Source organism: Henckelia pumila, chromosome 3 (genome assembly GCF_033568475.1).
Source record: "Henckelia pumila isolate YLH828 chromosome 3, ASM3356847v2, whole genome shotgun sequence".
Lineage (NCBI taxonomy): Eukaryota > Viridiplantae > Streptophyta > Magnoliopsida > Lamiales > Gesneriaceae > Henckelia > Henckelia pumila.
The window spans coordinates 55,646,151-55,718,239 of NC_133122.1; the positions used below are offsets into that span (position 1 = coordinate 55,646,151).

At 36.6% G+C, this 72,089-nt stretch overlaps 5 protein-coding genes across 6 annotated transcripts; 3 read left to right on the top strand and 2 right to left on the bottom strand.

Moving 5' to 3' along the window:
• Positions 1–1,650: 1,650 nt before the first annotated feature.
• LOC140891347 (uncharacterized) lies at positions 1,651–4,515 on the bottom strand. Of its 2 annotated transcripts, none has more exons than XM_073299794.1 (3): positions 4,375–4,515; positions 2,956–3,723; positions 1,651–2,152 (listed from the first exon to the last, which is right to left on the bottom strand). In XM_073299794.1, exons 1-3 carry the CDS (start codon positions 4,386–4,388, stop codon positions 1,837–1,839), a joined length of 1,098 nt encoding a protein of 365 aa, XP_073155895.1. In that variant the 5' UTR covers positions 4,389–4,515; the 3' UTR covers positions 1,651–1,836. The 2 variants fall into 2 exon arrangements, with proteins under 2 accessions (XP_073155895.1, XP_073155896.1); XM_073299795.1 differs by having other exon boundaries at positions 2,956–3,712; positions 4,375–4,496.
• Positions 4,516–6,834: 2,319 nt separating this feature from the next.
• On the top strand, positions 6,835–7,743 carry LOC140888748 (uncharacterized). The gene has a single exon (XM_073296449.1). It carries the CDS (start codon positions 6,835–6,837, stop codon positions 7,741–7,743), a length of 909 nt encoding a protein of 302 aa, XP_073152550.1.
• Positions 7,744–29,958: 22,215 nt separating this feature from the next.
• On the top strand, positions 29,959–31,954 carry LOC140892240 (chaperonin-like RbcX protein 2, chloroplastic). Its single transcript, XM_073301057.1, has 6 exons — positions 29,959–30,009; positions 30,169–30,503; positions 30,891–30,982; positions 31,152–31,209; positions 31,367–31,432; positions 31,513–31,954. Exons 2-6 carry the CDS (start codon positions 30,192–30,194, stop codon positions 31,633–31,635), a joined length of 651 nt encoding a protein of 216 aa, XP_073157158.1. The 5' UTR covers positions 29,959–30,009; positions 30,169–30,191; the 3' UTR covers positions 31,636–31,954.
• A 243-nt stretch (positions 31,955–32,197) lies between these two features.
• Positions 32,198–37,040, bottom strand: LOC140887776 (uncharacterized). Its single transcript, XM_073295247.1, has 8 exons — positions 36,422–37,040; positions 34,938–35,657; positions 34,689–34,784; positions 34,524–34,607; positions 33,956–34,190; positions 33,706–33,866; positions 32,655–32,933; positions 32,198–32,576 (listed from the first exon to the last, which is right to left on the bottom strand). Exons 1-8 carry the CDS (start codon positions 36,794–36,796, stop codon positions 32,520–32,522), a joined length of 2,007 nt encoding a protein of 668 aa, XP_073151348.1. The 5' UTR covers positions 36,797–37,040; the 3' UTR covers positions 32,198–32,519.
• Positions 37,041–37,658: 618 nt separating this feature from the next.
• Positions 37,659–39,255, top strand: LOC140893464 (uncharacterized). Its single transcript, XM_073302531.1, has 2 exons — positions 37,659–38,474; positions 38,519–39,255. The coding sequence occupies exons 1-2, from the start codon at positions 38,034–38,036 to the stop codon at positions 39,008–39,010; spliced, it is 933 nt and encodes a 310-aa protein (XP_073158632.1). The 5' UTR covers positions 37,659–38,033; the 3' UTR covers positions 39,011–39,255.
• The last annotated feature ends 32,834 nt before the right edge of the window (positions 39,256–72,089 follow it).

Here is a 72,089-nt window from a genome sequence, read left to right on the forward strand (position 1 = left end):
TTTGAAATGAAGACATTGAGAGAAAAATGGATTTCAAATTATACTTTCCGTGAGTAAAAGCTTGGGTTATATAAGCTAGCTAGACGATTGATTCGGGCAGTCTGCCCGCTGCCCAAAGTCTATATAATCATTAAGGGACCTTAGAGCTTCAATTAAGCAAAGTTGGTGGTGCTACTGCTACATAAGGTAAATTATAATAATAATAATAATAATAATAATAATAATAATAATAATAATAATAATAATAATAATAATAATAATAATAATAATAATAATAATAAAAGAATGAAGAGTATAAATGGTTAATATTTTCATTTTAAGTTATCCTTATTAAAGCAAAATTCAAATTGGATTTGTGACACGTTGGAATTCAAATTTTTGAATTTCCCTTAATATATATCTCTCCTTGTAAAATTTTAATTTAAAGTTGGCGGGACAGTGGAGGTAGAATTTTCTATTTTAAATTTTTTTAAAAAATTAATTGACTTGCTTCTCTTTAAATTTTGTAAGTTTGATCTCAATTAATAATAATATATAATTGAGGGAGGCAATTTCAAAATCTTATAAGTTATTTTTTTATTGAAAGACAAAGAGTACTGTGAACGAATGGAACTAAACTGAATATCACTAAACTCATATGCGGTCAAATTTTTTGAATGGCAAAATGTCCATGAAAACGAATAATTTCAATTATAACAGTAATTTTAATTAACTTTGGGAGCTTGCTGCCGCACAGGTTTTTGAATAATCACATAATCCATATATATCAATTAATCAATATCGAATTAGACAAATCGTAAACCTATCGTATTCGTCTGCCAGCATCGACTGATTCCCTCAGAGCATCTAACTCAACGAATCAGATATTGATTGAACTGAAAATGTCAGAAATTCTCGGTCCGAGTTTTTGTGCCCTTTGGAGGATCATGTTGACAAATTTCAAATTTCAATAGGTTTAATTTTCGAGAAACATATCATGCATATATACCTTTATGGTTCAAATAACAATCGATATATTCAGAGCATTCTTCAAATTAATCCCATTATCTTTTCTTGATAATGCTTGTACTTTCCATGCAATGCGGCATTTGGGTTCGAATTTTACAAAACTTGTCGTTCATACAATATATATCCCACAACACAAGCATTTTAAACCAATTTACTAGGGATGTGAGCTTTGGATACCACAGAAATAAGGTAAACATGGGTTACACGCGTGCATGAGTTTTTCACTGAATTTTTTTAGCTTTGGATTCATGTGTGCTGTTGTGTATTTCAAGAAATTATGGAGCTTTGTGCCTTCACGTGTCGGGTCTCCCTCCCCCAAAAATAACATTGAGTTTGAGTGTAAGAAACAGATTTTTTTTAAAAAAAATCTTTGATTTGCGTGAAAACTGGTATCCAAAACTGTCATATCCAACAAGAAACTCGTCGATGATGGATACGAGCAATAAGTCACTCACTCAGCCTCGGTCCTTGACCAAACTTGAGCAATATCGATATAATGCTTGTTTGGAAACTAGAACACAAGTTGAAGTTATACTTATTCACTTTTTCCTTTCAACTAACTTATGTTTTAAAATGTCACGACGTAAACACATGAACTAGACCTTATCCATCGAATTTTGGACTCAGAATTAGAAACCCACATATGATATTGCATCATCAAGTAAAACTGAAAAAAATTCACAGTCGTTACACAGTTTTCATGATAACAGACTAGAATGAGTTTTAAGTTCACCGCAACTTTTAGCTGAACAGAAGCACAAGGCTTCTACATTCTGCAACTCTAGCTATTCCGAAGCACAAAAAAACAAAGCAGGGCCAAGAAAATTGTTACCGTACCCTTGAGGCTGATTCATTCAACTCTTCCTGCGATGATTGAAACAGCTCTATATAACGACTACCAAGTGTCATCCTATCCTTAGCCAGCGCTGCTTTTGCTTCATCTGTACCAGCAAACTCCACAAAAGCTTCTCCAGTGGCTCTCCCTTCAAAATTGTAGGTGATATGGATTGACTTTTCCGATAACATAAAATCCTTAAAGAAGTCGATTATTTCGTCCTTTCCAGCTGAAAATGGCAAACCCCTCATCCGCAGTACAGGAGTAGGCTCCGCAGGGTCCTTCACCTCAAAGGATTTTGGTAATATCCTGATAAACATAAGTCCATATAACTTAATCTTTCAGGAGCATCTTGTAGATACAAGTCATTTGTACAAAATTCCTCACAAGATAAAAATTTAGATCCTCAAAACTATGAGAAGTAAGAGACTGAGATGCGTATAATAAGTAGCACATTCCACCAAGAATATCCTAAAACAAAAGATATTCTATATATCAATAGCTTCCAAAAGTTTGAGACTACAGGAGTCATTCACAAGATATTTGCCTGACCAAAAGTAGTTTTAAACACATCAACGACAGGTTGGAATTAATATTCACCAGAGAGAGATAACTAAGCTGAGAGAGGAAAAAAAACATTTCCGTAGATCATGAAACTTGAATGATTGAACTATATGTCCGTATCAGCGAACAAGAAAGGCACCCCACCCCATGCAATTTCATTTCAAAGTGAAATACACAGTCTTTGATGTTATTACTTATTAGAATAAGAACACCAATAAAACAAATAAATAATGCAAAACAAATTCTGTGAATTGATTTCTCGAATCATGTCAGTCCAAGTAATAGATAATGTCCATGCGAACAATCTGACTATGACAAAGGTGGCACACGAGATGAAGGACAACACTGGTGTCCCTTGTTGAAGGCATAAAAGGAATAAAAACATAGAGAAGATATGTAACTAATACATACCCAACAGATAACACGCAGACATTAAATAAGCTAATTGTACTAGCAAGATACATATCGAAACAACAAAAGAACAAAAAGCGTAGAGATTGAGATTCTAAAGCTGCAGAAGTATAGAAACTAGAGTAAGAAATAATTACCGCCCCCTTGAAATTGCTTCTTCCAACTCCTCACGCGCTGCAGGGAAAAGTTCTATGTATCGATACCCCAGAGTCATCCTATCCTTGGACATTGCAGATCTGGAATCCTCAGGACTAGCAAATTCAACAAAAGCTTCTCCTGCTGGCCTTCCCTCAGAATTAGCAATTAAATTAATTTTATCCTCTGAAAGAACAAAATCCTTAAAAAAGTTCATAATTTCATCCTTGGTGGCAGAGAAAGGCAAACCCCTCAACCGTAACACCCCTTTAAATTCTGAGGAGTCCCATGTCTCATCAGAAGATCTTGCCCTAGGTGCACCACGACGAGGTGAGCCACCAGGAGCATCAAAAACTTCATTAGCTACAGCCTTATAGTATTCATCTTTTCTGCTTCGAAAAACCTCAACATATCTCCTACCTATGTTTTGCCTGTTCCTCTGTAGCGCAAAATCAATTTGAAGAGGGTAGCCTAAAACACAATAAGCTTCTCCGGTGAACTTGCCACCCTTATGGACAAACAGGACATCAATAACATCTAAACCATGGAAGAAATCAACAATTTCAGCCTCCGCACAATCAAAGGGAAGGCCTCGCAGTCGAACAACAGGAAAAGGTGGGGGAATATAAGAATATGCTGGAGGCGGTGGAGGTGGGGCATTATAAATATAACTTGTACCAGGAGCTCCATAATATGAGGACCCCTGATCCATCAGCCGCTGCCGTTTCATACCACCCATTTCACGAGCTTCACCAGTGTCTGCAAATTTACTTCATAGCCACACAAGCAAAAAGGCATTCGCCAGGTAAGTACTACATTTAAAAAAACATCAGATAACAGCTATGGGCGTTCTACTTCTCTCTAGGGATACTATCCGATAATCATTTGACAAATAATCAGTTCAACTGTCAAAAGCAGCCAAGTGCTCCTCTCTGTGATACAATTCTATCTTGATTCTAATTTTCTTAATAAAGATTCATACTTGATACTAATTAATCAATCACAAGCTATCAAAAATGATAATAACCAAACTACTTCCTACTAGTGGTACAAATTCTACTACTGGAGCCGGAATTTAAAACAAACAATTAAAAATCAGATGTGTGCAGGGCCAATAAAAATTGAAATTTTATTGGGACATGGAACAATTGAAGAAAACAAATTCCAGAAATGCAACAATAAGAAAAGAAAATCTAAAGAGGCGAAATTTAAAACCCAAAAAAGTGTAACATGAAAAAACATATTTAAGCCGCATCAACCAAAAAGAAAAAAATAAAACACATATCCGAGCAATTGCTGATTGAAGCAAATCGAACACCACAATAAGAATTAATAGGGTGAAGATTCATAGTACTATACATGAGCTAAAAAACAATAGTTGCACAAAATTAACAGAGAAATCAAAATTTGCTGCTTCTTACCCTCGGTAGAACATTTTTATTTGTAGGGTCTGCCGGAAAACTGAGAAAATCGGCTGTGAATCGAGGGGAGAACGAATTGTAGTGCCAGCCTTGACCAAAAACAGCGTCGTTTTTAATTCTCTGTCAACACATTGATCGAGCTTTTTTATCTAATCTAATCTAATCTAATCAAATAACTATTTCAGAATTTAATTATTTTAGCCATATTATTTTTAAAAAATACTCTTATTTGTTAAACATTTCACAGAATATAACCTTGCAATACAATCTCCTCTTATTAAATAATTATTAATATCCTCCTATACTTAAATTATATGTTATTTGTTTTTTTTTTTACCAATTAAGATTGGTTTTTCCATAGTTAGAAAAAATATATTTAAAATTTTTAATAATATAAGTGTTGATTATTGAAATATAAATTTTAGTTTTTGGATAATAAATTTTGTTACATAGTATTAGCCTAAAGCTAGTTTTCAGTTTTTTTTATTCATAATTTTTTCATTTGTATACTTCAATTTTTTTAACAGTAACAAAAAAATGTAACTTTATGGGTATATTTTTATGACTGTTAAAAAAAATTAAGAATATAAACAGACATTAGTTGTTGGATAATTATGAGAAATTTACCATAAATTTATAATATGAAGTTCATATATATTTTTGATTAGCTTAATTTCTTAAAATTAAATTTTATTTTTGAATTCTAATATGTTTAATTCAATAATGGTTCAAAATTCGAATTTTCTCTTCCATATTTCAAATTATTCATGTCGATATTTCAAATTTAATTTTAGAATAATAATTCATTAATTAATTTAGATGCTTATAAAAATAAATTTTAGCATTATTAATTTGTAATTAATAATATATTTTTTATTTGATTTGATATCATTAGTATCGATATTTTTATTTTTATTTTTATTTATTAAATATTATCATTATTATTTCTTTATTTATTGTGCAGTTTTAGGGCGTGTCAAAATTAAACCCGGTCCGAGCTGACCAGAAAATTATCGGATTAAGGTTTTGAGGTTTTGGGATTCGGGTTGACCTGAAATATTTGATTTTTTTATTTTTAACAAAATAATTAAATACACATAATAATAATCAATATATTTTAATTTAAATACATAATAACAAAATCTCACTTATATAGTTTTATATAATTTAAATTGAAATTTTAATTTTACGAAATTTAAAATATACTTACTACACAAAATAAAAATTATTTTTAAAAACCAATATTTTAAAAAATAATTATTACATGTGGAAAATCTATGATAAAATATACAATAAATGTTTTTCAAACATATAATATATAAAAATATAGTAAATATTTCTTAATTAATCTATAAGTAAGTACAAAAACTTTTTAAAAATTTCTCAAACCAAACCCGAATAAATCAATAGCGACCGACCCGAACTCGACTAACTCGATCAACCCAAACCTACATGTTTGAGTTTTGATTTTGTTTTTTAACAAAATATTAACTATTACACATAATAATAATAAATATATTTTAATTTAAATACATAATAATAAAATCTCGTTTATATATGATTTAAATTTAAAAGTTAAATTTTAAAAATTATAAAATATATTTACTAAAAAAATAAACGATTATTATTTTTGTTGAACTCAGTAAAAAGTTATATATATTTTCATAATTATTTTTTTAAATTTTATAAAATAATTATTTTTGTTGAACTCGGTAAATTAATTCTAAAAGTAAGTAATAGAATAAAAATAATAATATTTTAGAGAAAGGTTTTTAGAGTAAGACAAAAAATTGTAGGTTGAAGAGAAAAAAAATTTAAGATACTTCCTAATTTAATTGACGTGTAACCCTCTATGTATAACTCTATGTATACATAACATTGTCCTTAATTAATTTGTTATTTTTTTCAAAAAATTGTAAATTTATCTTTTATTTGACTATTAATTTTGGTAGAAAATTCGTTACTATATTTTTATCGGTTTCTTTCTGTATATAAACTTTCAGATTTGAATTATGAACTTGTACTTTTGCGGTTTAATAAATATGTTTGTTGTGTTTATGTAGAAAGAGTTCAAAACAAGGCTTATAAAAAAAATATTTTAAAGATAATTTTTGGAACTGGCTATTTTTAAGAATTAACTTACTTAAAGACCAAAATTGATTATGAGATTTGAAGGAAGGTCATTTTGAAAAATCCCTCGTAATTATTTTGGAGAAGCTTTTTCAAAAATAATTTTAATAGATGCTTTGTATTTATTTTCTATTTGATCATAGAAAGGAGCGTAACAGTGCCCGATCGAATTATGTGGCATTACTCTAAAAATGGGGAATACTCGGTTAAAACTGGCTACCACTTAGCGATGTATAATGAGGAGGAAGGAAGTAATGGCTTGGGAAGTGGACTCAAGAATGGTCTTAGCAAATTATGGAATCTCAAATTCCAAGTAAAATTAAAATTCATATGTGGAGGGTTTTGTTCAATGCTTTGCCTGTGAAAGTCAATTTGGAACGTCGAGGTATTGTTGAATACGCTTCATGCCCGCACTGTTTGTTTGCCTCGGAAGATATTCCTCATGCGTTTTGGTTTTGTTCAAAAGCCAAGAAAGTATGGAAACTCACAGCATTATGGCCTCTTTTAGCTGGCTTTCCAGGGGGCTCATTTGCTGATTTATTTTGTTGGGTTGTAGACTTTGGGGTTGGGGATGATTTTCAATCTTTTGTTTTGGTACGCTGGAGTATTTGGATTGCTAGAAATACTTTTGTGTTTGAAGGAAAGATTTCATCGTCGAAAGATATTGTTGATCGTGCCGGTAGATCTTGGATGAATTTCTTATTAGCTTCATCTTCACATATCGGCTTTCGAGATCGGGTTCTTATGACTCCTGTTTGGGCTCCTCCTCTAGTTGGTTCTATTAAAGTGAATGTTGATGCATCAGTTGTTGAATCTGTGGATTATTTTGCGATTGGCATTGTGGGACGTGATCACGAGGGTAATGTTTTATTTGCGATTGCTAAATATCTTTCCGAAAATTTCTCTCCTCATTTTGTTGAATTGTTAGCTGTTAAGAAAGGTGTGCGTATGGCTATCCAGTTCCAAGAATCTCATTGGATTGTTGAATCTGATGCGTTGACAGTGATAAAATCCATTCAATCTTCTAATCCTTTTGCTCAGGATGATCTGGTTGCGCAAGAAATACGAACAGCTTGTTCAAACTCTGTTGATGCTTCGATTATTCATTGTTCGAAAAAGATTAATCAAGTTGCCCATCTATTAGCTTCTAGATGTTTACAGCTTAAATGTAATATCTTGTTTAAGGATACTATTCCTATCTTTTTGAAAAAAACTGTAATATTTGATCGACCTTTGTGATATTGAATCTAATCTTTCCCTTTCAAAAAAAAAAAAAAAAAAAAAAATCTTTGACCAATAAATATAACAAAATCATAAATGTCTATTATATACTCAAAATATTTTCATGAAAAATGAAAAAAGTTGAAAATGTTATAAATATATTATTATTATAGATGATTATCTTATTAAAGATATGTGATCAAGATAAATATGTCAAGATAATATTTGTAAAGATTTGTATCTTGTAATCTTTTCCTATAAATAGGGGTGATTGAGTTCAATGAAATTTGCACCTGAGTATTGACTCATATGAATTCTCTCTATTCATCTCTCTATTTCTATTATGATTTATAACACGTTATCAGCACGATGTTGTAACCAACTGAGAATGAAAATAATTCTCGTTTTATTGATGCTATTGGAATAGCACAACGTGTTGTCAATACTCAAATTTATGAGAGATATTCATTGGTACTCTAGAAGTAGCACAATGAAAATAATTGATATATTGGTGCTCATGAAATATCATGAATATGTTGATGGCTATAAAGTAACACAACATGATTTTATATTGAGAATTTGAATAAATTCATGATCATGATATAATATATTGAGAATTTTGAGAGATTCATGATTACAATTTTGATATTGAGAATTTTGAGAGATTCATGATTACAATTTTGATATATCGAAAGATATTCATGAATTCATGATATAATATATTGAATATTGAGATATTCAAGATTAAGATCTTATATAAGATCAAATATATTGAGAATCTAAAGAGATTCCTAGTTATAATATAATATATAGAGAATCTGAATAGATTCATGATAAAGATGTGATATATGATTTCGTATATAGAGAAAGTGAAGAAATCATGATTGATATATGATATGATATCAAATATCTACAAATATAATTGAAGAAACAGATCTCATGTCAAAATATATCAATATTGAAATATTGATAAAAAAAATGCAAGATTTGATAATATTCGTGAAGAATATTAATATAAGATCCAAGATTTGGAAGTATTCTCGAAGAATATAATTTAATGCCCTTTTTTGTTGTTGAAAATCTTATGAATTGGGAAATTTAGTATAATTTCTCAATGAATATCGATATATGATTTAAATTGTCAATATCCATAAGAAAATACTATTAAAGATATATGTGAGATATATATCAAAAGATATTGACTTGATATCGATTCAAATCATATATTTGTTTTTAATGCTTTAGAAGAATCATGATCTATTATTTGTCACTATTTTTATGAATAGCGACTTGATGTTCAATGATGAACTGCATAGGCTATTGATTGAAAATTATGAATGTGCGGTAGTAAGATCGCAACACTAACAACCGGAAAAGAAAAATAAATATTAAACTCAATGAATTGGACCATCATCTATATTGGGCAACGACGATGATGGATTGATGGTAGCCTATGCATGATGATGTCAATGGGTTGATTTATGACTAACTTCAAATCATTTTATTTATTTATTGAACTAATTTATTTTTGGTAAATTAATTTTGTATTTGTTTAAACTAAATCATGGAAAACTCTAGCATGTACATTCACATAAATTATTTTGATGATATAAAATAAGAACTACAAATTTTGTGAATCTATTCTATTAGTCAATGTATTGCATGAGATATTGATTATGCAATTTGGTGATAAATTTTTTGATTTGAGAATTTTTATATTTTAAGAATATATTGGGTTGTTAAATTTTTATTTAATAAAATTTGATTATGGATTTTAAATTCATCAATTTTGATTGTGGATATAAATTTTGAATTTTTTCAATCATTTGATTAATCTATCATTTTTTAAATAAATGATAGAGTATTTTTATCACATGTTATTATCTTACATGTAGGAACATGATTTAATGTAAAATGACATTCGTGATAGATTGAATGTCATTATTGAAGGTAAAAGATCTACTTGGTGCGTACAAGAATTTGAAAAGGAATACAAATTTAATGTGAAATGATATTCGTGATAGATCGGATGTTACTGTTGAAGGTAAAAGATCTACTTGATGCATACATGTATTTGAAAAGGTACGTTCGATTTTTCAATTTCAATTATTTTATTATAATATTTATTTATAGTATTTTGTTCAAGGAAAGACAATTATGAAAGTTGTCTGATTAACGTGGTCCATTCTTTTAAGTAAATGTGACAGTGCCAATGAACACAGTTGATACACTGTAGTTTAATTTTTCGAGGAAGAATATGTCATCTCGTATGAAGCGAGATATGAATCATAAATTCAGCACAAAATATTGAGATATACGTCATAATCAAGTATTGTACTAAATGTACATCGGTATCTCGTATCACCATCGTACCTGAAGTATGTAAAGAGATTTTATTGATATCTATCAAGCAAGATATAAAAGTTTGTGGAGACCATTGATGTCTATCCAAATTATATGTTTCATCGTACGTTGATATGAATGTACGAAAGATCTTGAAGATCGTTTGATTGACGATGAAAAAAGATGATGTGCTTGATATTATAAAATAGTGATACACAATAATGACGTATATGTATTTTTGAATCTAGTGGATATTGATTTGGTTTAAATAATATATTACAAATCAATATTTCTAAAAGAGCTAGAGAGCTCCAGAAGTATTATTGATACAAATACTTTCAGAGTTTGATATAATGGATTGAATTGAGAATTCAAATTATATAAATATTTGAAAAACTATTGATAGTGCGCAAAGATGTTAATGAATAAGCCAAAAGTTCCTGGATCGATAAATATAAATTTTTTTGAATCAAAGATCCAGAAGATCTTATGAATTTTTATTGGCTTATAAAATTCGATATCACTATCATTAGCTTAAATTGATATAGAATCCCCATATTATTTGGAATGAATAAATAACGTGGGCCCACCAAGCGCAACATGATGTTTGCAAAAATACGTATTGAGAAAATTTTCAGAATATGTAATCAAGACAAGCTTGATCAAAAGATGATATGCATATCAATTTTATGATTATAAATACGTTGGTTTAGTTGATTTATTTTGCCTCCAATCAACTACTAAACCATGAAAATAAATGCGTCATATTTGGGGATATCTGAAAGATATATTATAAATATTATGCCAAATGCTCATATACTTAAAGTTAATGTTTGTGCGAGAAATGCACTTAAAGTTATTGTTTGTGCAAGAAATGCACTACAATAAATCTCTTGAAGGGATTGTAAATATGTTGAAAATAAATTGAATCTTATGATCAATTATCTTGAGAAATGGGATTTTATGACGCGAAATTCTCGTTTATTATTCTTGTAAAACAATGTTTTCAACATTGAGGGGGAGTAAATAGAAGCTACAAGAATATTTGAGATCGATCCCAATGAAATATAAAGTGAACATGACTCAAATACATTATTTGATCTTGTGTATAAGATCGTTTAGCTTTATTTATGTTCAATTTGAATAATTTAAATCGTCTTTAGTGACGAAGAACCCCTTTAAAGAAAATGAGTGAACATCTCAATGTGAAAAGAACAATGGAGGCTGGTCTTATGAAATAAATCGACGTCCTGCAGAACCATATTTTATATTACTTGCAAGTAAATGAAAAAGGACGCTAGAAGCGTGAACGATCAATTATTTCAATGAATCCAATTTGGATTGTGTTATTCATGAAGAATAACAGGTATATCAAAATATGATATTTCAAAAATTATTTGGGATCGAAATGATATAATCATTCGTGTGTTTTGCTATTATGCAAAATGATGATTATTTTGAACTATAACTTGTTGAACTTTCAATAATAATGATATGTGGCAATATGAGCAAATATTAGCAAAGTTTCTCAAAGTATTTCAAGCGGATTATGAGAAAATATTTGCACTTATCATGGATGCACTGATTTGATGGTGATATATATAGAAACATACTCGAAAGATTCGATGCTCAAAATATTGTTTTGGCCAACTTGAAGAAGAAAAAAAATATTTGGTCTTGAAGTATCATATATATGGCAAAATCAGCATCTGAATCAATTTTTGGCAAAGTAGTGCAAAAGATTGAAATATTAAGAGTGAATAATTGAAAGTGATGCTTGCACGAGGGGAAACAATTAAAGTTGTACTCTTTTTCTCTTGTCTGTGATTTTTTCCACGTGGTTTTTCATAACAAGGTTTTTAATGAGGCAATTAACAAGTATCAAGAGATATCGTACTCTTTTTCTTTTATTAGGATTTTGTCCCACTGGGTTTTTCCTGATAAGGTTTTAACGAGGCGCATCCATCATCGGAAAGATATCCAAAGAAAATATATGTTGTTGTACTTTTTTTCCTTCGTTCAGATTTTTCTCACGGGGTTTTACTGTCAAGGTTTTAACGAGGCAACACTTAAGTTTCGATGAAGTTCTCAGACATACATCTTGCCAAATGGAGATTTTGAAGAATCGATTGCTTGTGCAAATAATCATCTAAGGAGGAGTGTTATAAATATATTATTATTATAGATGATTATCTTATTAAAGATATGTGATCAAGAGAAATATGTCAAGATAATATTTGTAAAGATTTGTATCTTGTAATCTTTCCCTATAAATAGGGATGATTGAGTTCAATGAAATTTGCACCTGAGTATTGACTCATATGAATTCTCAATATTCATCTCTCTATTTCTATTATGATTTATAACAGAAAACGTGATTTCCCTATTATTTGATTTTGCTAAATGTAACAAAAAATATGAAAACAAAAAACGAAAATTGAAAAATACAGTACTCAAAATGATAGGCTATATTTTATTTTTCTATATTTAATATTTTAAATTATAATGGTTATCAATATTAATTTAATTTAATATTAAAATTTTAAAACTCATTGAAGATTTTGGAAATCCATAGTTTACTACCAAACCAATTTCGGTCTAAAGTTATATAAATTACGCACGTTATTAGTCATCACCATCGATTTATGGTTAAAGTTAATGGTTTAATCTAATCTCATGATTTTTTTAAAAAAAATTAGTGATCTACATTAAATTATGTATACGTGGACTAAAAAATATATCCTTAAGCTCCCAATTTGATTTTGCGTCAAAGATTAATTATTTCCATATACGAAAACTTGACTATTTGATTTAAAAATATCAAATGCAACCTGATTTTTTTTTTTTAATTTTAAATATATTGAAACTTATTAACAGCCACTAATTAATATTTAAGCAATGCTAAATTATATTTATTTAAAAATCGATAAAATTAAAGTTTAGTACGTCGTTTGTGAATTATATATATATATAATCTTACTTATCAATTATTATTTATAATTTCTATATTTTATAGTGATTTATTACATATATAAATTTTAATAATTTTCCATCAATACTTAAATAGCTATATTTACGTCTTAGAAATGGGCTTATTTATCATCTTTATATTTATATTTATATATGTAATATATTATAACAATCTATATATATATATAATAACTGAGTTTTTGCCATTTTTGGCAAAATCCCGCCAAAATCATATTTCCAAAAACGGAAATAGTATTATGTTAATTAATTACATATAATTAAGTGAAAAATAAAATTTTAAATAATGCATAGATGATATATACACGTATATATAAATATAGATTGATATATAGATAAAATAATGTTGCTTAATTACCATATATTTATAAATCTAAATTCCATGATTTCATGTATTCCATATATGATTATTGATTTCCAAAGATGTTAAAAATGAATTCCATGATTTCGTATATTCCATATATGATTATTGATTTCCAAAAAAATTAAAAATCATTTTTTTAGATTAAAAAAATCTCGCTTAATACTTTCATATATTTATATACATGCACAATATTTCATTTTCAAATTGACAATTACACATCTAAAATTTAAGAAATAAATCCTGATTTGTATTTCCGAATGAAGTTTGGATATTTAAAGCTATTTTTTATATATAGCATATGTTTATACAACATATTCATATTTTTTCACTATTTAATTAGGGTCCGTTGATTTCAGTAGATTTTTTTAAAAATAAGTGTTTTTTTAAGTTGACTTTTAAAAACACTTTTTAAAATAAAAATAAGTGTTTTTTTAAGTTAACTTTTAAAAACACTTTTTAAAGTAAAAACTGAAATAATTTTTAAAAAATACTTATTTTGGCTTAAATAAAACACATTTTAGTTAATAAAAGAATTTTTTTAAAAAAAAACATTTTTTCTTTATTGTCTACTGAAATCAAACGGGCTTTTAGTCATGTAGTCTATCATAACATAATAACATCAAATCAAATAAAATGTATAAAAAAATTTATATATTTGTGTGAGAAATACATAATATTTTCAATTTGAACTAAAATTAACGTCCATCTTTCAAATGAAAAAAATTAATATTGATAAATATTAAAATTACACCAAAAATATTATATATATATATATATATATATATATATATATAATTTCCGTATGAATATGAAATCAATAAACATTTAAATGGTCAATATAGATAACATAATGTTTCTAATTTACCATATATATATATGTATAAATCTCAACTCCGAGATTTCAACATTCTATACATTATCATTGATTTTGAAAAAAAAATAAAAAATCTTTCTTAAAGATTCAAAAATAAAATCATGCTTAATACTTTCAAATATTTTAATCAATATACAATATCTGATTTCCAAAATATTGACAATTTTATCTTTATAATTCAAAAAACAATTCCGACACAATTAAAAATTATAAAACTTAACAAAACACATTAAGAATTTTCAATATTGGTTTGAAGACACTTACTGTATAAATACTATTTACGAGCAGAAAATATTATTTAACATTTCAAATTTCAATAAAATATTTAACACTCAATTGCAAAGCAAATGATACCTTTATTTAAAATGATCTGAGAACTAGACCTTTTAGATTGACATTGAGCGTTGAAACTACGGTTAGTACATTTCTACGATCTACCTTCATATCAAGACAAACAAAATCTCACGATGAAATGCATATTTTAAGATATTGAGGTATACATAAACTTTTTGTGATTTGTTTTTATATTCAATCTATCTTCGATTTTATTATAACATTTTCTCCATTTTTTAGGGAACACACATATATATCATAATTTGTGTATTTTACACCGATTATTTAATGAAACATATATTTGAAACATTTTTTCACTAGGTTCAAAATACAAGTGAGAGTTGTTGACATCACCGAAAATATGAAGTTTTCTTATTGTGGGATAGATAGTGTGCTGAACTTTTTGGAAAAATATCTTTAGAGTTGAAGACTGAAACGAAAATCAGGTTTACGAAATAAGTTTTTGATAGTATAATGTATTTTTTTCATTGTAGATGATTATTAAATATAAATCTTGCATATATTATTTCATGGTATGGATGCTACAGAAATGTTGAAAGAATTTCAATATATAGCTTATCGAAATGTTTTGTACAAAATTCAAGTGAGATAACCAAATTCATGAAAATAATGGAACATATATTGTCATCAAAATGGTAACATACCCTATAATTGTAGAAAAAATACGTTGGAAATTTTTTTGAGAGCCAGGTATAATATTTTTTCTTTGAAAGTCATTATTTCAAATTTAATATATTATTTTTTAACATTCTCGAATTGTTACAGGAATCCGATTTATTTTAAAAACTGAAAATGACATAAACTGGAGATGTGGAGGTGTGCTAATCATGAAATTAAGTATAACATCTAGAAGAATTTGCTACATTACCTAATAAATATTTTTCCCCACAGGTTTTATCGTCGTAATGTGAGGTTTCTATACAATTAAAATTTACAAGCAAAACTCTTATTTCACAAGATGATTTGAAGGATTATACTCTGAAAGGAACGTAGATGAATGAGTTTTATTCAACAATAATAGAAAAAAAATTAAAAACTACCATCAAGAAGGGAAAAGATTGAAATATATTTTTCAAAATATAGAGTGCTAAATTCAAATTTTATGTAGTGGTTGGAGTTTCATTCGTCAATGAGTTTTGATTGGTTTAAACATTTTGATAATTCCAGGATTTTTAATTATGTTGGTATTGTTCGAATAATTTTATTAATAAAGTTTAATTGCCGATTTATAATTTTTTTAATACATTTACTTTTTACTTTTGGTATTACATAATCTCTATAAAATATAAAAATCTATGTTAAATTAATGCAACTTCAAATAAACAATTAATGATATAAAAAATTTAAAAATTGGACACTTAAACAATAATTATTTATCACAAGATAGTCATAATGATGGAAAATATCACAATTTTTGGATTTAATCCCATAATATTTGATTTCTTAATATAGAACATATTAATTAAAGGAGTAATGCTACAGGTACAACGAAATATGTACAACAAATCTTACAACACAAAAAATTCAATACAATAATTTAATTTATCAAAATCTCACGATACATTAAATGCAAAATCTCGCGATAAAATAGAAAAATCTCACGATATTATTGTTGTAAATATCGCTGTACACGATATTTGTTGTACCTCTAGCATTTTCCTAATTAAAGATTCAAAACATCTATAATAAAATTAATTTCTTAATTTAATTTAAAACTCTACATAAATACTTTAGTTTCAATCAAATACATGCAAATATGACACCTTCTAGAACAGATTAAAAAACATATATTAGAAAATTCATGCAATAATTACAATAGAGTATGATCAATCTTATCAAAATTTCGAATATATATCTTTTCTTAATATACAGTATCAACTAAAGATTCAAAACAATATCAATCAACATAATTTCCTTAATTTAATTTAAATTTCAACTTTTATATTCGATTTATTATGAGATATTTCATATTAGATTAAAAACATGCAGATTAAAAATTGATACGAATATTGTAATAATTTATTACATGTCAATCAACTTGGCCAATCAACTTTTCGAATATTTCCGTAGTTAAATTTTCAAAATTAAAACCATTCGAAAAAGAAAAATTACATAAGTAAGGGATTCAATCCCATAAATGTAAACATCTACGTTAAATTCATTCTTTCACATAACCAACTTAATAATACACAAAAATTAAAATACCGTACACTGAAAGCAATAATTATTATTAAAAAAATTTAAAACTTTATAACATTGTTAGCTTATGAATAATATCTACTAATTATTGTTGCAAAAAATAGTCATGATGATGAAAAACAAACAAGTATGAGATTCAATCTCATAATCTCTGTTTTCAAAATATAGAACATATCAATCCAACTTTAGAAAATCAATAAATCAATCAATCTAATTTCTTGATTTAATTATATATTTAATATGAATACACGTTTTAGTTTCTAAATGTTTCTGGAAAATATGACACATTCCATAAAAGATTAAAAAAACATGTAACTGAAAAATTCAATGTAAAATTACAAGAAATCGTGACCAGTCAATCAAATTTTTGTGTATATTTTCTTTGTTGATAATTGATATACAATATCAATTAAAGATTTAATAAATCAATCAAAATAATTCGTTAGTTAAATCAACCTTTATATATAATTTAGTTTTAATGAAATACCAGCAAGTTTAACATATTCCATATTAGATTACAAACATATAATTTGTGAATTCATACTAAAATTGTAATATATATAATTACCCCAGAATCAACTTTTTTTTTAAAAAAAATTTTATAATTAAGTTTTGGATTCAATCCCATAATCCATGCTTCTCAAATGTAGAGCATATTTAATCAAACCACTCCTCTCATCTTCTTGGAAAAAATTTACCACCCAATTCAATCTCAAATCCAAACTCACATATTTTCATAAACAATCATCACATAATCTCCCATATGGAGCATATTTAAGGAAGTATTTCAAAAATTTTAAGATAATTTGTTTGTTTTTTAATTATATGATATATAATCCATATTTCGATTATTCGTTCAAATATTCATTCTTATCATTTTTATCATTAATTTTATAAAATAACTTCACGTGCATCGCACGATGTTGGGACCGGTTCAGAGGGTAGAGGGGGGGGGGGGGTGAATACACTCTGAAACTTATTTTCTTTCTTTTCAAAATGATCAAGTGAAGTTTAGTTCACTTAATCTGTTTTCTCAACTTCTAAAACGGTTTGAACAACTTAAATAGTGCGGAAATAGTTCAGAGGTTTTAGTGATGCAAAGGCAAGTTATAACACGATGTATGAGCAATATATAAGATAAATATGCAGTAAAGACTAAGGCACGATTTATGGAAGTTCGAAGGCTTAATCCTTCTACGTCTCCCCTTCTTCCACTTAGGAAGGAATTCACTAGAAGACTTTGGTTATTACAACGTCTTGCAATACACCCACTTCAGACTTAGGACTTATCCAATGCCTAATCCGAAACTCCTAGATTTACACAGATAAGATTCTCAGTTCTTATCAGACTGGTGGAAGCTTTCAGAGTAGCTTCAAGTCTCTTCAATAATGAATACAGTTCGGTTGAGCTTCTCAAACTGCAGAGCGGTCGAGAGGCTTGGAAACCCTAGGATGATCCTTGAAGATCAGATATGTAAACTGTAGGCGAGGGTTTATTTGAGCAGCAAGTGAATGATCTTGTAAGTGTGCTCAAGTATTGCTTCAGTATATGAGGACTTCTGATAGTATTCAAGTGATTGAGTTGATTGAGATTTTTCGTGTTGCTTGTCTTCTTGTCACTTCTTGAGCAATCTTCCCTTTATATAGGTCAATCAACAACGTCTTTATTTTTGAACGTTCTGATGCTGCATTGAATGCACATTTAATGCTTCATAAATGCATTGATGATTCTGCATGAAGATCGTAAACTTCTTTAAATGCAAACAACTTCCAGGGTCCAAAACTGGTATAAACGGTCGAATGCTTTATCTGTAGCCATTCTGCGTTTTTGCCATTTTAGTGCAACCTGTTGTCTTGATGCAAGAGTCAACAGATCTTCTGATACGCCGGTTCTGCTTTTGATAAAAGATCTTGCAATGAACGTCTTGTCACAAGTATTTGTCTTGAGATATCTTGATAAGCAGTTGGCATTCTACCGGTAGATAGATTTATCCTCTGCTGGTTTGAATAACCAGTCGATAGGCTTGTGATTGCAACCGGTCGAGAGACAAAGGCGGTTGACAAGCTTCCGGTAGATAACTTGAAGGGTTTAGACGGTTGCGGTAGGAGTTGTAGTAGATTCCTGAAATACAAAAGATTGGTAGCACATTCCTATACAATGAGTTGTTGTTTGTTATCACCAAAATGTCGGATTCAACAATTTCCCCCTTTTTGGTGATGACAAAACTTAAGTGCTCCGAAAATAATATGAAAGCATTAAAATGAACTTCATTGAGAGAATGAATTTCATTAATTACAATAAACATTCTTATTACACCTACTGAAGAAAAACAAAATGAGATACAACTGCGATAAGTAAAGAAGAGACAAGTTGTTCATCTTTTGAACCAACTGGCTCCTCCTGACCTATCGCCTTCTCTTCTTCTTCTGTCGGCTTCTTCCTTTCTTCTGGATTCTTCTTCACGTCTTCTTGCCTCTGCTGCTCTTCGTTGCTCTTCTTCCCCGTTTTTGGCATCACCTTGGTTGAGTCGAAGGATGATCTCAGTGAGTTGAGTGCCAAGGCAGGCTTGCATAGTATCAATTTTTGCATCTAGTTGAGCAATTAGAGTAGCTTGCATAGTGTCCATCCGATCATTCAACTGCCTATGAAGGTGGTTTTCGGATCTGACAACTTGTTCGGAGACGGTAGAGAGCGTTTTGATTTGAGTGCGATGATGGGCAGTGATCTCTTTGGACAGATGAGCAAGGTCTCTAGACACGGTCTCAAAATGCCGAATCATCGTCTTGCGTGAATTGTCAACCCATGAGGATGTGTTTGTGATGTCTTGTGAAAAGGATCGAACTGTTTGCATGAGCTCATGAAGCCTATTTATCAATGTGTGATCCAGAGCTGCTGCCATGGCTTCAATATATGAGTCATCAGTCTGAAGCATTTGACTCTGTGTGTCATTCCTTGGTGAAGCCGGGCCAGACTCAAGATGATGTGGTGCTGGTGATCTGGCTGGTGAGCTAGCTGATGTACCTTCCAATAGTGGTACAGTTGGAGATGTAGGGGTCTCGACTGCAGCCAAGATGGTTGGTGGAGTAGCAGGATCAGCACTCGGTTCATCCATTAGGAGATCTTCCACAAACTTTTCAGTAGATGGAGACGGTTGAAGTGCTGGGTCAGCATCAGTCACTGGCTGTTCTGGAGGTGCAAGTGATACAATAGTGCTTGGTATCTCTGTTGGGGGTACTACTGCTTCACTGCTGCAAGGAGCCTCTGTCACAGAGGTGACAGGAATTTCTTGTTCAATCACTTCTAAAAAATCTTGTAGACGACTGGGAGAGGTGTGAGCGGTCGCCGCTGAAGATGAGTGAGCAGTCACAGCTGCTTCCGGTTGAATTACTGCTTGGACTGCGGTTGAGGCGGGGTCGACCGATGAAGATGCTGCCACACTCGATCTTAGAGCGGATGATTGAAACAGGTCAGCAGTGATGAGACCGGTCAGAATCCCATCTGAAAGAGTAATAGCAGAGACGTCTTCTTCACCCTGATCTTGGGTAAGAAAAGTCTTCATCATCACCTGTGCTTCCAGTCCATAAGCCTGTATACAAGCTGCTGAAGCTGTCGTCTTTACGTTGTTAAGAGCTTGGAAGTGCTGAAGTAGTTGAGTGATTTGACGTAGACTATTCTGTAGTCCAGTCAAAATCACAAAGTCATCGGTGGCGGTAGGACTCTTGGATTTGAAGTTCTTGACACGCTCAGAAATCAACAGAGATATCAGGCTTCCTCGAAGCTTCAAGTCGATGAGCTGTCTTCTTCCCAGAGCCTCCACGATGTCTTCAGTGTCAGCAAAAAGAAGCATCTTCTGCTCAATAACGTTCAGAGCTTTCCACTTAGGAAATATTTGAGCAAGCGTCAGGTGAGTACGGGAATGATGCCATCTGTCAAAGTGCTGTAGGTGACGCTTGACAGTGCGGAGAACGTGAGAGATGATCAAGTTGAGCTCTACAGTAGCTGCTGGTTGAGCCTTAGGTGAGTAGATCATCACACCTTTCCCTTTGTCCTTGGGATCAGCGAGAGTGACCTTTGGAGTTGATGAGGCTCCTTCCATGATTATCACACCCTTGGTAGGACGTGGAGCAGTAGTAGCAGTAGTGGTAGTAGTCTCGACCGTTGGCAGAATTGGTGTTGGAACGGTAGGAGCAAGTCCAGAAAGGGATTTTAACCTCTTGTGCTGCCTCTTCTTCTCGCCTGCAGGCGTGGATGGCACAGCTGCTTTGGAGACAGAAGGAGATGACTTGCTGAAGGCTTGAATCAGTGGAACGTTCTCACATGATTCTTCTTCAGAGTCAGACTCTATGATAAGTTGACGCTTGGCAGATTTCTTGGTATGGGCTGGTTTGGCCGCTACCGGGACTGTTGAAAGCGGTTGAGTGACAGCAACAACACTTGCGGTTGAAGGCAGAGTGTCGACCGTAACCTCTTTCTTGTTCAGAAACTTGAAGATTGTAGACTTGTTGAGCCATTTGGTGGGATGCAGAGGCTCAGTCTTGGAGAAGTCTACTCCAAGGACGCTCAAGATGTGGCAAATTTGCAGAGCAAATCCCTCGGATTGCCCTTTTCCCCTGATCATTTCACATAAAGTAGTGAACAATATGTCTGACCAGTTGATGTTGATTTTGGAGGCGATACAAGCCATGTATTGGAATTTCTCCATCGTCACCTTGTCGTACGATCCAGCCTTGGCAAGAAGATTCTTGGCCACGATGTTGGTCAATAGCCTGAATGGAGCTTTAAGAGATGTCTTCTGAGCCGGCAGTTTGATCGGAGCATCAGTGGTTGAGAATTCCTTCAACCAGTATGAGCAGTTACCATCGGGAAGATCCGCGCATTTTGTCAAACCCCTGGAGGGCAGATCAAATGTGCTGGCGAAGAACTTTTGATTGAAGGAGTAGGACTCTGTCCGGATCAAGCATTTGACAGTCCCATGCTCGATTTGAGCGGTTTCAAAGAACTCCTTCAAGACAGGCAGATCGCAGATGGCGCTGCTTCCCAAAAACTTCTTCAGTCCAGAGGCTTCAAGCATGGTGAAGACCTCAGTGATTCCTGCATTGTTTGCCTCAATAACGGAATCAAAGTTGATTGCAAGGCAAGTCTTCTGGATCGACATGATAGCTGTAGATAAGAACTCGAGCAGAGAGTAAGCAAAAGCTTGATAGTAATACGATAGAACTTTTAATGCAATATGAAAGCTTTAGCAACGGTGAAAGGTTGATATACGAGTGTAAAGAAGTATATATAGGAACCTATGGGCCATATGGTGATGTCATGAAAAGTATTTTTGAAATTCAAAAAGTTTTGAAGAGTATAATCACCGCGCCCAATCAATGTCATTTGGTTCAAAGCACAAAGCTGCTAGTACGGAGCCTGCCAGAGACTAGCTAAAGGCGGATGATATGCCAACATTTATGGTAATGTAACAGCTAAGCTATTAACGTCATACTAGCAATCATTCCCCCTAAAAGCATGCATACTAACTTAGATCTATTAAGCCAAGAATATTTCGAAAATATGAAAACTTAGCGTCCGGTAAAGGCTTGGTGAATATGTCTGCTGCTTGCTGATCGGTAGAGATGTATTCCAGCCTGATTTCCTTCTTTAAGACATGATCTCGGATAAAATGATGCCTGACATCAATGTGCTTTGTCCTAGAGTGCATCACTGGATTGTGAGTGATGGCTATGGCACTTGTATTGTCACAGTAGATTGGAGCTTCACTCGACCGGATTCCATAATCATTAAGCTGCTGTTGAATCCAGAGTATTTGAGCACAACAGCTGCCAGCAGCAAGGTATTCTGCTTTGGCGGTCGAGGTAGCAATTGATGTCTGCTTCTTACTTGACCACGAAATTAGTCTATCTCCAAGGAATTGACATGTGCCACTTGTACTTTTGCGATCAATTCTACAACCTGCATAATCTGCATCTGAATAGCCAATAAGATTAAGATTTGAATCTTTGGGATACCAAAGACCTATATTAATGTTTCCTTTAATATATTTAATTATTCGTTTGGCGGCAATGAAATGAGATTGCTTAGGTGCTGCTTGAAATCTAGCACATAAACAAACTGAATACAAGATATCCGGTCGACTGACAGTCAAATAAAGCAATGAGCCAATAAGGCCTCGATACATTGTTACCTCGATCGGGATTCCCCCTTCATCTTTATCAAGCTTGATTGATGTACTCATGGGGGTAGATACAGTTGAGCACTGTTCCATTCCAAACTTCTTTACCAATTCCTTGGCATACTTGGATTGATTGATAAATATTCCAGTTTCAAGTTGCTTCACTTGCAATCCAAGAAAGAAATTTAGCTCGCCCATCATGCTCATTTCAAATTTCTCCTGCATCATCTTAGAGAACTTTGAGCACAACTTGGGGTTAGTTGACCCAAATATAATGTCATCAACATAAATTTGTACTAGTAACACATGATCACCTTTTACAAATTTAAACAAGGTCTTATCAACCGTTCCAATTTGGAAATCATGTTCCAGTAAAAATTTTAGTAATGTATCATACCATGCACGCGGTGCTTATTTTAATCCATAGAGGGCTTTGTCAAGTTTATAGATATATTGAGGATGAGTAGGATTGACAAAACCTGGTGGTTGTTCAACGTACACCTCTTCTTGAAGTAGACCATTGAGGAATGCAGACTTGACATCCATTTGATAAACTTTAAAGTCCTTGAAAGCTGCATAGGCAAGAAAGATGCGGATTGCTTCTAGTCTTGCAACTGGCGCGAAAGATTCCTCAAAGTCTATGCCTTCTTATTGTCTGAATCCTTGTGCAACAAGCCGAGCTTTGTTACGCACAACAGTGCCATGTTCATCGAGCTTGTTACGAAACACCCATCTAGTTCCAATCACATTTTGATTTTCCAGTCGAGGAACTAGATGCCAAACATTGTTGCGGGTGAATTGATTCAACTCTTCTTGCATAGCTTCAATCCAGCTGGCATCTGATAGAGCTTCATCTATCTTCTTGGGCTCTACCTGAGATATGAAAGCTGCATGCAAGAATTCATTAATCATTTGACCACGTGTTTTTCGAGGAGCAGAAGGGTCACCTATGACCAACCCAAGTGGATGATCTTTGTTCCACCTAAAATAATTCCCTAAAGGGTTGTCATCAATTGGTTGACGAACGTCCTCGTTTACTGGATCATCATTGGCAGGAGGATCGTTATCAACCGGTGGATCATCTTCTGGCCTTGTTTGATCACACACGGTAGAGGAAACTGGATCATCCTTCTTTGGAGGATATGGATCACTGTCACTCTCTTCCTGTAGATTTGTGTTTTCCAGTCTATGACTCAGATCATTTATGCTCCCTTGAGTTTGTTCTGTACAAAGAGTAGATTCATCAAAAACAACATGAATGGTTTCCTCGACCGTTAGTGATCTTTGATTGAACACTCGATAAGCTCTGCTAACGGCTGAGTAACCAATAAAAGTTCCTTCGTCTGCTTTGGCATCGAAGGCTGTCAAATGATTTTTGCCATTGTTGTGGATAAAGCATTTGCACCCAAAAATTTTGAAGTATGAAATATCAGGTTTTGTGCCATTTCAGATCTCATATGGAGTTTTGTTAAATCGTTTATTAATCATAGATCTGTTTTGAGTATAGCAAGCTGTGTTAACTGCTTCTGCCCAAAGCCTTTGAGAAACATTTGAATCAGCAATCATAGTTCTGGCTGCTTCTTTTAAAGTACGGTTCCTTCTTTCAGCCCCCCCATTTTGCTGTGGGGATCTAGCAGCTGACAACTCATGCTTGATTCCCTGATCATCTAGATAAGTCATAAGAGTGGTGTTTAAAAATTCAGTCCCTCTATCACTCCTGATTCTATCTATCACAGTAGATTGTTCATTTTGCAAGCGTTTAAAAAGCTTAATCAGGTGAGGTGCAGTTTGATCTTTTGAAGAGAGAAAGATGACCCAAGTAAATCGAGAAAAGTCATCTATAACAACAAGAGCATATCTCATTCCCCCTATGCTTCTTACTGGTATAGGACCAAATAGGTCCATGTGAAGTAAATCTAAGCATTTGGAAGAAGACATACACCCTTTATTTTTAAAGGTTGCTCTCACTTGCTTTCCTAGTTGACAAGCAGGACAAACTTTGTCTTTTATAAAATCTCCTTCAGGCAGACCAGAAACCAAATCATGCTTCCTCAAGTTAGAGATGGACTTAAAATTTAGATGATTTAACCGCTTATGCCACAACCAATGTTTATCATGATGAGCAGTAAGACAAGTAGGTGAAGAAATATGTGAGCAAGACCAGTTTACCTTGTAGGTGTTTAGGTCTCTTACACCGGTCATAAGAGTCTCACCTTTGTCATTTTTGATGATGCAAGTGTGTTTGTGAAACTCGACCGAATGATCATTGTCACATAGTTGACTAATACTTATCAAATTATAGCACAGTTTGTCAACAAGCAACACATCTTTAATAATGATGTTACCATGGATAATCTTACCCTTACCCACGGTTTTACCTTTGGAGTTGTCTCCAAAGCTGATCTTTGGTCCTTTGCAAAGCACAACTTCTGTTAGAAGTTCTGGATTCCCTGTCATGTGCCGTGAGCAACCACTATCTAAGTACCAGGTAGTGTCCTTGATAGAAGTGGTCTTCTCGCCTGTTTGGACTTTTAGTACCTGCAAAAAGTGAAGAACTTTTGGTACCCATATCTAGTAGGGTCCAGGTCGGATTAGCCCTTTCGGGACCCACACCTGGAACACCCTTACAGGTTTGCCCGTGTGTGTGTCCAGAAATCTGTGCGGTCGATAAGCAGTAAATGTGTGTGCTTGTGAGGTTGCTGTGTGCTGCTTGCCTTTTTGATCTTTATCAGTTAGCCTGTACCTCTTTTGAACTGGCCTGCAATTAAAGTACTGGTAAGACTTCTCCTTTGACCATCTTCTCTTAGAGTAGTTAGACTCATTCCATGGCCTTTTGAAATTAGACTGGTTTCCCTTTCTTCTTTCATTAGGTTTTGGTTTAATCCAAGTTCCTCTTTGATTAGAGATCTGGGGATCCACATATCCCAGCCCTCTATGCTTAGAGCTTCGTTCGTTAGATACTTTCTGATTTTTGTCAAAGCTGCACTCATCATGTTCATATATCGTGTTGGACCTGACAAATCTTATTTTGTTAAGATTGCCTTTGTCCAGGCTTGACTGAATACAAGATTCCATAGACTGTTCATTTGTTCCAAACCCTAGACCGGTTTTGTCATGTGTCGGTCTTTGGATTTCTTGAATCTTGTCAATGGTTACAGAAGATTTATTCCATCTTCTGTCCTCAATTGTTTCAAGTAGTTTTTTGTTCTCAGTCAAGGTTTCTTGGAACACTCTTTTCAAGGTGTCATTCTCAGTAGCCAGCAGACTTAGCTTGACCTTAAGACCATCAAGCTCTTTTCGCTGCATGCAGCTTGATTCGCTTGACTTATCTTTTAGGTCAGCTCTTTTTGCCTTTACCTCCTCGAATTCCTTGGATAATGCTTTGTATTCATTAGCCATTTCGTGTAAAGCAGTAACTAGATCACTGTGAGTAAATTCAGGTGAACCAAAGTCAAATACCTCCTCAGCTTCTTCTTCGATGTCAGCCATAAGGCATTCCACCTTTTCATCATCGCTGTCATCTGAAGAGCTTCCGGTATTGGGGTTGTCAGAGTCAGACTTAGCCCACTTGCTTTTGCTTTCGTCTGCTACTAGAACCCTTTGGTCTCTTCCTTTTCTAAACGTCCTCTTGTCCTCCTTGCCCTTTCTTCTTTCGAAGGATTGCTTCTGATAATTGCTCTTAGGCTTGGTGCAATCTGCAATGAAGTGGCCTGGCTTGCCACAGTTAAAACAAGTAGGACCATCGTCTGTATGGTCCGATTTATGATAATTTTTAAATTTAGAATTGTTTTTACGCATAAATCTACCAAATTTCTTGACAAAGAGTGTCATGGCTTCGTTGCTGATTTGCTCAGCTGATCTCTTTGGAGTTTCCTCGACCGGTGGACGCATCACCGTTGAGGTTAAGGCCTTGGTTGGTTGAGAGGTAGATGGTTCATCTTCTGTCCTCATGTTGAGCTCGAACTCGTAGGCTTTGAGATATGCAAAGAGATCATGCAGTTCAACCTTGCTTAAGTCTTTTGACTCCCTCATGGCCACTGTCTTGATCTCCCATTCTTTGGGCAAAGCTCTCATAACCTTCACAGCAATTTCACGGTTAGTATAAGTTTTTCCTAAAGCAATAAGATCACAAATGATACTACTGAACCGTTCATCAAATTCAGCCATGGTTTCCCCTGGCTTCATTTTGGCATTGTCATATTTTTGAATGGCCATGGTGAGCTTGTTTTCCTTGGTCTGGTCATTTCCTTCACACAGCTGAGTGAGCTTCTCCCAAATCTCCTTTGCTGTGGAGCATGACTTGATTTTGCTGAACATGTTCTTGTCCAGTGTTTTGTATAGGATGTCCCGGGCCACATTGTCAAGATTGGCCTTCTTTTTGTCCTCAGTAGTCCACTCAGCTCTTGGTTTCTCAATCATTTGTCCTGCACCATCGGTTAGAGCTGGGTTGACCTTCATGATTTTGATAGGACCATCTGTTATGACATATAGCATGTCATCGTCCTGTGCTGCAAGATGTGCCTGCATGCGAATTTTCCAGTCATCATAATCTTCTTTAGAAAACATAGGAATTTTGTTGAAAGAATTCATGATTAAAACTTTAGATCAACAGTTGAGAAAGGAACCCGCTCTGATACCACTTGTTGGGATCGGTCCAGAGGGTAGAGGGGGGGTGAATACACTCTGAAACTTATTTTCTTTCTTTTCAAAATGATCAAGTGAAGTTTAGTTCACTTAATCTGTTTTCTCAACTTCTAAAACGGTTTGAACAACTTAAATAGTGCGGAAATAGTTCAGAGGTTTTAGTGATGCAAAGGCAAGTTATAACACGATGTATGAGCAATATATAAGATAAATATGCAGTAAAGACTAAGACACGATTTATGGAAGTTCGAAGGCTTAATCCTTCTATGTCTCCCCTTCTTCCACTTAGGAAGGAATTCACTAGAAGACTTTGGTTATTACAACGTCTTGCAATACACCCACTTCAGACTTAGGACTTATCCAATGCCTAATCCGAAACTCCTAGATTTACACAGATAAGATTCTCAGTTCTTATCAGACTGGTGGAAGCTTTCAGAGTAGCTTCAAGTCTCTTCAATAATGAATACAGTCCGGTTGAGCTTCTCAAACTGCAGAGCGGTCGAGAGGCTTGGAAACCCTAGGATGATCCTTGAAGATCAGATATGTAAACTGTAGGCGAGGGTTTATTTGAGCAGCAAGTGAATGATCTTGTAAGTGTGCTCAAGTATTGCTTCAGTATATCAGATGAGGACTTCTGATAGTATTCAAGTGATTGAGTTGATTGAGATTTTTCGTGTTGCTTGTATTCTTGTCACTTCTTGAGCAATCTTCCCTTTATATAGGTCAATCAACAACGTCTTTATTTTTGAACGTTCTGATGCTGCATTGAATGCACATTTAATGCTTCATAAATGCATTGATGATTCTGCATGAAGATCGTACACTTCTTTAAATGCAGACAACTTCCAGGGTCCAAAACTGGTATAAACGGTCGAATGCTTTATCTGTAGCCATTCTGCGTTTTTGCCATTTTAGTGCAACCTGTTGTCTCGATGCAAGAGTCAACAGATCTTCTGATACGCCTGTTCTGCTTTTGATAAAAGATCTTGCAATGAACGTCTTGTCACAAGTATTTGTCTTGAGATATCTTGATAAGCAGTTGGCATTCTACCGGTAGATAGATTTATCCTCTGCTGGTTTGAATAACCAGTCGATAGGCTTGTGATTGCAACCGGTCGAGAGACAAAGGCGGTTGACAAGCTTCCGGTAGATAACTTGAAGGGTTTAGACGGTTGCGGTAGGAGTTGTAGTAGATTTCTGAAATACAAAAGATTGGTAGCACATTCCTATACAATGAGTTGTTGTTTGTTATCACCAAAATGTCGGATTCAACACACGACATATTTTTGTTTAAAAAGTTTTTTGTTTCTTTTTAAAAGTACTTTTTTATCGTTATTCTTATTACTTATTGTAAAATTAAGTTTATTTACAATTTAATTTTATATTCAAAATTTTCATTTAATCTAATTTAATTATATTATACACAAGATATAATCCGTGCATCGCACGGGTGAAATACTAGTTGTATTATATATAAGTGTTGGGTTTATCGTCACATACAATAAACTTATGAGTTATTATAAGTTTTTTTTTTTAAAAAAATTATTTCAAAGAAAAATTGATGTTATTGATTTATTAGAAGGTTTTGAAGTGTCATATTTTATAACTTTGTCTTACTCTTGAGTATATAAAATATATATATCTCAATGGTACTTGACTACTTGCTTTAAATTTTTTAGAGAAGGACCCAAATTGGATCGGAAAATAGAGTTTAATTAGGTAAGGTTTCCGACTTCTAATAGATTACATGTATGATATTTGCCATGCATGTGATTGTTTCAATTAGGCTTGCTTAACACATTTAGTTTTGAGGTCCATGTCCGATCCAGTATGTCTAAATTGTTTTATGAAATAAATCTTATATTTAATCCGACTCGTTTCTAACAAAACGAGACATTTGTCTTTAAAAACAAAACAAAACAAAATGAAACGAAACGAAACAAAACATTTGCAACTACATAGCTGAAAATTGGAGATTGTTCCGAACAATGATATATATATATATATATATATATATACACACACATCGTTAAGGCTAAGGTAAAAGAAGATTATTTTCTAATTCAGCTTTCTTTGGACCGTGAATTTGAAACAAAACTCCTAGTTTTTAAAGCGTTAATCAAGGATACTAAAAATAAAAATACAAAACTCCTCTATGGTCGGAGAAATTAGGGCATCATTTTTATTTTTATCTGTTTATTTATTTATTCATTATTATTATTTCTGGTCAGAGTTATGACCACCCTGTTCTAAATCAGCTGCTCCGCCTCCATGTTTCTTTTTCCGCATCAAACACGTTCCTCAAGAGCTGCGTAGTGAATTTGAACACCCTTTTGATCCACGTACATGAATCTTCGAATCCCACCAAACTTTCCGACTTTCTTGGATACCCTTTATTTATTTCTTGTTTTTTCATTGATAGCGTCTCTTATTTTCTTGTTTTTTCCACTCGAAAACCCTTTCTTGGTAAATAAAAATTCCATCTTTTTCTGGGATTTCAGTTTTTGAAAAGGCTTTTTGGAGGATGGTGGGAGCTGTCTCTTTTGTGGGTTCATCGGTGGTTGATTCCCATTCCAGTACTAGTCGTTTGTTTTTCGATGCTATGTCTTCATGTATTTTGAGTGGTGGAGATTTGATTTTGCAAAGGAATTTGATTGGTAAAAAGCATGTGCCGCGTTTGTCTTCATTGGACTTGAGTAGCTCATTTCTTGATTGTTCTTCCATTAAAGCTCTTTCGGGTGCCAAGAATTTGAAGAAACAGAGGAAAAATAAGAGTATTTTGATAGCCAATGAGTTGGCTGGACAATATGAAGACACCTTTGAAGATGTGAAGGCTGTAAGAAAATTATTTGGTTTAATATAGATGTACGAATTTCATTCATATGACAGAATGTTTTAGTAATATCATGTTAATTGATACGCATGGGTCGTGGGAGAGTTTCTGAGTTGCATATTTTGTTTGACTTGAATATGAATAAACTCAACCTTGTGAAATCTTATTTACAAGGTAATTAATGGTAAGCAACCTAGGATTTTAGAGACATTTATGATTTGAAGATTATTGATTATGTGATAAATATGGTTTTGTGATTTTGGTCCAAAACTACAAATACAAAAGGTTGGGTTCTCATTGTGATTGTGACCGAATCTCCTTAAATTGTCTACTATCCTATCCTAGAGTTAAAACAGCTAATAAGTGACTGAATTAAGAATTTTGATGCAGCAAATTCTTACATATTTCACATACAAAGCGGTGAGGACAGTGTTGAATCAGCTGTATGAGATGAATCCGACACAATATCGGTGGTTCTACGAGTAAGAACTTCTGCCTTTTGATTTTTCACTCCGCAATCATAACACTAGTTCAAGTCTCATTGTAGACGTCCGCAATTTGTTTTCTTGTGACGGTAATCGGTATCTTTGCAAAACAACATATGTACACGTGTTTGTTCACTTGATTAATTTGTTTGTTGCAACATTTCAGTTTTGTCGCATCAAACGACAGTGGTTATGGGAAGAGCTTTATTCGCAACCTTGGAAAGGTAGAATACTCAAAGGAAGACTTGTGTGTATTTTGAATAGACTATAAATTAAAAGGAAAAAGAAAAATTCATATGAAGGAAGGTTAAATGATTTTCATTTGAGGGCCAACTATCTCTACTAACTTTATCTCTTCCTCCAACAAATTGGTTATACCAGGAGAAACATGATCTTGCTGAAAGAGTCATGGTTACTCGGCTTCATCTCTACGGAAAATGGGTGAAGGTATGAGAAATGACTGAGGCCTGACCCTTTCTTTGCTTGTATTTTGTTCAATGATTGATTATATGCTATTTGATCTCTAGCAATGCGATCATGCGGAAATGTATGAGAGGATTTCCGATCAGAATCTGGAGTTGCTGCGTGAAAGGCTCGTTGAGACTGTGATATGGCCCACCGATGACACGAGCTCGGAGGTGGTTGGGTGAAAACACCACCGGTATTTTATGGACTGGTCTCTCGGCTCCCTTGGGGCTCTACAGATTTGTGATCATTTCTTTACATTGTGCTTTGATAAACTACAAATCAGTTTATTACATGATGTAGGTAGGTGGTAGGTTGGGAACGGAAACATTGGTATTTCATTTGGGTGAAGTCTTGTTCATGTATAACCTAAGAAATAGGGTTTCAAATAGACGTTGCCTCAAATTTCACCCTAAGAAAAAAATCATTTGATCTCTGTACTGGTGTATGAAACTTAGGTACTACACAATATTCTTTGAAACCACAAGCTGCGATGCAATTCGATTAAATATGCATGTTTTTTTTTTGTAAATATGAGACTCCAAAACTGAAATTGTGGCTTATTCAGCCTGAGTTACAAGTTAACCTAGTTCATGATGCATGGAATCAACAAATCATATACGGTCCATGAAATGAAGCGACGTCGGCCAATCCTTGTCAGGTCGATTATCGGTGTGATGCCTTCAGTTGTACAGAATGCAAGAACGGGTTCAAATAACATGAGCAAAACTAGATACAAGATATCGCTAATGGTGTAGAAGGTCTGCCAAAATTGGCATTTGACCAATTTGCTTCCATTTCATGATCAAACGGGGGATTTAAAACATTACAATCTAAATATTCACAGAAAATCAAAGCCTATGTGAAACGTAGTAGTTCTCAAGTAGCATAAAAATCTCATCCAGACCCATATATGCACAAGTAAAGTGATACTAATTTCGACGGAGGCATACCATGTTCTTTAATGCCCCTGACGAAGTAATACATGTTACAAAATTGGAAAAATGCACAAGCACCTTCTTTCATACGAGTTCCTTCACTGGTGAATTTGTTGTATAATTCTACAAACTCATGTTGACGCATCGCCAAACATCAATAAGTGTCCAAGAACCATTCGCACTCGAAGCTTCAACAAAGAATGGTAAAGATGCTTTAGTTAGCAGATTAAATAACACACCCAATAACCAAGATTTTAGCAAGTCACCTTCACATCCAGGCAAGGGTCATTAGCCATATTCTTTAGACTCGAAATTATGCCGGCATTTTGCAGTTCAGTAAACCGCCCACATGCACCTGGACTGCTCGGAAACGTTAGATTAATAATAGTCCAAACAGCAGCTGTTCTTAATCGGTAGTCAGTACTCTGCAAAAACTTGGTCAAAATTGATTCCGTGTCATTGCCCGCCGATGGAAAAAGCTGGTTCATTACAGCTTCTTTATGGAACTCATTGCCAGAAGCAACATTGCTGAGAGTGTACATGCCCTGGAAGACAAAAACAATCCCCACGACTCATGATGAGCACGATGGAGTCAAAGAAAGAAGCTAATAGAAAGTTATAAATTTTGAACCAACAATATCAACTGCATGTGAAACATGGGCTACCAGCTAGCTAATGGAGTTCACCATATACACATAACGTTGCGCATAAACATAAATTATGGTTATCTTTCTATCATAGGCTATGTGATTATTCATATGTATACTCATATGATGGTATAGATAAGACAAGCAAGTTCCTAAGCGTACAATATGGCAATAAAAATCGTAAATCCATGCATAAGCTACCTAGTGATCTAAAATGGAATCTGGCTTTTGCATTCACGTTTCTGTTGCACATACATTATCTGAACACCGCTAAGTTACAATAGATTGCCATTCAAAGTAATTTTTAGATAAAATTTGGATAATGTAGCTCAAAATTAGAACCATTGACGATGCTGCACTGAAACTTGCTACACTACTAATTGTGAAATGGGAATATGGAAAGAACAAAGCGTAATCATTGAAGAAGAGGTAAACAAAGACTAAGAAATGACCATCAACCATTCTCCTACAATATTTATAGCATGCCCATTCCCATTACTCACACTCTGTTATATTGCATAACGTATCAATATGAAAACTGCTTGTGATTTACTATATCAATTACTTCTTGTGCAACAAAATGGAATAGGGCCACAGGTGGTGAGGTATTAGTGTCAAGCAACCACCTCCTAAAGCACCTAAAACTGAGGATGGCAGATAAACACTTTACTTGAATAAGAACTTCAAATGCGTAAGAGCTTTGCAATTGCCTTCCAATAGCATGCAGGAGAAGACCATCTTCCCCAAACACATACTCAATGGAGTTTAGAGCGCCGCTGATGAGATTGCGAATCAAAGCCAAAGCTTGCTCCTGGACTGCAGCCTCCGGGTCTGCCAAGATCAATTCCATCATCAGATGGTAAAATATATTATTCTATACATGAATTAGTCACTAGTACATCAGCAAAAGTAACAATTACCACTGATGAGGCTTGCTAGTGTGGACGTCGTCAATTCCAAAAGAATTTCTTCTTTACATCTGTTGTTTGCAAGGAATGTCAAATTCTTTAGGGCGCACACAGCATTGACCCTAATGGTAGATTCCATTGACTTTGAAAGCAAAACTAGCCGTTTCACACCTCCACTTTGTGTGAATAGTGATTTGTGTGCCTTAAAATCAACAACCACATTGCTGATCGCCCGCAGAGCAGCAATCTAGAAAACATAAAATTCAATGGGATTAGTATCTCACTAGCTTCGAGAACAAAATGGTTAAAAAAGGAGATTTGCATAAACATCGAAATCATTAAAGGGATCAATTTCCAGACTTCTCCTGAGTACTGAGAATGGCAAATAGAAGAAAATAAAACTACGTATCTGACAGCAATGACGCTGCTGAAAGCAGAACAAATTCAACCTCCAGAAAATCCATCCGTATTGATTTAATTTGAGACAAACATGAAAAGTGAGAACTTGTCATACAGAGAGTGTGTAGCGAAAGGGGCCAACAAGCCACCAATGCTCAACTCATCAAAAAACAAATTATACCTGGACTGACGTACAGGAGTCACACAAAAGCTGAACCAAGGGAAGGGCGACAGTTTCATTCATAAAATGACCTGCACTCAAATTCTGAATAATATATTGTTATTCAAGCCTACACAGGTGGGAATGAGATCTGGGCAACTTTGCATTCAAATTTGTGCAACAAACCTTCACAGAACGAGATACATTCTTCAGGAAAACGCAAGATGCAGCTCGCACTTCAGCACTGTCATGAGCTAGTGCATCTATTGCAAAATCTAACACCTAGACAGAAGAGTAGGCATGTAAATGACAAGTTATTAGCAACTAGGCTAACAACTAAGGTGAGTTTTTTGCCAGTATTCACAGATTTGAACAGTATACCTGTACGTGGGAGGAAAAAGAAACAACCAAATATGTCTACGTGAAACAGTATACCTTCAAATGTAGTACCCTGTCCCTGCAGCATTCCAACTTTGTGCATAGATCAGCCAGTGCCAAAAGTAGTCCTTGCAATCGTCTGCCTTGAAATGAACCTTTCTTCAAGTGTTCATGCATTTTTTCAACAGCATTGGCATCAAATGCTATTTTTTGCATATCCTCCTTTTCAGTTATCAAACTAGACAAAACAAAGGGAGATTCATCTCCAACTTGACCCGGATCATCAAGGAGGTCAAGTAATATTTTTACCAAATTATTTTTTATTCCTAACTCTTGGAAATATGGTGAAACAGTGTTTCTTATGCTGATCAAACACATACATGCTAACAATCTTGTTCGAGGATATTTATCCTTTGTTAGTTCAATCACAACATTCAGTGCTTTTCCATTATCAGTTCCCACAAACTTGGAAGCAACTTCTTGATTACCCCTAATGGCAGCAGCAAGAGATTCTAAACTGGAATCTCTCTGAATTAGAGAACCTCCGAGAAGACTGACAAGCTTCTTAATAACTCCAGTTTCGCTCAATGCCTGCTGTTCAACAGTTGTTTGGCATGAGTGAGCAATAATACTTGCACCAAGACCAGTAACATTCTCATTCTCGCTGTTAAGCAATGAAAGGAGGAATTCCATGTTTTTCTCTTGTATAAAATCATACTTCGGAGCCAATTTTGACTGATAAATCAATTTAAGAGAACGAGCACCAGCATCAACAACCTGCATTGAAGGTTCTAAGATAACAGGGTGATGATAAAAGATGGCAAGTCAACACAAAAAAGATTCATTTAATAGACAGATAAAACAGGAGGCCAATTAGTGCTTCAAACATGTGTCCAGTGTTTCACGATATTAAAGTTCATGATCACACCTCTATCTATTTCTATCTTTGATGCATAGGTTCGATTTAAAAGAAAAATACTAACAAAAAAGAATCAAATGACCACTGAATTTTATTTTTAGTCACTACAAAAATAATTGTGCTGGCATTTCAGTTACATTATCATGCATTGGCAACTTAAATGTGTGATCAGAATTGTACAGAATTTCCTGTGTATGGTTCAAATGTAGGCGAGTAGGTAAAAACATCAATAACACATCAAGCGTTCAATTCGGCTTGAGGGGATGCAGAAAAGTGATGCCAGCTGCCAAACTTGAAGTACGTAAACACAGATTTTGAAGAACGGTAGCCAACTGATGCTACCCACTCAATACATACATATTTAGCTTGATAAATTTATTATCTACAAGATGGGATACGAAAACACACATCCTATATATTTCAATGTAGACTACATTTCTTACAGCAACGGAAATTCATGTGTGAACAAAGAAATAAGAAACAGCAAAGTTATAAAAGCAGCAAAAAGAAAAAATTGCAAGAGGACAACACTGACAAAAGAAACAATAGGCCAAAAAAAGTAGTAAAACTGTGATGAATTCAAAATAATGAAGAGAAAAGCATACAAGAAAAGGAAGTATACTTTGTCATTGACATGAGAAATGAGGCTCAATAAAAGGGGAAAAGTCCCCACATCCAAAACAGCCTTGACTCCAGCATCCAATCCACATGCAAAGCTCCCAATTGCAGCGGCCGACTGAATCAATACGGACTCATGAAGCTCCCGAGCATCCCCAACGCTTCCTTCTGCCGCCGCCGCATCGGAGAGAATAGCGGCGACGGAAGGAACGGCGCCTAGCTTCAAGAAAGCGAGCTTCTTTGTACGATTGCCAATTATTTGGTTCTTCAAGTCCCTCAAAGCTTTCAGCTTAGCTTCGTACGGAGTGATGGGCGAATTAAGCCTTCCGATCAAGTCCTCAGGACGGCTGGAATGATTCGACGGCGCAGAGGTGGGCATCGTCGGCGGAGATGTTTGTAGCGTGTAGGAATGCTATTGGTGGAAGCTTGGAATGCAACGGCGAGAAGGGAAATAGAGCTGCGGCGGAGCAGCCGCGAGGAGGTGGAGATGAGGAGAGAGAGGGGGGGTATGTTTTGGAGATGATCGAGGTTTCTCGTTTGTTTTTCGGTGCTATTAATTTTTTTTTTGCCTAAAATTCGGAAAATCGTGTTGCGTCATTGGATTTCCGCATGTTGCCGTGGTTGAGATTAGATTAGCATTCACCCCTAAAGTACGGAACTGTAGAGCTAACAACTGTACCGTACATAGTTAAATAATTATTCAGCATTCAATCAATGGATAAATTTTTGAAATATTCTTCCATAAGATAATATCGATGATACGTTGCTTTATAGCTGATTATAGTAACATATAAAGATTACTTTTTATAACTTTTCAAGTAGAGATTATTATTGTAAATACATTATTTAAACTGATATGTAACGAAAGTATTACGCATATGACATCAAAATTGTTTTAGGAGGGGGACACCAAAAATTGGTACATAGTCATTGTGTTGAAAATTAGTGAAACTTACTGTCAATCTAATTGTTGAATCGGTCTTTTCAAATAATTTTAGTTTGTTATTTATTTTCATTTACTGATATTATTTCCTTTTATTTAGGAGTTAATAGATTGAGTGCTCTATATGCACGTTAGAGTTTGTTGAGATTTCTTAGGATATCTTTTACTATTAAAGTGTAGTTTTTGGTTTGTATTTTCAGAGAATAATAAAGTTTTAGATTCATCAATCTTTCTAGCTTATCTCAATGATTTTCTACTTCTCATAATTTATTTCATGGTATCAGAGCCAAGTTGCCTATCAAGTGTTTGATTAAATTACTCAGCAAAGATGAATGGTGGGAATAGTGTCTGTGTAGACAAGCTTGTTGGTAACAATTATAGTTACTGGAAGCTATGCATGGAAGCTTATCTACAAGGACAGGATTTGTGGGATCTTATCTCTGATGATGATGCTGAAATTCCAGAAGATACACCACAAAATGCTGAGTTGCAGAGAAAGTGAAAGATTAAGTATGGCAAAGCTTTATTTGCTTTGCGAACATCAATCAGCTAGGAGTATATCCAGCATGTTCGTGATTTAAAGTTGCCGAAACAAGTGTGGGACACACTTGAAAGGCTATTCACTCAAAAGAATACAATAAGGTTGCAGTTTTTGGAGAATGAACTTGCTGGGATGACTCAAGGTAATTTTTCAGTTTCAGAATATTTTCTGAAAATAAAGACTTTGTGTTCTGAAATTTCAGAATTGGATACGGAGGAGCCTGTGAGTGATGCTCATTTGCGTCGTTATCTTATTCGTGGATTGAGAAAGGAGTTTATGCCTTTCATCTCTTCAATACAAGGGTGGACAAATCAACCAACTATCATTGAATTGGAGAATTTGCTCTCAAATCAGGAAGCTCTGATAAAGCAGATGTCTGGCAGTAGCAAACAATCATTCTCTCGACAAGAGGATGTTCTCTACACAAAAGATAAAGCAAAAGGTAAATTTTTTTCAAAACAAGCTTCAGGTGACAGCAAGCAATCCAAACCTGAATGGCAGTCTAAAAACGATTCAAATGGTTGCTATCGATGTGGAAAGCCGGGACACATAAAGCGCAACTGTCATGTGAAGGTGGTATGTGACCGGTGTGGAAAAAGCGCAACTGTCATGTGAAGGTGGTGTGTGACCGGTGTGGAAAACCAGGCCATATTGAGCAAAATTGTCGTGTTAATATCGCAGGAGCAAATTTTGCACAAGAATCTAGTGAGTCTGAGCAACACAAGTGGGAGCAATGTCTATCTATTGAAGTTGTTGATCAACCCGTTATTGTGAATTCGGTTATTCAACAAACGAGCAAGGGAACGTATGATAATGTTTCCGTAGATTATAATGAGGACTGGATTGTTGATTCTGGTTGTTCTCACCATGCAACAGGAAATGTTTCTCTACTTTCAGATGTTCGCCCACATCATGGAAAAAGAGCTATTGTCACTGCTGATAATTCATTACATCCAGTAGTGAAAGAAGGAAATTTCAGCATCCAAAAAGATATTCCAAATTTTGGTGGTGTTTTTCTCAAATATGTTTATCATGTTTCCGGTTTAAAGAAGAATCTTGCTTCAGTTTCTCAAATTACTGATGCTGGAAGGTATGTTCTTTTTGGTTGAGATGATGTAAAAATTATTTCCAACATAAAACACCTTGTAGCCGATGTGTTATTTAATGGAAAAAGGAAAGATTCACTTTATATATTGTCTGCAAGTGATACATCTGTTGAAAAGAGAGGTCAGAATACAAGTGCAACACTTTGGCATGCTCGCTTGGGTCATGTTGGTTATTAATTGCTTCAGAAAATTTCAACAAAGAAACTTCTTGATGGAGTTCCATTCTTCAAAGGAATTATTCAAGATGTGGTTTGTTCTGGCTGCCAATATGGGAAATCACATCGTCTTCCTTTTCCCCGGTCAATGAACAGAGCTACCACTGCGTTATAACTGGTACATTCAGATTTGATGGGACCAACAAAAACACCTAGCTATTATGGTTTTCATTATGTAATGATTTTTGTGGATGACTATTCCCGGTTCACATGGGTGTTTTTCTTAGAACACAAAAGCGAGGCTTTCTCCAAATTTATTCAATTAAAGGAGCAGGTGGAGAAAGAATTTGGGCTGTCAATAAAGTGTCTAAGCACAGACAATGGAGGATAATATATGTCTGATCAATTCCAAATTTATTGCAAAGAACATGGCATTCGGCGACAAATGACTTGTCCAGAAACTCCACAGCAAAATGGAGTTGCTGAACGCAAGTTGGCACATCTCACCTCCATGTGTTTGTCATACTCATGGTTGCATGCAAAGAACCTTCCAAGGGAGCTATGGGCAGCAGCCATTCAATCAGCTTGTCATGTTATAAATCACTTACCTCCATGGCCAGGGACATAATTATCTCCATTTGAAGCATTATATCTGATAAGTGCAATTTATGCACTTAATTTATATATAATTTGGCTTGAATTTTGTGATGTATCGAGTGGATATTATGTGTATTAGTTGTTATTTTTGTGAGTTGCAAGGATTGACGCAAAAGTAGCAAGAAGAAGCGGAAGGATGCATTATAGAGTATCAACTTCATAAAATTACTGGGAATTATTGAGGCATAAAAATCCATTCTCCACCGTTCAGAATAAATTTTAGGATGTTTTGAAGCTATTGTCAAAATTTCAGCTCAATCCGACGGTTATATTGTGAGATATGATTTTTTGAAAATTGTCGTGCGATGCAGATTTTCTAACCCGAGAGGCATGCGCGGGCGCTCCTCATTCACGCGCGGGCGGGCGCCAGGACAAATTTTGAGCATCCGAAGACAGAGAGTCATGTGCGGGCGCCCCTCTCTTCAGGCGCGGGCGCACCATCGCGAAAGTCAGTTTTTTGGGTTTTTCGGGAAGGAAACCTTTGGACTTTCGTGGGCTTTTATTTATTAGATTTGAAGCACATATAAAAGGGAATCTTTTGCACACAATTGAAGGAGAAGCCGCCGCATAGAGAGAAACACATCAAGGATCGATCGAGAAAAGATTTTGGAGACTTTGGAAGAGAAAATTCTGCACAAGTTGGAAGAACATCAAAGAACAAAGACGAAGATAGATCGTCCGGACACGGAAGATCGAATATTTGGATTTATTTTCTTTCTCTTGAATTTATATTATTGATTTGATGTCTAGTTTCATAAACATGATTTGCTATGTTATGAATTTGAGTATGAACTAAACTTTTTAAGTCTAGAGGTTGATGTAGCCTGGTCAAGACATGTTTATGAATTATTGATTTTAATGATTTGGGTTTTTCTAAATTAATTGTGATTTTTGTTTTGATAGTCTTTTCAATTTACTGGCCATAAATTGATTTGTAATATTTATTTAGAATCCGGCACTTGGGAGAGGGGATTTAGAATAGGATCAATAGTTCACACTATTAATTGTTTATTTATCTCAGGAGAGTTTATATGAAACGTCTACTACTAATAAATGCGGAATTTTTTTTTTTAAAATAATACTAAGTAAAATAGATGTACATACATGCCCATACATATATGCACAAAATAAACAGATTTAAAAATAATATAAATAAAACGCAACATTTTTACTAAAATAACTGAGTCAAACTTAATTAAAATACTGTCAGACAATCTACCTAAAAGTTTGCATGCAATAAAATTACTTAATAAAAATAATACTAAAATTCACCACTGACAAAACATAAAAGAAACAGAGTTTTAAAATTCTTAAAATATCCATGAAAACTCAGTCGGCGATCACGGGGGATCACTGCGCGTTCGCTCATACGTCCTCACCACCGGTAGGAACTACATCTTTCTCTACGTACTCACCTGCACCATATAAGTGTAGTGAGCCTAGAGGCTCAACATGTCTAATCCTTTATAGCAAGATTAAAAATAATGCATCACATAATTACATTAATACATATCATATACATGAATGAGCATGCTTAAAAATCATAAATCATGACTGAAAATCTTGCTTAAACTTGATCTTAAATATAATCATATAATACATACATAACATTGTTGAGCATAACATTTTCTAACATCGCATGGTCATATCCGTAGTGTAATCTTAAACTTAAAAGTTCGACTGATCAGTCTCTTAAAACCAACGTACGCGGCGGTGATGAATCACCTCTTAATGGTAGTAAACTACCCTTAAATTGACAGTAAACTGCCCTTAACATGTGGAGACTGGTCCCCCTTAAATTGTCACACTACTTCAACTTTCAACATAAAAATTATTTTCTAGCTCAACCTTAAACATTAAATCATGCCATAAAATTATTTCATGAATGCATGCACTGAAAATATGTCTGTAATATATATTTAATTAATTTTTCATAGTATAATATACTTATACTTAAAATAGACTTTATGCATAAAAATAATTAAATATATATTCCGGACTTATTTATTTTTCATGGGTTGGTCCAGACTGCTGGTCATTCACTCTAAGCCCATTAAACTTAAATAAAAGCCCAATTATCATATCTTAGCCTAAATCACTTAATTATACTTAATTGGGCCTAAATAAAAATATTTAAGCCCATTAACTGAATTAAACCCAATAAAATTCTAGACTGGCCCAAAAATCCACTGACTGGCCCAAAAATTCTCATGGGCTTCCAGCCCATAAAAATCATTGGGCTAACTTAAATAAATTATTTAAGGCCCAAATAAAATTATTTGGAGGCCCAAATAATTTTCTAATTAATTTAAAAAAATCCAAAATACACCTAAACTATTAAATACTTAGAAATTAAAATACCCGAGCCCGACCCACCGAACCCAAACCCGGACCATCTGACCCGACCCTACTACTACCCAGACCCAACCCAGACCCCCAGGACCCGACCCAACCCCCACCCATAGCCCAACCCGATCCCCCCCTTTCCTTTTCCCCTCGGCCGCGAGCAGCAGCCCCTCCAGGGCTGCTGCCGCCTTGCTCCGGCCATGGCCGGCCGGAGCGCCACCGGCAAGACCTTCCCAGGGTCCTTCCGGTTCGAACCATACCATGGCTCGGCTGGTCTATAGCCTAGCCTGACCAGCCGAAGCCTTCTTCCATTAAACCCTAAACCTGCGCAGCCTTGACCAACCTTAAACCCAGCCCTTCACCAGCCGACTCCAGCCCTAACCATCAAGCCAAAACCCATCCTAGGGACCCTAAGACCCCCTCTGAACCGTGGACCAGCATCCATGCACGCCCAACAACAAGAAACGTGAGGATGAGCATGAAAAGTGCAACAACCATGTGTGAAACGAGTTCTCACCTAAAAATTCTGAATTTAATTCGAACCAAACCATAAACATTCAAATAAAAAATCTGACATGAACAGAATAATAGCTTATATGGTGTTCAAGGAAGGAATTAAACATGCCTTGAATTTATTTGACGAAGGAAGACGCGTATACGAGGCTCCGGGACGACGAACGGACAAAATCTTCAAAAGAATTTGAGGTTGATCAGCTAGGGGTTGAATTTCTGGAAAAGAACGTGAAGAAAGGCTGATGAAGATTATAGGAGGCGGCTGATGGGGTTTAGAATAAGTTTAGGGAGTGATTTAGGTTTAAATTTTTGGTAGATAATGTGTTAATAATAGATATTACTCAATATAAATAATTTATACCTTAACTTAATCTTTAAAACTCTTAAAAATAATAATAACAATTTGATATCAAAGTATAAATCCCGAAATAATATAATAGGAAATTTTTAAAATTTAATAAAAGTCACTAAAATGACTTATTTTGGCTAAAAATCAACCCTTAAATAAATATATAATTAAATACTAAAATTTTCTTGACAAAATACCTTAAAATATTATTTTAAGGCTCATAAAACTCATAAAATATTTTTGGCTAAATATTTTGGTATCTCGTCCGTCCACGGTCCCGTCTACGCGATAAAATAATTAAATTTCCATAAATCGTGAAAATCACTAATTATGGGTTAAATGCTTGAAAATAACTTAAAACATGCACAAATAATTTCACATAAATATTTAACCCATAATCTAAAATTTTAAATAAATAAATTCCCTAATTATGCATGCGAATTTACGTATAAAAAAATACTGGGTGTTACAATTCTCCCCCCCTTAATTTGAATTTCGTCCTCGAAATTAAAGTACTTACCCGAACAACTCCGGGTAGCGAGTCCTCATGTCTGCCTCGGTCTCCCAAGTAGCTTCCTCCTCTGAGTGATTCAGCCACTGGACTCTGACCATCGGTATGACCCGCGTCCTCAATCTGCGCTCCTCCCTAGCTAAGATCCGTATAGGCCTCTCCTCAAATGCTAACTCCGGTGTCAACTGAAGAGGCTCAAAATCCAACACATATGACGGGTTCGAGATGTATCTCCGAAGCATGGATACATAGAATACATTGTGCACTGCCGCTAGCCCTGGTGGTAGAGCTAAACGGTAGGCCAACGTGCCAACTCTTTCCAAGATCTCGAATGACCCTATATATATAGGGTTAAGCTTGCCTCTCCGGCCAAATCGCACTACTCCCTTCATAGGTGACACCTTCAGGAATACGTGATCACCTACAGCGAACTCCAAATCTCGTCGTCGAGTATCTGCATAACTCTTCTGACGACTCTGAGCAGTTCTCATGCGATCCCGAATCTGGTTCACAATATCAGCAGTCTGCTGCACTATCTCAGGACCCAATAGGATTCTCTCTCCAACCTCATCCCAATGAAGAGGAGATCTGCATCTCCTCCCATACAAAGCTGCATAAGGAGCCATACCTATAGACGCCTGAAAGCTATTGTTATAGGTAAACTCCACTAACGGCAATCTCGTCTCCCATGAGCCCTGAAAATCGATGACACAGGCTCTCAGTAAATCCTCAAGAACCTGTATCACCCTCTCAGACTGACCATCTGTCTGGGGATGAAAAGCTGTGCTGAACAGTAATCTGGTCCCCAATGCTGTATGCAGACTCTTCCAAAATGCGGATGTGAATCTCGGATCTCTATCGGATACGATAGACACTGGTATGCCATGCAGTCTAACAATCTTCTTGATGTAAAACTCTGCATACTGTGTCAAGGAGTAGGTAGTCCTCACCGGCAAGAAATAAGCTGACTTGGTGAGTCTATCCACGATCACCCAAATAGCGGTACACCCTCTAGTACTCCTCGGAAGGCCAACTACAAAGTCCATCGTAATGTTCTCCCATTTCCATTCCGAAATAGGAAGAGGTCTAAGAAGTCCTGCTGGACGCTGATGCTCAGCCTTGACCTGCTGACAAGTCAAGCACTCTGACACAACTCTCCCGATGTCTCTCTTCATCCCGGGCCACCAATACAATAGCTGCAAATCTCGGTACATCTTCGTACTTCCGGGGTGAATGGAGTACGGAGATGTGTGAGCCTCTGCTAGAATCTCAGCTCTCAACTGATCGACGTTCGGTACCCACATCCTACCACGGTACTGAACAATGCCATCCACAACTGTATACAGAAGACCACCCTTGGCCTCATCTCTCTGCCTCCAACGCTGCAACTCCTCATCTGTAGACTGTCCAACTCTGATCCGATCTCGTAGAATCGGTTGCACCGTCAACACTGACAAGCTCGGTGCATGACCACTCGAGTAAAACTCCAAATCAAACCTTTGAATCTCGCTCTGTAGTGGTAACTGCACTGTCAAACATGATACCACTATCGACTTCCGACTCAAAGCATCGGCCACTACATTAGCCTTACCTGGATGGTAGCTAATGTCGCAGTCGTAATCCTTCACTAACTCCAACCATATCCGTTGCCTCATGTTCAACTCCTTCTGAGTGAAGAAGTACTTGAGGCTCTTATGATCCGTGAAAATCTTGCACTTTTCGCCATACAGATAGTGCCTCCAGATTTTCAAAGCGAAGACCACTGCTGCTAACTCCAAGTCATGTGTCGGGTAGTTTTGCTCGTGAATCTTCAACTGCCTCGACGCATACACAATAACCTTACCACACTGCATAAGTACTGCGCCTAAACCTAGCTTAGATGCGTCGGTGTACACCACTAACTCCTCGTGTGGTACTGCCATCGCCAAAACCGGTGCGGTAGTGAGTGCTTCCTTCAGCTGATCGAAGCTCCTCTGACAGTCTGGACTCCAAATAAACTTCACATTATTCTTAGTTAAGGAAGTCAAGGGTACTGAAATAGAGGAAAAACCCTTGATGAACTTCCTATAGTATCCTGCCAAACCCAAGAAACTGCGAATCTCCGAAGCATTCCTCGGAATACCCCATTTTTGCACTGCCTCAACCTTCGACTGATCCACTGCAATCCCATCTCTAGAAATAATGTGGCCAAGAAATGCCACCTGCTCAAGCCAAAACTCGCACTTGCTGAACTTGGCATACAAACGATGCTCCCTCAAAGTCTGTAAGGCTGTCTGTAGATGCTGCCTATGCTCCTCAACGCTCCTAGAGTAGATCAAGATATCATCAATGAAGACTATGATGAACTGATCAAGATACGGTTGAAATACCCGGTTCATAAGATCCATGAAAACCGCTGGAGCATTGGTCAAAGAACTCGTAATGCCCATAACGTGTCCGGAAAGCAGTCTTGGACACGTCTGCATCTCTAACTCGCAGCTGATGATAACCAGATCGCAGATCGATCTTGGAGAACACTGAAGCTCCCTGCAACTGATCAAATAAGTCCTCTATCCTTGGCAGTGGGTACTTATTCTTCACCGTGACTCTGTTGTGTAAGAGTGGGTGCCCAGTGAGCCAACTGTGTGGCTATGGGCTTTGATGACTCTTTGTATAAACAATCTTTTGTTTAATATTATTTACACTTTTATGGCAATGACTTTATATTACTTCATATTGTTATATTGTGATATACTATTGTTGTTTTGATAAAGACCTTGAATATACCATAGTGTATGTAAGATGTGGTAGAACATGGAGATGTCTATCATGAAATACATCTTATAGTCACTGTATATTCTAAACTGTTCCTAGTCGATTGAGCCGTCCGATAATAAGGATAAGGATCGCTCGAGTTTGAGACTAGCATTTGCGATGCGGAGTACCACGTTTCATTGGTAGGGAACATAGAGATGTTCGAAGCATGCAAATGGATATTCATAGGATGAATAATCGAACTACCCTATCCGGACTTTCCAAGTGGTTATCACTTATCGAGTGGATAAAGTCCACGGTTTTGGTTGTACACCATTAGTCCTTACGACTTGAAACATCATGGAGACTCTATATGCTAGTGCTGTGCTTTGACTCGTTTACCGACTCTATGGGGGTCATCAGGTGTCGAGATTGGGTACAGTTACGACACATATAGGAGTCGATGCATTGTTGTCAAGGATTCACCACATACTTGCGAGTGTGGATATCCTATGCGATCTGAGGAGATATTAGTGTGACGAATCTCTGGCCAGAGTACTTGATGTGATTTAAGAAATGGTTTCTTAGTAGCACATGCGATGTCACTAATTTGATCTTCAAGATGTATTGCATAGTTATCGAATCTTGAGCGACTCTCGATATACCAATGGTTGTTGATTCGATCGGGATATATGGATGAAGGGACCGTACTGTACGCTAACCAAAATCTACTGGTTCTTGTAGGCACTATCAGTGATACCTAGGGAATCATGGGGCGATGTTGCTAGGCGCTTTACCATGATTCGTTGGGCAAGTCGGAAAGTGTTGTTCCGAGTCACAAGGAGTTGTGAGCCCACGGCTAGCTGTATCCCTGAACCATTGAGGGTCACACAGTGTAATGGAGTTTTAATCCCCGTTGAGATAGTTAAATTTAAAGAGTTAAATTTAATGAACTAAGGAGTTGGACTTCTTAAATAAGAGTAAGGGAGTAGGATTTCCTAAAATGACATAGGGATGGACATTTTTGGAAACCACTGAATTCGGATTCAGGAAAATTTATTTTGACTTTAAAACGTGCAGAAATGGTTTCTGTGCACATTGGTGAAATCGTTTCATCAATCGGAGTCACGATGAATTTTATATTAATTTCTGAACGAGCGGGCTTTGCTTGTCGGGCCCTGACTTATGACTAATGGGCCCTAAGGTGTTAGTGGCCTGCATTATAAATAAGTTATTGCAGTACAGAAATTACACACAACAGGTCATAATTTTTGAGAGCAAAAATCGAAAACCCTAGTTCCTCTCAAAGATTGTTTCGGCCGAACCCTCCCCATACTCTGCCCGAGATTTTCCGGTCTGTGATTTTGAATCGCAGTAAGGAATAACGAATCAGATTCATTTAGTCTCTTCGCAGAAAAACTTCTGATAGATTTTCTAGTGCAATCTATCAGAGGGATTAAACCTCTGTTCGTGGACCTGATTGAAGGAGTTCATCGGTTCCAGGGAGAGACAACAAGAGCAGATAAAATCTGTTGGTGTCCAGTAATCTCGTTACGAGATTGAAGGTAAAATTTAATTAATTGTTATTTGAATTTTACACACACAATAATGTAATCGTTAAACGGTTGATACCCACACCATGGAATTGTTCCATGATAAAATTTTTAAACTTCCGCTGCACCGGGTATCAATCGTGATTGATCTGAGAGCCGCGTTTCAAACAGTGGTATCAAAGCCAGGTTGCTCAGATCAAACGATTAAATTAATCAATTGTACAAAATTTTTGAGTCTCGGTTTTTGAAACAAAATAAATATTTTTAAATAAAAAAAAAAATTTTTTCGGGGCAAAACCCGGGCAGCGATTGGATCGCTGCCCGGTGGGGCAGCAATTGTTGCTGCCCCGGGCGGCGCACGGCGCCGCCCAAAGGGGGCGCACGGCGCCGCCCAGGGCGGCGCACGGCGCCGCCCAGGGCAGCGCTGTGCGCTGCCCAGCGCAGCGCTGGGCGCTGCGCAGGGCGGCGCTCGGCGCCGCCCAGGGCAGCGCACGGCGCTGCCCTAAGGGGGCAGCCGGGCTGCCCCCGGCCCGCGCCCCGGGTGCGGGCCGGCCCGGGAGTGTCCCGGGCGGCCCGCGGGAAAAATTATATTTTTATTTAAAAATTAATTTTAATATTTAAAATTTTATTTTTGGTCCGGTCAAAAATTGTTTTTGATTGGTTCACGAGATTTCGGATCGAATTGTTCGAGTCCGTAAATTTTAAAATTGATTTTGGATAAATTTGAATTTTTGAAAAATTTTAATATTTTATCCGTAAATTGAATTTTGAAATCAATTATTTTGGTACAATTGATGATAAGATATGATCTTATGATATATTAAGTAAAATATGATTTTATTTGTAAAATTGGATTTTATAGATAAAATATGATTTTATTTGATATAGAGATAAAATATGATTTTATATGTGAAATGAGATTTTATATATAAAATATGATTTTATCTTGTTTAAATTTGAATTGCCACAGCATGTTATCCAATAAATTAATTTTGAATTAAATGTTATTGGATAAGGATGATCGATTGCCATGACCAATTTTGTAGGTGTATGTTAGGAATTTACATTTTGTCTTTATTATTGTTGGTTTTATTAATGGGCCTGGTTTATGGCCCGATATGAATGTCATATGTAATAAAAGTGGGCTTGGTTTATAGCCCGTTCCCACCCCCTAAAAATGTATCCCCTACTTGTCATTGTTATTTATTGTAAATACATTAGATTTAGTGGGAGATCAAGATTTGAAGATGGTGGGCCCAGCAGACAATGAAGACTGAAGAAATGTAAATTGGAAGCATATGTAATAGGATTGCATTTGCATACTGCATATTACCTAGGATTGGACTAAGACCCGTGATTGGCAACCACGGGTCAATTAGAAATGGAATCGATCATCCTATATAATATGTGATATTATGATTGTATGCATGTTTAGACATAAATTGCGTGAATCCGGCAATGCATGCAATAAATTAAATGTGATGAGACAAATATTTTTATAAATAAAATCCCTCATTTTAAATATGATTTAAAATTTATATCAAGATAAATAAAGGAAATTTAAATATTGTTTAAATGTTCCTACCTTCCATCAACGGTCAATGTATGTGATGCTACCCGCGGATACGGTCCGGCTCATATTATTGGGGGGGCCCGTCCGTCGGAAAGCTGTACATTGGATCGACAAATGTTGTAAGTTGGGTGGAACTCCCATGGGATCGGCTCATATTATTGGGGGATCCACATGGCGACCGTCCATCACAACTTAATATTGATGGGTCATCTTGACATGTCACTTTAAACGGCGTCATATTATTGGGCCCTTATTGGACATGAGGTAAATACATGGGGGTTGCTTTGGAAGCAATTGGGCTCTACCTTTTGAGAATTATGGTTGGCTGATATTATTCGGGACCATAAGTTTGTCAATTGGACTCCATGTTCTCACTAAGGAAAAAGTTTCCCGTTTTCACTAGAGGGTGGTGAAATCGCTAAAATAGTGGGAGTGAGATTCATAAAATTAAATTCGCCTATTTTATGTCTTAGTAAATTGTTAAACAATCATTGATATATGTCTGTTTTCCTTTTCAGTATTTCATACAATGAATTCGCGAAATCCTTTATTCTCGATCCTCGAACAAAACAAGCTGACTGGCGCCAACTATACGGAATGGTTCCGGAAGTTGAAGATTGTCTTAACTTCGGAGAAAATGCTCTATGTGTTAGAGAAAGCACCTCCGAAGGAAGCACCAGCTGATGTTAGTCCGGAGGAATTGGCCAAGCTTGATGCATGGTGGGACCATGACATCAAGACCAAATGCTATATGCAAGCCTCGATGTCTGATGAACTCCAGAGGCGATTTGAGGACACGGTGAATGCTGCTGACATTCACGCGCAACTCAAGGAACTTTTTGGGCTCAGTCGAGGGCTGAAAGGTTCTCTACTGTTAAGGAGTTGATGACGTGCCGCATGCGTGAAGGGACTTCGGTCCGTGATCATGGGGTACGAGTGATTTGGCTCATACAGAAGTTAGCGACCCTTGATTTGGTGTTGGAGCATGAACTCAATGTGGACTTGCTGCTTCTATCTCTTCCTTCTTCATTTGATGGATTCGTGATAAATTTTAATATGAACAAGATAGAGGCCACCCTTGAAGAGATGGTCAATATGCTCGTTACATATGAATCCACACTTAAGAAGGATAAGCCAGCTTTCTTGGTGGGCTCCTCATCTTCTGCTAAGAAGGGGCCAAGTATGAAGGGCAAGAAACGTTCTGCCCCACCCAAAAAAGTGGAACCCGAGAAGAAGCAAAAGACAAAGGCTTCAAACAATGGAAAATCCAAGGATGTTTGCCATTACTGCAAGAAGCCGGGTCATTGGAAGCGCAACTGCAAGGAGTATCTTGAGCAGTTAGGAACTGCAAAGGGTATGTTCTATATTGAAATAAACATGTCACTTAATACAACTTCTTGGGTATTGGATACCGGATGTGGATCTCACATTTGCAATGATTTGCAGGTGATGACAAGAAGTCGCAGGCTTAGAATGGGTGAGACCCAGCTGAGGCTCGGAAATGGTTCCAGAGTTGAAGCTACGGCCATTGGAGATGTTTGTTTGATTTTGCAGAATGGTTTTAAATTATTGTTGAGAGATGTTTTATTTGTGCCAGATTTAATTAAAAACATTATTTCTATTTCTATGCTTGATAGAGATGGTTATTCTTGTAATTTTGTGAATGGGATTTGCAATATTTACAAGAATGAATGTTTAATTGGAAATGGACAACTTGAAAACGATCTATACAATTTAAAACTAAAAGACGTTCCAGTGAATTGTATTGACAAACCGGCGACAACAAACAAAAGGAAAATCGATAGTCAAAACCCGGCAAACCTTTGGCACGCTAGACTAGGTCATATTTCCTCAAGGAGGATGAACAAGCTAGTGGGAGAGGGCATGTTTGATATGTCTGATATTAACTCTCTACCTACTTGTGAATCCTGCCTAAAAGGAAAAATGACTAAATCTCCTTTTAAGGGGAAACCTGAGCGTAGTCAAAATCTGTTGGATTTGATCCATACAGATGTTTGTGGACCATTTAGAGTTGGGACTCAATATGGCCACACCTACTTCATTACCTTTACTGACGATTATTCAAGGTATGGGTATTTATATTTAATGAAATATAAGTCTGAAGCATTTGAAAAGTTCAAAGAATTCAAGGCTGAAGTAGAAAACAAGCTAGGTAAAAGTATTAAAGCACTTCGATCGGATCGAGGTGGAGAATACTTAAGTACCGAGTTTTTGGACTATCTGAAAGAGAATGGGATTCTCTCTCAGTGGACTCCTCCTATGACACCACAGCTTAATGGTGTATCGGAGCGTCGTAATCGAACTTTGTTGGACATGGTTCGATCTATGATGAGCTTCACTGAGCTTCCACCTTCGTTTTGGGGCTATGCGCTTGAAACGGCGGTATTGTTGTTGAACAACGTCCACACTAAAGCAGTGGACAAAACACCATACGAGTTATGGAATGGCAAAGCTCCTAAGTATTCGTACTTGAGGATTTGGGGATGTCCTGCTTACGTGAAGCGGACAGTGGGAGATAAGTTGGATAGTCGATCCAGCTTATGTTATTTTGTAGGGTATCCGAAGAATTCAATCGGATATTATTTCTATTATCCTGCTGAAACAAAGGTGTTTGTTTCTAGGAATGCCACCTTCTTGGAGAAGGAATTCTTATTGGATAAGAAAGGCGAGATGATGGAACTCGAAGAAGTTCGAGAAGAACCCGAAATACAAAATAACGATCCTACACCTCAGGAACCATTGCTGGACACGCCTGCACCTAGAAGATCCGAAAGGACTTCTAGACCTCCAGTTCGATATGGTCTTCTTCTTGAAGGGGATCAAGATGAACCCGACATTGGATGTGATCCAAGAAACTTCAAGGAAGCAATTTCTGATGCGGATTCGAATTTATGGCTTGAAGCTATGCAGTCAGAATTGGATTCGATGCATACAAACCAAGTTTGGTCTTTGGTAGATCCTCCCGATGGAATTGTTCCAATAGGGTGTAAATGGATCTACAAAAGAAAGCTTGGGCCTGATGGTAAGGTATTGACCTACAAGGCGCGATTGGTGGCGAAAGGTTATACTCAAAGGCAAGGAGTTGACTATGATGAAACCTTTTCACCAGTTGCTATGTTCAAGTCCATAAGAATCCTTATTGCCATAGCTGCATGGTATGACTATGAGATATGGCAAATGGATGTGAAGACTGCTTTTCTTAATGGAGACATTAAGGAAGAAATCTATATGAAGCAGCCAGAGGGGTTCACATCCATGGGAAGCGAGCATAAGGTATGCAAGCTTCAGAGATCAATTTATGGTCTAAAACAAGCATCAAGAAGTTGGAACCAGAAATTTGATGAAACAATAAAAGATTTTGGTTTCATCAAGAACCCGGAGGAACCGTGCGTGTACAAGAAAGTAGTTAAGGATGCTGTGACATTCTTAGTACTTTATGTTGATGACATCCTACTCATTGGGAATGATGTAGGGATGTTGCAGTCAACAAAGATATGGTTATCAGGTAGATTCTCGATGAAGGATTTGGGTGAGGCATCCTACATTCTTGGGATACAGATCTATAGAGATAGATCTAAGAGAATGATAGGACTCACACAATCAACCTACATCGACACCATATTGAAACGGTTTTCAATGGATGGGTCCAAGAGAGGACATCTACCCATGTGTCATGGAGTTTCTCTATCCAAGTCTATGTGTCCCAAGACTGATGCAGAGATAGAGAATATGACACATGTACCATATGCGTCAGCTATAGGTAGTATCATGTATGGGATGATATCTACTAGACCGGATGTAGCATTTGCTCTGAGTGTCACGAGCAGATATCAGTCTAATCCTGGTCAAATGCATTGGAAAGCCGTGAAGGACATTCTTAAGTACTTGCGAAGGACTAAGAATATGTTCATGGTTTATGGAGGACGAGAACTCAAATTGGAAGGCTATACCGACTCTAGCTTCCAAAGTGACGTGGATGACTCGAAGTCAACCTCTGGATTTGTGTTCATGCTCAATGGCGGTGCTGTCTCTTGGAAGAGTTCCAAGCAGGACACCACAGCGGATTCCACCACTGAGGCTGAATACATTGCAGCATCAGCTGCTGCTAAAGAGGCCGTTTGGATGAGGAATTTCGTCCAAGAGTTGGGCGTCATTCCTGAATTTGTTGGTCCAGTCCCGGTGTACTGCGACAACACGGGTGCCGTTGCTCAAGCAAAGGAACCAAGGTCTCATCAAAGATCCAAACACGTACTGAGGAAATACCACATCATCCGGGAGATTGTGGAAAGAGGAGACATCACTGTCGAACGAGTGGCCTCTGCAGACAATATCGCTGATCCGCTTACTAAGCCCTTGCCAGGACCATTGTTTGACAAACATCGCGAAGCAATGGGTCTACGTAGTATGACTAGTTGGCTATAGGGCAAGTGGGAGATTGTAAGAGTGGGTGCCCAGTGAGCCAACTGTGTGGCTATGGGCTTTGATGACTCTTTGTATAAACAATCTTTTGTTTAATATTATTTACACTTTTATGGCAATGACTTTATATTACTTCATATTGTTATATTGTGATATACTATTGTTGTTTTGATAAAGACCTTGAATATACCATAGTGTATGTAAGATGTGGTAGAACATGGAGATGTCTATCATGAAATACATCTTATAGTCACTGTATATTCTAAACTGTTCCTAGTCGATTGAGCCGTCCGATAATAAGGATAAGGATCGCTCGAGTTTGAGACTAGCATTTGCGATGCGGAGTACCACGTTTCATTGGTAGGGAACATAGAGATGTTCGAAGCATGCAAATGGATATTCATAGGATGAATAATCGAACTACCCTATCCGGACTTTCCAAGTGGTTATCACTTATCGAGTGGATAAAGTCCGCGGTTTTGGTTGTACACCATTAGTCCTTACGACTTGAAACATCATGGAGACTCTATATGCTAGTGCTGTGCTTTGACTCGTTTACCGACTCTATGGGGGTCATCAGGTGTCGAGATTGGGTACAGTTACGACACATATAGGAGTCGATGCATTGTTGTCAAGGATTCACCACATACTTGCGAGTGTGGATATCCTATGCGATCTGAGGAGATATTAGTGTGACGAATCTCTGGCCAGAGTACTTGATGTGATTTAAGAAATGGTTTCTTAGTAGCACATGCGATGTCACTAATTTGATCTTCAAGATGTATTGCATAGTTATCGAATCTTGAGCGACTCTCGATATACCAATGGTTGTTGATTCGATCGGGATATATGGATGAAGGGACCGTACTGTACGCTAACCAAAATCTACTGGTTCTTGTAGGCACTATCAGTGATACCTAGGGAATCATGGGGCGATGTTGCTAGGCGCTTTACCATGATTCGTTGGGCAAGTCGGAAAGTGTTGTTCCGAGTCACAAGGAGTTGTGAGCCCACGGCTAGCTGTATCCCTGAACCATTGAGGGTCACACAGTGTAATGGAGTTTTAATCCCCGTTGAGATAGTTAAATTTAAAGAGTTAAATTTAATGAACTAAGGAGTTGGACTTCTTAAATAAGAGTAAGGGAGTAGGATTTCCTAAAATGACATAGGGATGGACATTTTTGGAAACCACTGAATTCGGATTCAGGAAAATTTATTTTGACTTTAAAACGTGCAGAAATGGTTTCTGTGCACATTGGTGAAATCGTTTCATCAATCGGAGTCACGATGAATTTTATATTAATTTCTGAACGAGCGGGCTTTGCTTGTCGGGCCCTGACTTATGACTAATGGGCCCTAAGGTGTTAGTGGCCTGCATTATAAATAAGTTATTGCAGTACAGAAATTACACACAACAGGTCATAATTTTTGAGAGCAAAAATCGAAAACCCTAGTTCCTCTCAAAGATTGTTTCGGCCGAACCCTCCCCATACTCTGCCCGAGATTTTCCGGTCTGTGATTTTGAATCGCAGTAAGGAATAACGAATCAGATTCATTTAGTCTCTTCGCAGAAAAACTTCTGATAGATTTTCTAGTGCAATCTATCAGAGGGATTAAACCTCTGTTCGTGGACCTGATTGAAGGAGTTCATCGGTTCCAGGGAGAGACAACAAGAGCAGATAAAATCTGTTGGTGTCCAGTAATCTCGTTGCGAGATTGAAGGTAAAATTTAATTAATTGTTATTTGAATTTTACACACAATAATGTAATCGTTAAACGGTTGATACCCACACCATGGAATTGTTCCATGATAAAATTTTTAAACTTCCGCTGCACCGGGTATCAATCGTGATTGATCTGAGAGCCGCGTTTCCAACATGTTGAGCTCTCGATAATCGATGCACAGTCTCATACTGCCATCCTTCTTCTTCACAAATAACACTAGAGCTCCCCATGGAGAAAAGTTAGGACGAACAAAGCCTTTATCTAATAACTCCTGAATCTGCTCCTTCAACTCTTTCATCTCGGTAGGAGCAAGTCTGTATGGTGCCTTTGAGATAGGCACAGTGTCTGGCAATAAGTCGATACTGAACTCCACCTCTCTCACTGGTGGAATCCCTGCAACATCCTCCGAAAAGACGTCCGGAAAGTCACGAACTACCTCTATCTCTGATAATGATCTACTGGCTGGTTCTGAGGCCGTGACAATACTCGCTAGGAAACCTCGGCAACCCCGTTTCAACAGCTTCATCGCCTGAATAAGAGATATCACCTGAGGAATATCACTGCTCTGAGATGCATGAAAAGTAAACGGGTCGCCTCCCGGTGGTTTCACTGACACTGTCCTCCGACGAAAATCAATCGAAGCTCCATTAACTGTCAACCAGTCCATACCCAAAATCAAATCAAACCCGCTCAACGGCAAAACCACTACATCTGCGCGAATAGAGTGCCCCTGCAGCTCCAACTACAGCTCTCGAATGACATTAGAGGTAGTAATAATCTGTCCTGACGGCATGGTGACATCATAACCACTGTCGGCAATCTCAGGTGTGATGCCTATCCGTCTGATAAACTCTAGGGAGATAAACGAATGCGTAGCCCCTGAATCTATCAACGCAAACGTGGAGTTGCTTCCAACTAGAATTCTCCCTGCACGCAGAAGAATCCCAACAACTTCATACTACTACTAAACTTTTCCCCCAAAGATGAGTCACTAATAACCCTTAATTCTAATCACAAGTAAAACATGCTTTCTATTCTAACATGCAGATAGGAAATCCCAAATATCAAATTATTCCACAAAGAGAAATCAAAATTCTTAACCAAAGAAAGAAATCATAAAATACTAGGGGTAAGATATACCGGTGATCAAGAAGGTATCTGGGTCTGCCTCCTCAGCCTGCATCACGAACACTCTCCCTGTAGTGTTCTTCTTCCTCGGGCAATTGGCCATCTGGTGCCCTGGCTCCTTGCAATGAAAACAGACGCCTGCTCCTAGAAGACATGGTCCTGAATGCATCTTCTGGCACTTCGGGCAAGTAGGATATCCTCCAGCATTAGGGGCCCCGCCCCTAGGCTGCTGTCTCTGCTGCTGTGGCTTCTGCTGGTTCGGGCCCTTAGACGGCCCCGTATACTGCTTCTTCGCAGGAGGCTGTGAATATGATCGCTGATATCCAGTTTGAAACTGCCTCTTACCCTGCTGCTCCCTGTGGATCTCTCTCCTACCATCCTCCGAACTCAAGGCTCTATTGACTGCCGTCTCATAAGTAAGGACGTCTGCCATGCGAACGTCATTCTTGATCTCTGCCCTGAGCCCCTCAATGAACTGTCTCATCTTCTCAGGTGCACTGTCAGCAATCAGCGGCACAAGGTGACAGCCCCTCTCGAACTGTCGGATGTACTCCACAACTGTCTTGTCTCCCTGTCGGAGACTCATGAAATCTCGAATCACGCTACTGCGCACGTCTTCAGTGAAATACTTGGAGAAGAACATTCTCCGGAAGTTTGTCCATCGCAACGTAGTCAGATTCACTCCCCGTGATGCACTCTCCCACCATAAGTCTGCATCACCCTTCAGCATATACACTGCGCACCTCACTTTGTCCGCGTCAGTCAACCCCATATAGGCAAAGATGCTCTCCAAAGAACGGATCCACCCCTCAGCAATGAGTGGATCTGTGGCACCTGCGAACTCCTTAGGTCCCTTCTTCTGGAACCTCTCAGCCACGTCCTCATCGTGGGACAGTCTCGGACGTGTTGCCTGCTGCTCCAACAGAGCAGTAATCCCGGCCATCATGTTTGCATTGGCCTGCTCCAATGCCGAAAGCGGATTCTGCGGAGGTGGAGGTGGAGTTCCCCCGCGTCTGTTAACTGGTCTCGGAGGCATTCTGCACCACCACATATTTCTTTACGTAAATCGACATGCATAACTAAGTACTTAAAGATTTTCTGCTAACATAAATGCTTAAGTCTTAAACATGATACTACTAAATCATACTAAAAGCAATTAAAACTTACAGACCGGTAGCGTGGATTTCTGAGCTCGCATAGCAGTGATGACCCCTCCAAGAACGCGACTCTGATACCAATTGAAACGTCTAATACTAATAAATGCGGAATTTTTTTTAAAAATAATACTAAGTAAAATAGATGTACATACATGTCCATACATATATGCACAAAATAAACAGATTTAAAAATAATATAAATAAAACGCAACATTTTTACTAAAATAACTGAGTCAAACTTAATTAAAACACTGTCAGACAATCTACCTAAAAGTTTGCATGCAATAAAATTACTTAATAAAAATAATACTAAAATTCACCACTGACAAAACATAAAAGAAACAGAGTTTTAAAATTCTTAAAATATCCATGAAAACTCAGCCGACGGTCACGGGGGATCACTGCGCGTCCGCTCATACGTCCTCACCACCGGTAGGAACTACATCTTCCTCTACGTACTCACCTGCACCATATAAGTGTAGTGAGCCTAAAGGCTCAACATGTCTGATCCTTTATAACAAGATTAAAAATAATGCATCACATAATTACATTAATACATATCATATACATGAATGAGCATGCTTAAAAATCATGAATCATGACTGAAAATCTTGCTTAAACTTGATCTTAAATATAATCATATAATACATACATAACATTGTTGAGCATAACATTTCCTAACATCGCATGGTCATATCCGTAGTGTAACCTTAAACTTAAAAGTTCGACTGATCAGTCTCTTAAAACCAACGTACGCGGCGGTGACGAATCACCTCTTAATGGTAGTAAACTACCCTTAAATTGACAGTAAACTGCCCTTAACATGTGGGGACTGGTCCCCCTTAAATTGTCACACTACTTCAACTTTCAACATAAAAATTATTTTCTAGCTCAACCTTAAACATTAAATCATGCCATAAAATTATTTCATGAATGCATGCACTGAAAATATGTTCGTAATATATATTTAATTAATTTTTCATAGTATAATATACTTATACTTAAAATAGACTTTATGCATAAAAATAATTAAATATATATTCCGGACTTATTTATTTTTCATGGGTTGGTCCAGACTGCTGGTCACTCACTCTAAGCCCATTAAACTTAAATAAAAGCCCAATTATCATATCTTAGCCTAAATCACTTAATTATACTTAACTGGGCCTAAATAAAAATATTTAAGCCCATTAACTGAATTAAACCCAATAAAATTCTAGACTGGCCCAAAAATCCACTGACTGGCCCAAAAATTCTCATGGGCTTCCAAGCCCATAAAAATCATTGGGCTAACTTAAATAAATTATTTAAGGCCCAAATAAAATTATTTGGAGACCCAAATAATTTTCTAATTAATTTTAAAAAATCCAAAATACACCTAAACTATTAAATACTTAGAAATTAAAATACCCGAGCCCGACCCACCGAACCCAGACGCGGACCATCTGACCCGACCCTAATACTACCCAGACCCAACCCAGACCCCCAGGACCCGACCCAACCCCCACCCATAGCCCAACCCGATCTCCCCCTTTCCCTTTTCCCCTCGGCCGCGAGCAGCAGCCCCTCCAGGGCTGTTGCCGCCTTGCTCCGGCCATGGCCGGCCGGAGCGCCGTCGGCAGGACCTTACCAGGGTCTTGCCGGTTTGAACCATACCATGGCTCGGCTGGTCTATAGCCTAGCCTGACCAGCCGAAGCCTTCTTCCATTAAACCCTAAACCTGCGCAGCCTTGACCAACCTTAAACCCAGCCCTTCACCAGCCGACTCCAGCCCTAACCATCGAGCCAAAACCCATCCTAGGGACCCTAAGACCCCCTCTGAACCGTGGACCAGCAGCCATGCACGCCCAACAACAAAAAACGTGAGGATGAGCATGAAAAGTGCAACAACCATGTGTCAAACGAGTTCTCACCTAAAAATTCTGAATTTAATTCGAACCAAACCATAAACATTCAAATAAAAAATCTGACATGAACAGAATAATAGCTTATATGGTGTTCAAGGAAGGAATTAAACATACCTTGAATCTATTTGACGAAGGAAGACGCGTATACGAGGCTCCGGGACGACGAACGGACAAAATCTTCAAAAGAATTTGAGGTTGATCGGCTAGGGGTTGAATTTCTGGAAAAGAACGTGAAGAAAGGCTGATGAAGATTATAGGAGGCGGCTGATGGGGTTTAGAATAAGTTTAGGGAGTGATTTAGGTTTAAATTTTTGGTAGATAATGTGTTAATAATAGATATTACTCAATATAAATAATTTATACCTTAACTTAATCTTTAAAACTCTTAAAAATAATAATAACAATCTGATATCAAAGTATAAATCCCGAAATAATATAATAGGAAATTTTTAAAATTTAATAAAAGTCACTAAAATGACTTATTTTGGCTAAAAATCAACCCTTAAATAAATATATAATTAAATACTAAAATTTTCTTGACAAAATACCTTAAAATATTATTTTAAGGCTCATAAAACTCATAAAATATTTTTGGCTAAATATTTTGGTATCTCGTCCGTCCACGGTCCCGTCTATGCGATAAAATAATTAAATTTCCATAAATCGTGAAAATCACTAATTATGGGTTAAATGCTTGAAAATAACTTAAAACATGCACAAATAATTTCACATAAATATTTAACCCATAATCTAAAATTTTAAATAAATAAATTCCCTAATTATGCATGCGAATTTACTTATAAAAAATACTGGGTGTTACATTATAACTTTAATAGAGCCTAGAAAGAACATTGTTTTACACATATCACTACACGTAAATTCTCAATAGGGATATTAGAATTGATCGGTGGTTGATACACTCTATTTGATACTCGGGAGAGGGAAATAATAAAATCTATGTGTTCTTGGTTATTAATTGAAATGAACTCATGAAAATAGATTAATTAGGAATGAACATTGTCGAGACCAGGTGAAATCAAAACTTCTAGATTATTTCTCTCTGATTGATAATCTCTTAAGGATTGTGTGTGTGTGCGTTTTACAAACTTCATTATTTATTTAATTGTTCTACAAATTTCCAAAGTTTGATTTTCTAGATAAAATTAAGACTATTTTAATTACAAGTATTGAATATTTTCAAATTACTCCTTGTGGGAACGATACTTGATTCATCACTTTATTAAAACTTGACACTCGTACGCTTGCGAGTATTTTTTGCAACAAATTTTTGGCGCCGTTGCCGGGGAGTAAATTTTGATTTTGTTTAGTCTTGTTACCAATTAGTCTAAGTTTTAATTTAGAGTTTTTTTTATTTTATTTTTAAGTTACTAATTGATTTCTTCTTATTTGTAATTGCAGTCTATGCGACGATCTCAAAGTGCAAATTCTTTACTGTTTGATCCGGAGATCGAGCAAATTGCACGTGCTTTAAGAAGAATTAGAAGAGAAGAATTAAGGAACATGGCTGAAGAAGTAGCACAACAAGCTCCTCTGGTGCCAATTAGAGACCACTTCAGACCGACGATCCAGGCTCACTATTCTGGAATCGCTTGAGGGACCATTAACGACAACAATTTTGAACTGAAGCCGGCGTTAATCAACATGGTGCAATCAAACCAATTTAATGGGAGCGCCACTGCTGAATCTCACCTACACCTACGCACTTTTTTGGAGATAACCGATACGGTAAAAATTAATGGTGTGTCGGAGGATATTATTCGCTTACGCTTGTTTTCGTTTTCTCTCAGGGATCAAGCAAGGAGTTGGTTGCAGTCACTGCCGCTAGGGAGCATTACTACATGGGAGGATATGGCGGTCAAATTTCTTGCAAAATATTTTCCACCTGCCAAGTCCACTCAACTAAAAATTGAAATCAGCACTTTCCGGCAGATGGACACTGAACAACTCTATGAGGCGTGGGAAAGGTACAAATAATTACTTAGACGTTGTCTTAACTACAATTTTGCATATTGGAAACATATCGAGTGGTTTTACAACGGACTGAATGCGCCTACGAGGATGAATGTGGATTCTGCGGCTGGAGGCACTATATTTGAAAAGGACCATGTACAGGCCTACGAGATGCTGGAACAGATGACGGTCAATAGTATTCAATGGTCATCTGAGCGTACGGGAGTCAAGAAGCCAGATGGAGTATATGCAGTGGATTCTCTCACATCCATCACTGCTCAATTATCTGCACTGACTACACAGGTAGCTTCTTTGAATAAGATTAATGTTGCAGATTCAACTGGAGTTGAAGGATCACATACCCCAGAAGAAGTTAATTATATCCATCCTAATGGCTACCGAGGTTATGGAGCTTACAGAGGTAATCCTGTCCCTAATACTTATAACCCTAGTATGCGTAATCATGAAAATTTTTCTTATGCTAACAATAACAATGTGTTGAATCCTCCGGGGTTCATTACAAATAAGAGTGAGGGTAAGTCATCTTTGGAGGATGTTGTTAGTACCTTCGTGCAGGAATCAGGTAAGAGGATGGCGAGAACTGAGTCTCGTCTTGACAGCTTGGAGACACATGTGGTAAATATGGGTGCCATGATGAAGTCTATGGAGACTAGCATAGGACAGTTGGCGAATGCACTAAAAGACAACAACCGCGGTCAATTCCCAAGAAATACTGAGGTGAATCCTATAGAACAATGTAAGGTCATAGAGTTGAGGAGTGGGAAATAAGTTGGAGTCCAGGAACATGCAGCTGATGTAGAGAAAGAAAAGATGGTTGATGAGAAAAAAGTTGACGAGAAGGAGATTAAAACTGAGCAGAAACCGATGTACAAGCCTCCACTTCCATATCCCCAGAGATTCAAGAAAAAGGTGTTGGATGAACAGTTTGCCAAGTTTTTTGAGATCTTCAAGAAACTTCATATCAATATTCCATTCGCCGATGCTTTGCTGCAAATGCCGAATTATGCCAAATTCTTGAAGGAAGTGATGTCGAGGAAGATGAAGTTGGAAGAGTTCGAGACAGTGAATCTGACTGAGGAGTGCAGTGCTATCCTGCAAAAGAAGCTACCACAAAAATTAAAAAATCCAGGAAGTTTTACGATTCCTTGCATTATTGGTTCTTCTCATTTTAAAAATGCACTTTGCGATTTAGGAGCTAGCATTAATTTGATGCCTTTGTCTGTTTTTAGAAACTTAGGACTTGGCGATGTGAAGCCCACGACGATTGCATTACAACTAGCTGATAGATCTCTCACATATCCGCGTGGAATCATCGAGGATGTTCTGGTAAAAATAGATAAGTTTATTTTTCCTGCGGATTTTATTGTGTTGGATATGGAGGAATATGAAAATATGCCATTGATATTGGGGAGACCGTTCTTGGCTACTGCCGAAGCCAAGATTGATGTTAAGAAAGGAGAGCTATCGATGGGATTTGATGGTGAGAAGGTGATCTTTCATGTGTTCAACGAGGCTAACAATCCATCCACGGAAAAGGTGTTTATGATTAAAGAATCAAAGAAGATGGAAAGTTGTCTTGCAAATGTTAGTGCTATAAAAGTGCCAAGAGAGAAGGATCCACCGGTGCTAAAGAAGAAGAAAAAGAAGAGAAAGAAACCAAAGATCAAGCGGATTTTAGAATATATTTGGAGGGTGAAGGAAAAAGGAAAATCCTCCAATAAAGCGGAACCGGGCTGAAAGCGACATAGAGTCGGGCTATGGACTATAAACTAATCGCTTCTTGGGAGGCAACCCAAACTTTTTTTTTTGTTATTTGCTTTATGTTGATTTGTTTTTTTTTTTTTTATTTTCCATACTTTTTTTAATATTTTGTGCATGTTGAGACTAGACATCAATAATGATTTTGAGTTGTGTAGGTGAAAAAATATGGAGCTGAAAGAGTTTAGGAGCCATCCCTGATGATAAGTTTTGAGTGATTAAGATGGTGCCAAGTACTGAAGCTTGGAGCCTAAGGTATGTGTCCTTTGTTTTTAATGAATACTGTACATTGAGGACAATGCACAATTTAAGTTTGGAGGGATGTTTAAAAATTGTGAAAATCTGAAATTTTTTATGAGTTAGTTGGAGTTGAAGGCATGATGTTGTAATTATGTTGGCCTATGATGAAAATAATTTTTGGTGTTAAAAATGTCAATGCTAGCTATATTTAATCTTGAGTTCTCACCCATATGCACTATGCCTTGATTGTTTAGAACCTAGTGATTAGAGAAATTTTGTGATATTGTGAGTGAATTGGATGATTTGATTATTAAATTTGGTGATTTATACTTGAAACCGAGGTAGACTTCTACAAGCTTAGAAATGATTTAGGCAAAATTTTTATTGAATGATGAAAAGTTGCCAAAGCAACATAGAAATTTTTTTTAAAAACAAACTCCATCCGGGCCTGGAAAGGGATTGAAATTCTAATCACCAATCCATGGCTACGTTTGCGGACAAAATGGGGTTGATGCTCCATCCAGGCTATAGACGAGGGCATTGAAATCCGAATCATATCTTTAGTTATAGCTAAGTTTGCGGGTAATTTATGGGGCTAAAATAAAATTGGGTGCAAAATCCAGCGATGTTATGAAAAATCTTTGATATAACTTGAAAAATCCTTTTGATCTTAGTGAGTAGAAGTTGAACATGGTGGAGACTGTTTTGAAACTAGAGAGCAGAGTTGATTATTCTATGAAACAAACTTGTTGCACTAGTGTATCGAAAGCGAGGAGGATAGACAAGATTGGTGAATCACACACACACGAGAACTCTTGAGAAAATTAGTCTACATGTGTATTTAATCTTGGAATGTAAAAATTCGGAGGCTAACTATATTGCTCATTATTATTTTGCTCGGGACTAGCAAAAGTCTAAGTTTGGGGGAATTTGATAAGTGCAATTTATGCACTTAATTTATATATGATTTGGCTTGACTTTTGTGATGTATCGAGTGGATATTATGTATATTAGTTGTTGTTTTGTGAGTTGCAAGGATTGACGCAAAAGTAGCAAGAAGAAGCGGAAGGATGCATTATAGAGTATCAAATTCAGAAAATTACTGGGAATTATTGAGGCATCAAAATCCAATCTCTATCGTTCAGAATAAAGTTTAGGTGTTTTGAAGCTACTGTCAAAATTTTAGCTCAATTCGACGGTTAGATTGTGAGATATGATTTTTTTGAAAATTGTCGCGCGATGCAGATTTTCTAACCCGAGAGGCATGCGCGGGCGCTCCTCATTCACATGCGGGCGCGCGTCAGGACAAATTTTGAGCATCCGGAGACAAAGAGTCATGCGCGGGCGCACCATCGCGAAATTCAGTTTTTTGGGTTTTTCGGGAAGGAAACCTTTGGACTTTCGTGGGCTTTTATTTATTAGATTTGAAGCACATATAAAAGGGAGTCTTTTGCACACAATTGAAGGAGAAGCCGCCGCATAGAGAGAAACACATCAAGGATCGATCAAGAAAAGATTTTGGAGATTTTGGAAGAGAAAATTCTGCACAAGTTGGAAGAACATCAAAGAACAAAGACTAAGATAGATCGTCCGGACATGAAAGATCGAATATTTGGATTTGTTTTCTTTCTCTTGAATTTATTTTATTGATTTGATGTCTAGTTTCATAAACATGATTTTCTATGTTATGAATTTGAGTATGAACTAAACTTTTTAAGTCTAGAGGTTGATGTAGTCTGGTCAAGATATGTTTATGAATTATTATTTTAATGATTTGAGATTTTCTAAATTAATTGTGGTTTCAGTTTTGATAGTCTTTTCAATTTACTGGCCATAAATTGATTTGTAATATTTATTTAGAATCCAGCACTCGGGAGAGGGGATTTAGAATAGGATCAATAGAATTCACACTATTAATTGTTTATTTATCTCGGGAGAGTTTATAACTTTAATAGAGCATAGAAAGAACATTGTTTTACACATATCACTACACGTAAATTCTCAATAGGGATATTAGAATTGATCGGTGGTTGATACACTCTATTTGATGCTCGGGAGAGGGAAATAGTATAATCTATGTGTTCTTGGTTATTAATTGAAATGAACTCATGAAAATAGATTAATTAGAAATGAACATTGTCGAGACCAGGTAAAATCAAAACCTCTAGATTATTTCTCTCTGATTGATAATCTCTTAAGGATTGTGTGTGTGCGCGTTTTACAAACATCATTATTTATTTAATTGTTCAAAAAATTTTCAAAGTTTGATTTTCTAGATAAAATTAAGACTATTTTAATTACAAGTATTGAATATTTTCAAATTACTCCTTGTGGGAATGATACTTGATTCATCACTTTATTAAAACTTGACACTCGTACGCTTGCGAGTATTTTTCACAACAATATCATCGCAAGCCCAATGTGAGTTATTTCATAGTTTTTGGTTCAGTTTGTTATGTTCATGTCTCAAAATCGAATCAAACTAAACTTGATCCAAGAGCAAAGCGCTGTATTTTTGTTGGTTATGACACTCACAGGAAAGGGTGGAGATGTATGGATATAGAAACAAACAAAGTTGTTGTTTCTCGTGATGTGGTGTTTGACGAAATTTCGTCATATTATATTGATGAAAATGCAAATAAAGGCGCCATTGATTCTTCACCTATTTTCTACGATGATTATAGTGAAATGAGCAATATTTCTCCATCTGGAAAAGATATTCAGCAAGATGAAACTATAGATGCTGCTGTTCGGAGATCTTCTCGACAAAGGAAGCAACCTAATTATTTAACTGATTATGAAGTTCAGTTAAATCATTGCTCTATTGTGTCCTATTTTCTAATGGGAGAATCATGTAAAGATGAACCTAAGTCTTATGATGAAGCCAGGGGTGTTTTGGAATGGGAAAAGGCAATGAAGGAAGAAGTATCGGCACTAAACAAGAACTGCACATGGGAGCTTGTTCCAAAGCCAAAGAATATTGACTTAGTTACTTGTAAATGGGTTTACAAGTTGAAGAGAAGAGTTGATGGAACTATCGATAGGCATAAAGCTCGTCTTGTTGCCCGTGGTTTCTCTCAACAATATGGTCTAGATTATGAGGAGACTTTCTGTGGGACCCCATTTCTAATCTTCTAATCTCGATTAATCAAACAAAATCAATTCACGAAGAGCCGCGAAAAAAAATTGAATAATTGTTTTTAAGAGGGACGCGCGGGCGTGCATAGCATCCTGTCCGGGAAGTGCAGGACGCGCGGGCGCGCCTCCCGGCTGAGCGGGCGCGCATAGCCTGCTGAAACCACTCCCAAAAAGACTCCAAAAGTGCAAACTAACACCCGGAAAGGCTTCGACATGATCAAACTATCAATTCTACAACAACGAGATATTCAAAATACAAAAAGAGAGTAGAACATGCAATAGTCTAAGTTCTGTTGGAGTGGGCGGCGTTCAGATCAAACAAGATTGATACCCGGTGCAGCGGAAGTTTAAAAATATTTATTATATGGAACGATTCCATATTGGGTATCAAATCTTTACGATTAAATTATGTGTGTGTAAAAATTTAAATAACAATTATAAAATTTTTACCTTTAATCTCGTATCGAGATTTTGGACACCAACAGATTTCTCTGCTCTTGTTGTATCTCCCTGGAACCGATGGACGAACAGTTCTTCTATCAGGTCCACGAATAGAGATTTAATCCCTCTGATAGATTGCACTAGAAAATCTATCAGAAGTTTTCTACGAAGAGAGTTAACGAATTTGATCCGTTAAACCAGACTGTAATTCAAAATCATAGGCTGGAATTTTTCTCGAGTAGAGAGAGGGAGAGGGGGTGGCCACTTTAAGAAAAATAGCTTAGGGTTTTCGAAAATTTTGTGCCTATTCTGTGTAATTTCTGTACTGCAATAACTTATTTATAATGCAGGCCACTAACAGCTTAGGGCCCATTAGTCATAAGTTCAAGCCCGACAAGCAAAGCCCGCATGTTCAGAAATTAATATAAAATTCATCGTGACTCCGATTGATAAACCGATTTCACCAATGTGCACAGAAACCATTTCTGCACCTTTTAAAGTCAAGATAAATTTTTCTGAATCCGAATTCAGTGATTTCCAAAAATGGCCATCCCTATGTCATTTTAGGAAATCTTACTCCTCTACTCTTAAATAAGAAGTCCAACTTCTTCGTTCATTAAATTTAACTCTTTAAATTTAACTATCTCAACGGGGATTAAAAATCCATTACACTGTGTGACCCTCAATGGTTCAGGGATACAGCTAGCCGTGGGCTCACAACTCCTTGTGACTCGGAACAACAATTTCCGACTTGCCCATCGAATCATGGTATGAGCGCCTAGCAACATCGCCCCATGATTCCCTAGGGATCACTGATAGTGCCTACAAGAACCAGTAGATTTTGGTTAGCGTACAGTACGGTCCCTTCATCCATATCCCGATCGAATCAACAACCATTGGTATATCGAGAGTCGCTCGAGATTCGATAACTATGCAATGCATCTTGAAGATCAAATAGTGACATCGCATGCGCTACTAAGAAACCATTTCTTAAATCACATCATGTACTCTGGCCAGAGATTCGTCACACTAATATCTCCTCAGATCGCATAGGATATCCACACTCGCAAGTATGTGGTGAATCCTTGACAACAAAGCATCGACTCCTATATGTGTTGTAACTGTACCCAATCCCGACACCTGATGACCCTAATAGAGTCGGTAAACGAGTCAAAGCACAGTACTAGCATATAGAGTCTCAATGATGTTTCAAGTAATAAGGACTAATGGTGTACAACCAAAACCGCGGACTATATCCACTCGATAAGTGATAACCACTTGGAAAGTCCGGATAGGGTAGTTCAATCATTCATCATATGAAAATCCATTTGCATGCTTCGAACATCTCTATGTTCCCTACCAATGAAACGTGGTACTCTTCATCGCAAATGCTAGTCTCACACTCGAGCGACCCTTATCCTTATTATCGGACGGCTCAATCGACTAGGAACAGTTTAGAATATACAGTGACTATAAGATGTGTTTCATGATAGACATCCCCATGTTCTACCACATCTTACATACACTATAGTATATTCAAGGTCTTTATCAAAACAACAATAGTATATCACAATATAACAATATGAAGAAAGATAAAGTCATTGCCATTAATAAAAGTGTAAATTATATTAAACAAAAGATTGTTTATACAAAGAGTCATCAAAGCCCTTAGCCACAAGTTGGCTCACTGGGAACCCACTCTTTCAATCTCCCACTTGCCCTATAGCCAACTAGTCATACTACGTAGACCCATTGCTTCGCGATGTTTGTCAAATAATGGTCCTGGCAAGGGCTTAGTAAGTGGATCAGCGATATTGTCTGCAGAGGTCACTCTTTCGACAGTGATGTCTCCTCTTTCCACAATCTCCCGGATGATGTGGTATTTCCTCAGTACGTGTTTGGATCTTTGATGAGACCTTGGTTCCTTTGCCTGAGCAACGGCACCCGTGTTGTCACAGTACACTGGGACTGGACCAACAACTTCAGGAATGACGCCCAACTCTTGGACGAAATTCCTCATCCAAACGGCCTTTTTAGCAGCAGCTGATGCTGCAATGTATTCAGCCTCAGTGGTGGAATCCGCTGTGGTGTCCTGCTTGGAACTCTTCCAAGAGACAGCACCGCCATTGAGCATGAACACAAATCCAGAGGTTGACTTCGAGTCATCCACGTCACTTTGGAAGCTAGAGTCGGTATAGCCTTCCAATTTTAGTTCTCTTCCTCCATATACCATGAACATATTCTTAGTCCTTCGTAAGTACTTAAGAATGTCCTTCACGGCTTTCCAATGCATTTGACCAGGATTAGCTTGATATCTGCTCATGACACTCAGAGCAAATGCTACATCCGGTCTGGTAGATATCATCCCATACATGATACTACCTATGGCTGACGCATATGGTACATGTGTCATTTTCTCTATCTCTTCATCTGTCTTGGGACACATAGACTTGGATAGAGAAACTCCATGACACATGGGTAGATGTCCTCTCTTGGACCCATCCATTGAAAACCGTTTCAATATGGTGTCGATGTAGGTTGATTGAGTGAGTCCTATCATTCTCTTAGATCTATCTCTATAGATCTGTATCCCAAGAATATAGGATGCCTCACCCAAATCCTTCATCGAAAATCTACCTGATAACCATATCTTTGTTGACTGCAACATCCCTACATCATTTCCAATGAGTAGGATATCATCAACATAAAGTACTAAGAATGTCACAGCATCCTTAACTACTTTCTTGTACACGCATGGTTCCTCCGGATTCTTGATGAAACCAAAATCTTTTATTGTTTCATCAAATTTTTGGTTCCAAATTCTTGATGCTTGTTTTAGACCATAAATTGATCTCTGAAGCTTGCATACCTTATGCTCGCTTTCCATGGATGTGAACCCCTCAGGCTGCTTCATATAGATTTCTTCCTTAATGTATCCATTAAGAAAAGCAGTCTTCACATCCATTTGCCATATCTCATAGTCATACCATGCTGCTATGGCAATAAGGATTCTTATGGACTTGAACATTGCAACTGGTGAAAAGGTTTCATCATAGTCAACTTCTTGTCTTTGAGTATAACCTTTTGCCACCAATCGCGCCTTGTAGGTCAATACCTTACCATCAGGCCCAAGCTTTCTCTTGTAGATCCATTTACACCCTATTGGAACAATTCCATCGGAAGGATCTACTAAAGACCAAACTTGGTTTGTATGCATCGAATCTATTTCCGACTGCATAGCTTCAAGCCATAAATTTGAATCCGCATCAGAAATTGCTTCCTTGAAGTTTCTTGGATCACATCCAACATCGGGTTCACCTTGATCCCCTTCAAGAAGAAGACCATATCGAATAGGAGGTCTAGAAGTCCTTTCGGATCTTCTAGGTATAGGCGTGTCCAGCAATGGTTCCTGAGGTGTAGGATCGTTATTTTGTATTTCGGGTTCTTCTCGAATTTCTTCGAGTTCCATCATCTCGCCTTTCTTATCCAATAAGAACTCCTTCTCCAAGAAGGTGGCATTCCTCGAAACAAACACCTTTGTTTCAGCAGGATAATAGAAATAATATCCGATTGAATTCTTCGGATATCCTACAAAATAACATAAGCTGGATCGACTATCCAACTTATCTCCCACTGTCCGCTTCACGTAAGCAGGACATCCCAAAATCCTCAAGTACGAATACTTAGGAGCTTTGCCATTCCATAACTCGTATGGTGTTTTGTTCACTGCTTTAGTGTGGACGTTGTTCAACAACAATACCGCCGTTTCAAGCGCATAGCCCCAAAACGAAGGTGGAAGCTCAGTGAAGCTCATCATGGATCGAACCATGTCCAACAAAGTTCGATTACGACGCTCCGATACACCATTCAGCTGTGGTGTCATAGGAGGAGTCCACTGAGAGAGAATCCCATTCTCTTTCAGATAGTCCAAAAACTCGGTACTCAAGTATTCTCCACCTCGATCCGATCGAAGTGCTTTAATACTTTTACCTAGCTTGTTTTCTACTTCAGCCTTGAATTCTTTGAACTTTTCAAATGCTTCAGACTTATATTTCATTAAATATAAATACCCATACCTTGAATAATCATCAGTAAAGGTAATGAAGTAGGTGTGGCCATATTGAGTCCCAACTCTAAATGGACCACAAACATCTGTATGGATCAAATCCAACAGATTTTGACTACGCTCAGGTTTCCCCTTAAAAGGAGATTTAGTCATTTTTCCTTTTAGGCAGGATTCACAAGTAGGTAGAGAGTTAATATCAGACATATCAAACATGCCCTCTCCCACTAGCTTGTTCATCCTCCTTGAGGAAATATGACCTAGCCTAGCGTGCCAAAGGTTTGCCGGGTTTTGGCTATCGATTTTCCTTTTGTTTGTTGTTGCCGGTTTATCAACATAATTTATTGGAACGTCTTTTAGTTTTAAGTTGTATAGATCGTTTTCAAGTTGTCCATTTCCAATTAAACATTCATTCTTGTAAATATTGCAAATCCCATTCACAAAATTGCAAGAATAACCATCTCTATCAAGCATAGAAACAGAAATAATGTTTTTAATTAAATTTGGAACAAATAAAACATCTCTTAAAAGTAACTTAAAACCGTTCTGCAAAATTAAATAAACATCTCCCACGGCTTTTGCTTCAACTCTGGAACCATTTCCGAGCCTCAGCTGGGTCTCACCCATCCTAAGCCTGCGACTTCTTGTCATCACCTGCAAATCATTGCAAATGTGAGATCCACATCCGGTATCCAATACCCAA

Excerpts from the sequence above, each read along its gene's own strand:
- LOC140891347 (XM_073299794.1), bottom strand. Across the intron at positions 2,153-2,955 it reads GAAGCAATTTCAAGGGGGCG|GATATTACCAAAATCCTTTG; the intron begins GTAATTATTTCT and ends TATGTTTATCAG.
- LOC140888748 (XM_073296449.1), top strand. The coding sequence starts at position 6,835 with ATGTGGAGGGTTTTGTTCAATGCTTTGCCTGTGAAAGTCAATTTGGAA.
- LOC140892240 (XM_073301057.1), top strand. The coding sequence starts at position 30,192 with ATGGTGGGAGCTGTCTCTTTTGTGGGTTCATCGGTGGTTGATTCCCAT. Across the intron at positions 30,504-30,890 it reads CCTTTGAAGATGTGAAGGCT|CAAATTCTTACATATTTCAC; the intron begins GTAAGAAAATTA and ends ATTTTGATGCAG. Across the intron at positions 31,210-31,366 it reads TTATTCGCAACCTTGGAAAG|GAGAAACATGATCTTGCTGA; the intron begins GTAGAATACTCA and ends TGGTTATACCAG.
- LOC140887776 (XM_073295247.1), bottom strand. The coding sequence starts at position 36,796 with ATGCCCACCTCTGCGCCGTCGAATCATTCCAGCCGTCCTGAGGACTTG. Across the intron at positions 34,785-34,937 it reads ACAGGGTACTACATTTGAAG|GTGTTAGATTTTGCAATAGA; the intron begins GTATACTGTTTC and ends TCTTCTGTCTAG. Across the intron at positions 34,608-34,688 it reads ATGTATCTCGTTCTGTGAAG|AATTTGAGTGCAGGTCATTT; the intron begins GTTTGTTGCACA and ends TATATTATTCAG.
- LOC140893464 (XM_073302531.1), top strand. The coding sequence starts at position 38,034 with ATGACTCAAGGTAATTTTTCAGTTTCAGAATATTTTCTGAAAATAAAG. Across the intron at positions 38,475-38,518 it reads AGCGCAACTGTCATGTGAAG|GTGGTGTGTGACCGGTGTGG; the intron begins GTGGTATGTGAC and ends TGTCATGTGAAG.